A 59214-nucleotide genomic window follows, 5' to 3' on the forward strand; every position below is an offset into this window, starting at 1 on the left:
ACCCAAACTATTAAACGAATATTAACTTTTGTCTTAATTTTCTATCTCCTACGATAAATTTTATAGTTAAAAATTGAAAAAAATTAATAACTATTAGATAGAGCATTCTTTACTGTTAAAAGAAATCTATATAGATAGATAGATGGTAATATAAAAACTTACTTATTGTAGTATAATGTTTTTAGTTTTTTGAAACACAGATTCTCACTTTTTAAAGATAAAATTCAAAGAAAACAAGTTAAATATTGTAGAAAATCTTCCAGCCGTACAAGAAATTGTGATAGCTAAATGCAAACCTAACTAAAGTATTAGTTGTTTTATTACAATCTCCAAAAAGATGAGCAATTCCAAAATCGTTTTTTGTAACAATAAACACTACAGGTCAGCAATTATCCAAGTCAAAAGCAAGCTACTCTATTAAAAAAAAAAAAAAACTTGCAGTGAATTCGAAGATAAACTAATTTTACTAGCAAGTTGGATACCAAAGAGTAGGGCTTCGGCCTCAATTACTCAGTGTACCAACAACTCAATCTCAGTGAGTTAAAACCAACTTCTACCAGTCTTTTATTTGCTGATAGATCGATTAAGGTACCAAAAAGAATAATTAAAGATGTATTAGTTCAAGTTGATAAATTCAAATATCCTGTGGATTTTATTGTTTTGGAAACTGAACCAATTGCTAATGAATGCAAACAAATTCTTGTTACATTGGGTCGTCCATTTTTAACTACTGCTAATACATTGATTAATTGCTGGAATGGAGTAATGAATTTATCTTTCGGCAACATGACATTGGAACTCAATGTGTTCAACATATGTAAACAACCTCACCACCAGGAAGATGATGATAATGAGAATGAGGAGATTGATTTCATCAAGCCAATCATTGAGGAACACATTCAGAATAAGAATTTTACAAATTATGTGGAAATTTATTCTGGTTGTTCTTTTGAATCGAGTAAAGAATTAAATTATGATACTGCTAAAATATACCCTACACTTGATTCTATGCAGGTACATGCTGACGATGGCCAATCAAACTTTAAAGATACAGAACAACCTGAAGAACCAAACGAAGAGGAAGCACCAGAGCTCGAATTAAAGCCCTTACTGGAAGAATTGAAGTATGTCTATCTTGGAGAACAACAAACTTATCCTGTGGTAATTTTTTCCCAACTCACGCTTGATCAAGAAGGTAAGTTGTTGTCTGTATTAAAAAGGCATAAAACTGCATTTGGTTGGACTTTAAAAGACATAAAAAGCATTAATTGTTTAATCTGCACACACCGAATACACTTAGAGGAAAATACCAAAACAACCCGTCGACATCAACATTATCTGTGTAAACATGAAATACCAAAATCAACCCCAAAAACTATAACTAAAATATCATGATTACAATAAAGTTTTTTTTTAGATATTCGTTGTAGAATCTCTTTAGATCACAAACAAGAGATAAAATAAATAAATATTTTCTGTGCAAATAAAAAAAAAAATTTTGAACTGAAAAATAATCTCAAAAACTAAATAGTTCAAACTTTTTTTAACATCATGTGTTTCTAGGGTTGGACATTCAGTTCGGTTTTTACCGAACCGAACAACTAAATTAAATCGAAATTACCTGTTCGGTTCAATTGAAAATTAAATCGAAATTACCTGTTCGGTTCAATCGAAATTAACTTTTTTATGAACTGAATGATTTGTGTTTCAGTTGAGTTCGGTTCGATTTTGGACCTGAACCGAACCGAACCGAACCGTGAACCGTAAATTGTCCACCCTTACGTAGTAGTTTCCGTTAACCGACGTTGTATTGCTGGTATAAAATTGTTCAAATATTCAAATCACAGTCTCTCGCTTTAAACTCAGTCAGAGTTTCCAGGTCCAGAGACTTCCCGCTGACTGAGAGCCTTTTAGTACCAGGTCTACAAATAATGGAATAGAGCTGATTTTATGATTAATTTATTTCCTTTTTCAATTTCTTTTGATTGCGATTTAATCTGGAAAGTTAAACGTGAATTGTTTAGTGCGGATTAAATGTTCGACGAATTTCCCGCAAGAGTATTAAGTTAAAGAGAAAAAAGAAAACAATTGAGCGTGAGCGTGAGCGAGAATGGTGTTTGGGCAAGTGGTGATTGGTCCGTCCGGCTCGGGAAAGACCACTTACTGCAATGGCATGTCTCAGTTTCTCAGCCTTGTTGGCAGGTAACTTCGTTTCTTGATTTCAAGCAGCTTTATCTTTGATGACCAAAAAAATTGATTTTGGCTTTGCCCATTAAATGAATGTAAGAGCGGTAGGGAATAACTGAGTTATAGGATTAGCTTTAAGTGAACATTGATGGTAACATGCGTGTGAAGGTTGTATGTGTTCAGTGGCGAGCTGTATGCCAATTTGGTCTATATGGTTGCTTAGGTAGTAACTTATTAATTTTTACGCAGGAAGGTTGCAGTCATCAATTTAGATCCTGCTAATGATAGTTTGCCGCATCCTTTGTGATTGAACTTTCTTACAAATGCTGTGGTTTGTTGTAGTATAATTAGTTCAATTGGAAACTTCCTTGATGTTAATATAGAAATGAGTGTGCTGTGAATATTGAGGACCTCATTAGACTAAGTGATGTGATGATGGAGTATTCACTTGGTCCCAATGGAGGTTAGCCAGCCTATTGTTGTTTACTCTTTCTTGCTCTATCACGCAATGATATTCCTTTGCTTTACAACAAATTTCATGAAATTAACTTCAATCAAGTGGCAATGTTCATACGCTGTTGAGATTTTATGGACAATGATTTGGTAGACTTTATATGCCGTCTTCGTTCTTTTTGCAGTGATATGCTTGTATTCAATGAGCTTGTACTTATTCTATGGTTTCTAAAGTAGGTGTTTTTATGATAAACTAGGTCTTGTGTATTGTATGGACTATCTAGAGAAGAATATTGACTGGCTGCAGTCGAAATTAGAACCACTTTTGAAAGGTAAGAAGAGGCCATTTTCCTTCATTCTAATGCCAATAATACTGTCATGAGACTCATAAAAATTGTTAAAACGTTAATGTTTTTGGTATTTTGCAGATCATTATCTTCTGTTTGATTTTCCTGGCCAAGTTGAATTATTTTTTCTTCATTCCAATGCCAAGACTGTTATAATGAGACTCATAAAGAAGTTAAATCTCAGGGTATTGTTACATCTTACATCTATGAAGGGACTCAAAGGGTTAAGATGAATTCATCTTTGTTATTTTGATGCCAGAATTGTGCAATTCTCAGTTGGTTCCTTTCACATGCTGTTGACTGCAGTGCATCTAGTTGATGTGCATCTTTGCAGTGACCCCGGGAAGTATGTTAGTGCTTTGCTTCTCTCATTGTCTACGATGCTACATCTGGAACTTCCCCATGTCAATGTCTTGTCTAATCGATCTGATTGAGAATCATGGAAAGCTAGGTGTGGTTTTAAGTGTAGCTCTCCTGCTTGTTTGTTTAGTTTGAAATATCAGATATTGTCACAAGATCCTATTTGCTACATTTCCTCACCAATCAATTACTTTGGGTATGTTGCAGCTTTTAATCTCGAGTACTATACAGATGTGCAAGATTTGTCATATTTACAGCATGCTCTCGGTCAGGACCCTCGTTCTGCTAAGTACAGGTTTGAATTCTAGCTGAATCAATGATGCAAATTATTTCCATTGCTATTTCTGCTATTGTTTCTATCATTTTCAATTGTTACCTCCCCTTTCCATCTACTGCCACACTACAATACCCACACAAATGTTATGAAATTTGTCAATGGAAAAAAAACAGTTCCTCTTTTATTTTGATCAGACTCACTGAATAAGTGGTTAAAATGTGCCTGTCCTAGAAATATAGATGTGTGGTTTCGTAAAATTTTCTTGATCTTAAGAAAGAGTTATCTCGAAAAGAAGATAACATGGAGAATTCAACAACCATACAGTCATATTGATGTCTGTCAACTTGGGTCATATGGTGTCATTTGGATGGAGATGTTAGGTCCCAGATGGTAAACTTGTTATCGAATTCCAGTCTACTTCATTCATGCTTTGATGACATATGCGGTGCAGCTTCTTATCTAAGACCTGCATATGTTACGGTCAACATTCTGTTCTGTATTTGGCTGCCATTCTTTTCAATGAATTCAAACCACTTCTGAATACTTGCAAATTCATCCAGTGTTGTCATTGAGATGCCAATATGAAAAGAAGCCATAATTACCCTTGATAGTATGCTTATTGATTGCCTCTTGCCTCACTCAGCCTCATGAATCTGCTTGTATGCTGTTCTTGTAATTTCATTTGGAGATTAGTAATATCTGTTGTTCAAATGTATTTTATATACCAGCAGTTAATAATTCTGCTTGCAGAAAGCTTACAAAGGAGCTGTGTGATGTAATTTTTCAACCTTAGATATTCAGGTCATCAGTTTCTCTTGAATTCTTTCTTGAGTTTCTTTGAATTATTTGTGAATAAGATCTTAGTTGGCTGCTTCTCTTCAGGATAAGGAAAGTGTGGCAAAACTCGTGAGGCTGATAGATAAAAGCAATGGGTACATCTTTGCTGGCATGGATGCCAGTGCATTTGAATTCAGCAAGATTGCCGTTCGCGATGTTGATTGGGATTATTTCGGATATGCTTCTTTTCACCTATTTTCAATCATGTTATTCTCATATTCATAAAACTTTTTGGTTATTTAATTATGGTTCATCATATGCATCTGCATCTTCTAACTTGTTCGTTTGAGAAACTAATTTTGCCGTTAGGTAGGCTTCGAGCTTGATGAGTTGATTCATGCTTTTTTCATAAATGTACCAAAATCATGGAAACTTCTTTTTCCCAGATATTGTATCCACACTTTTCCCATGTAATTGGGTCAGACAAGTTTTGCTTAACAAAGATATCTACAGTAGCCGAAGTGCAGGAGAAGTACATTAAGGATGATGACGATGTTTAACTAAAATGGGACGTGAAGAAATGTGGTGTGCAAACTGTAAGCCTGCCTCTTAATTTTGTGCATGTTTACTTGCTTGTGATTCACGTTTGTTAATCTATTTTGCTCTCTTGCAGGAGTTATAAAGTTTTCAATCAATCAAACATTTAACTTAAGTCCTTAGCTCTTCACGGCTTGAATGGGTCAAGATAGGACAAGCGCCGAAGAGGTGGTTTTAATCAAACCCCTCCTAATTATGATGTATGGTCTGAATCTCGGACTTTTTGTACAATATCAAGCGATTTTTTTTAGTTGAATCGGCCAGTGTACACAAATGTCGATTATTGATTTTTCTTTAGTATTGTTTGTAATTACAAGAAACGAAGTAATGAAATTTATCAGTGCGTTCATAGTTACGCTTAAGCTCAAAGATTACCGTCAAGATCATCAACCTGTTGATGATCTGAAGCTTCCATAGAAAAAGGAACCGGACAAAACCCAAGAGAGAGAACGAAAATAAATTAATTAAAAAAAAAGAAGAAAAATTGCCAATGCTACTGGTCAGTTGACATCAATCTTTTGCACGTGGGATGGAAATGGAACAGTGGGCACTTTGGATGACTCATAACTCACAAGAGAGAATCGAATTTAGGCCGAATCATATAAAGTACGCTAAGCCTTAGTGCGCGCGCTGTTGTGCTGCTGTGTCTGCCGGTGAGAATAATTTTTCGTTTTTAAGGTAATTTTTCTTTATTATTTTTTTTTTTGGTGCATATGGTCGAACACTTGGTGGGCACCTCAGTTTTTGGAATGTTCTCTTCAATGAATACAGGGAAAAAGGAACAAAAATTAAAAACTTTATTTTGTTCGCGTGGAATCGATATCTGGATTGGGATTGTATGTCGTGTTTAATTTGAATTGGTTGATTCCTCTAATGAATTATTTTGATAAATTTAGTAGCAGTATTTGGCGGCAAAAGTATCATTAATTTTTGGAAATATGATTATGTTATTAATTATTTTAGCATTCTAAAAAGCAAATGGTTATGTTAGAAATACTCTAAGGTAAAATAGAATACAAATTACAATCACACATAAAAAGTGATAAATAATAAAAAATATATTATATTTTTTATCATATGATTACGAATACGTATTTTACCTTAAAGAAGTTCTAATAAGCGAATTCTTCTAAAAAAGAATAAAATTTCTTTTTTATCATACTCAACCGCTTCAAACTTCTAAGAAGTAGATATACAATGAGTGGAATACTGAATTGAGTGCGAGCTGCGGATAACATATAAAATTGGGATACAAGCTTCAAGGAAAGTGTATTGCTATTCAAATGTAGATTTCAAATTAAGAAGATATGCCAGCAAATTGTATAAAAATGTATAAATTGATCAGTGACATTAATTCCAAATGATGAAATGAGCTATCTTGATCAAAAGGTCAAGAACCTACCTTACTTCTCTTAGAGATAACTTGCATCAATCGTTGTGGTATTGATACTTGTCTTCAGCTAGTAAAAGTGAAAGTTTCACAATTGAAATAAAGCTAAGGGAAGATGCTATGCTCCATTTATTATTATTATTATTATTGACGTGGTCGAGAAGTAAAGCCGTGCATATGATGAAGTATAAATAAGAATGCAATACCCTGGAATTCATTTACACAAACACTTCAATATCCTTTTGATCACTTTTGCAAACATCAATTTGTCTCCTCTTGTATTCACCATGGTTGATGCCATCGTTTCCCCTCTCCTGGAGCAGCTGACTTCCTTCGCTGCTAAAGAGATAACCCAACAGGTGATCGAAGTTACACCCCCCATATTATAAATACTTCTAATGATTTTAATTGGTTTTTTTTTTTATCGAAAACATTAACTTTGCTTTATTTTACTTATTTAGGCATTTTAAATTTTGAAATTTGAATTGAATTTAATTAAAATGTGATGTAGTTAGTAACCACTTTTTTTTATTTCATTTATATTCTCAATAACTACCCATATTTTGGTAACTTATTGTAACCCCTGTATCTAAGAAATGATCAAAACCCACAATTTTAACTCCACATAAATATTCCATGTTGAGCGAAGTTCGATGTTGAGCTAAGTTTTTGCATAACATTCAAGTTTGTCAAATAGTCATTAATTAAATGTTTAGTAAAAACTTATCTCTGAAAAATTTCATAATTTTCTTACATTCTTTGAGTTTGGTAAGTGACTTCATATAATTTCTTTTCAATTTAAATTTTAATTTGGTTTCTGATATAGTCTCTTTCCTGAATTTATATCTTTTATGATTCTTGGATTTTGGGCTCCAACTTTTTAGGATTTGATAGTCACATTTTATGGCATGCTTAGATTGATTTGCATGATTTTTAGTACTCGTTAAGTGACTGAGAATTTGACAAAAGTTTGAAAGGAAATCCGTTTCACGATTCTTATGTGGAAGGTTCGTAAAATCATGAAATTTGGATAGGATTCATTAGCAATATGTACAAGACTCTCCATGAAGTTTCGTAATTTTTCGTTTGGTCTGGGGTGGTACAGGTGAAGCTTGTGGTTGGTGTTGAAAAAGAAGTGAAAAGCCTTACCAGCCACCTTCAAGCCATTCAAGCTGTTAGCGATGATGCAGAGGAAAAGCAAGTGAAGGACAGAGCTATTAGACTTTGGCTGGGTAGGCTCAAGTATGCATCCTACGACATTGAAGATGTGTTGGATGAATGGATCACGGCAAGACACAAATTGCAAATTAAGGGTGGCGCTGATAAGAAAACGAAGGTATGTTTCTGCTTTCCCGCCTCTTGTTTTGGATTCAAACAAGTCTTTCAACGTCATGACATTGCCAACAAGATCAAAGAAGTCAGTGAAGAGCTACATGATATTGCCACCCAAAAAGATATGTTTAAATTTGAGAGTAGCAGTAAAAGCAGTGAAAGACCAAGGCGTGTGCAGAGTACCTCCTTGATTGATGAGGAAGAGATTTGTGGTAGAGTTGGTGAGAGGAATGCACTCTTAAGCATGCTGTTGTGTGAGAGCAGTGAGCAACAAAAAGGCCTTCATATCATCTCAATTGTTGGTATGGGAGGCATCGGGAAAACAACTCTTGCACAACTAGCATGTAATCATGTTGAGGTAAAGAGAGAGTTTGACAAAACTTTATGGGTGTGTGTATCAGAAACTTTTGACGAGTTTAGGATTGCCAAAGCGATGCTTGAAGCTTTGACTGGTTCAACTTCTAATTTAAATGCATTGCAATCTCTTCTTATAAGTATTGATGAATCTATTGCGGGAAAGAGATTTCTTCTTGTCTTAGATGACGTGTGGGACGGAGATTACATTAAATGGGAACCATTCTACCGTTGCCTAAAGAAAGGTCTCCATGGAAGTAAAATTTTAATTACGACACGTAAGGAGTCAATTGTGAGCATGATGAGATCCACAGATATTATCTCTATCGAGGAATTGGCTGAAGAAGAATGTTGGGTATTGTTTAAGCGGTTAGCATTTTTCGGTCGTTCCACCGAGGAGTGTGAAAAATTGGAACAAATTGGTCAAAGAATTGCAAGAAAGTGTAAAGGTTTACCTCTTGCTGCAAAGACAATGGGAAGTCTCATGAGCTCTAAAAAAACTGAAGAAGAGTGGAAAAGAATTTTAAATAGTGATTTATGGAAGGTAGAAGAGATCGAGAAAGGTGTTCTAACCCCTTTGTGGTTGAGTTATAACGATTTGCCATCTAGAGTAAAAAGATGTTTTTCGTATTGTGCTGTCTTTCCAAAAGACTACAATATAAAAAAAGACGAACTAATTACTTTGTGGATGGCTCAAGGTTATCTTAGTGCAGAAGCAGCAGAACAAGATGAGGAGATGGAGACTATAGGTGAAGAGTATTTTGGCATCTTAGCTTCTCGCTCTTTCTTTCAAGAGTTTAAGAAAAGTTACGATAATCGTATTATAGCGTGCAAGATGCATGATATGGTACATGATTTAGCCCAATTTGTAAGTGAAAATGAATGTTTTTCGTTGGAAGTTAATGGTAGTGAGGAACTAAATGTCCCAAACTCTCTTGATGAGAAGGTTCGTCATTTAATGTTAATCATGGGTAAAGAGTCTACATTTCCTATCTCCACTTGTAGAGCTAAAAGAATTCGTAGCCTTTTAATTGAATGGCCTGAATTTGGTCATTCATCATTAAATGGCGAGATCCTAGAAGAATTATTTAGGGAATCGACAAGTTTAAGGGCATTAGATTTTCCTAGCTTTTATTTGCCTTTAGAGATTCCAAGAAATATAGAAAAGCTGGTACATTTAAGATACCTTAATTTGTCTGATCAGAAAATAAAGAAACTACCGGAGACATTGTGCGAGTTATATAATCTAGAAAAGTTAGATATTAGTGGTTGTTCTGATCTTAGAGAATTACCTAAAGGGATTGGGAAGTTAATAAACATGAAGCATTTACTAAATAGCGGTACTCGTTCTTTAAGGTACATGCCAGTAGGGATTGGGAGATTAACGGGTCTTAGGACCTTGGGTGAGTTCCACGTGAGTGCAGGAGGAGGTGTTGATGGTAGCAAAGCATGTAGGCTTGAATCTCTTAAAAACTTGGAACACCTTCAAGTATGTTGTATACGTAGACTGGGTGATGTATCAGATGTGGGCGAGGCTAAGCTATTAGAACTTGACAAAAAGAAATACCTCTCTCGTTTGAGACTTGAGTTTGACAAGAAGGGAGGAGGAGGAGGAAGGAGGAAGAACGAGGACGATCAACTTCTTCTTGAAGCCCTACAACCACCTCTCAATTTAAAGGAATTAGAGATACACTACTACGGAGGCAACACTGTTTTCCCCAGCTGGATGGCGTCATTAACCAACTTAAAGAGTTTAGATCTCTGTTTCTGCGAAAATTGCGAGCAGCTGCCTCCTTTGGGAAAATTGCCGTCCCTTGAACAGCTCTTCATATCGTACATGTCGAGTGTGAAAAGAGTGGGTGATGAATTTTTGGGGGTAGAAAGTGATCGTCATGACTCATCGTCATCTTCATCAGTTATTATTGCCTTCCCCAAATTGAAATCACTTTCAATTTTCGAAATGGAGGAATTAGAGGAGTGGGATTATGGGATTACAAGAACGGGAAACACCTTCATCAACATCATGCCACGTCTTTCTTCATTGACAATTAATTACTGTTCCAAATTAAAGGCACTGCCCGACCACATTCATCAAACGACAACATTGAAGGAATTGCGCATTGGGGAGTGTGACCTTCTGGAAGAACGTTACCGCAAGGGGGAAGGAGAAGACTGGCCTAAGACATCACACATTCCCAGCATACATATTCTTTAAGAAGGATTTGCGCATTCGAGATTTGGCGTTGACAAGTAATTTCTTCTCTTACTCTGATTTGCTTTGTTGTTGTTTTTAATCTAATTAAGAAGCGTAAATAGCTTTTTGAATCAAACTCTATATCAGAAATCTACAATACACACTTTCTAATATTCTGATTTTCTTTTTTTTTTTTTGGTACAAAAACGAGCCTATCTAAAGGCTAAGCCAAAACAGTGCGAGGGTATGAAACCCCAGTACAATCATGCAGAAGCCATAAATCAGCCCCTGGAGGAGGAGAATTAAAAATGTGCAGACCAACAGGTAAGGATAGAGCAGAGTTTGCCAGGAAGTCAGCTGCAAAATTAGTTTATCTGTAGGCATGTTTGATCTGCACTTGCCAGCCTCTGTTCAATAGATCCTTGATGCTTCCTGATAAGTGATGCATACGCATTTGGCCTAACACTGTCATTAGCCACCAATTGAGTAACGCAAATACTGTCAACATCAACTTGAAGCTTTCGAATTCCTATATTCCACGCCAAGCATAATCCCTGGTAAAGGCCCCATAGCTCAGCTCCAGTTATGGAACCAACACCAATATTCATGCCAAAACCAATTATCCATTCTCCATCGCAGTTTCGAATTAAGCCCCCAGCACTAGATAAACCAGAACTTTTATGGCTTCCATCTGTATTAAGTTTAAACCATGGCCAGCTTGGGGCCACCCATCCAAAATGTTTTTCAACCTTCATGTCAGCAGGAACAAATAAGCTCTGGTTAATCTTCTGAATTTCCTCAGTACGACACTTAATATCTATCACTATGTGGCTCGTGCTGTTGGTTACACCATTGTGAAGGTTTTGATTACGCCAAAACCAAAGCCTCCAGATTGTGACTCCAAAAAGACATGTCCAGTAAAAAAACCCTTCATACTTCCACAAGTTCTTCAAATTATATAACATCCAATCTCTGAGATTCAGATTAAAAAATTGTTGTCGGATCTCAAGGGGTAGCAAAACTAACCAAACATGCTTAGCACCGGGGCAATCTCTCAAAGCATGGAGAGTATTCTCAATGAGACAACCACATCTCGCACAGCTCATATCAGCTCCAATGTGCCTTCGGAAAAGTTCAGCCTTAGTTTTCAGTCTATTCTGTCCGACCACCCACAGAAAGGTTCTGATACGTTGGGGTCCTCGCCAGTGCCAAACAAAACTCCAAAAGAAGTCCTCATCATTTACCGTCTTTTTTGACAAAGATAGGTATGCCGATTTAGTTGTAAAATCTCCTGACTTGGAATAAGCCCAGTACATTTGATCATCCACATCAGACCCGTTGGGAGGCTTTATCGCAGCAATTTTGAGGAGCAGATGATGAGGCAAAAAATTGGCAAAAAGTCTCCAATTCCAAGCTCCCTCATTAGTGACAAACATCGCTACACACTCATTGACCTGCTCAAGAGGTACCGGCTGCAAAGCGAAAGCATGCAAAGGGTTTCCTCTGTTGCCCAATTATCCCACCAAAATCTGACTTTGTTGCCATTACCAATATCCCATTTTATTCCTTTTAAGACCTCCGGCCAGATTCCTCCCACAGCCTTCCACATGTATGATCCATACTTCGTAGGTAGGACATTTGGGAGCGAGGTATGATCAAGCCCATACTTTGACAAGAGAACTTGGACCCATAAACTATTCGTGGAAGAAATTAAGCCCCACCCTATTTTCATAAGTAACGCCCCATTCATTAAACTAAGGTTCTTCAGGCCAAGGCCTCCGCAAAGTTTTGGTTGGCATATGTGATCCCATTTAACCAAGCTCATTTTCTTTTTCCCTGCTGTCCCACTCCAAATAAAATGTCGACAAGCCTGGTCTATATTATCCCGAATACCAGAAGGAATCTTTGTGGTCTGCATAGCATAAATAGGAATAGTTTGGATTACTGATTGAGTGAGAGTAAGCCTTCCTGCTAAGGACAAGTGCATAGCATTCCACCCTGACAGACGTTTGTTTACTTTGTCCAAAATCTCTTGGTAAGTTTGCTTGTTGACTCGAGAATGGATGACCGGCATGCCTAAATATTTTCCTAGGTTTTTAGTGACTGAAAAACCCAAGGCAGCGCCAATTTCCTTGGCCTCAATTGGATTCACATTTCGGGAGAAAAAAACTTGAGTCTTGGACTTATTGACCTTCTCCCCAGAGCTCATACAAAAAACATTTAAAACATCATTTATAACCATTGCTTGCGTAGAGGACACTTCGCCAAGTAAAATAAGATCATCGGCAAAGAATAAGTGACTTAAAGGCGTACCTCCACGTGCAAGCCTAATCGGTTTCCAGAGTCCTCTCTGTACAGCATCATTGATCCCATGGCTTAGTCTTTCTATGCACAAAACAAAAATATACGGGGATATGGGATCTCCCTGTCGAATGCCTCTAGATGGTGTGAAACTCTCTGTAAGTTCCCCATTCCACTGAAGTTGCATAGTCGCTGTTGTAATACACTCCATAATAAGTCGAATAAACTCAGTGGGTAGACCAATCTCCCGCAAGGTTTCATAGATAAAGTCCCAATATTCTGATTTTCATATCATACTATTTTTAATTTGTGAGATGGGTAACGTTACTGTAAAAGATTATTAATGCAATATGAGTAATTCTTTTGCAGGACAAGTGACCTACATTTAGTTTGGCTTTGGAGTTGAATTTGTCAAGACAACAAAACCTTTCGAGGTCCAGACAACAAAAAAACGAAGCTTAATTTGTCACAGATTGCACGTATTGCCACTATTGACAAATTTCTGCACAAGGGATCAAGGGTGAGGATGTTGATAGAATATTGAATAAAGTTGTCGTGACTGAACTGGGGGTGATGTCAAAAAAGGTAAATTATTGGCGTGCCTGACTATTTTGACCATTACACGATTCATAAGTTTACATTTATTTTGATTTTGAGTTGAGTGATTACTTTTCAAGGTTTGCTTACTTAACCGAATGACCAATTTCTTGTAACTAAATGTATGATGTGATGCAGGAAGCAGGGCAGGATATGAAATGAGAAGCTTATTGATGGAAGGATTGCCAGTAGCGGAACCCAAAGAAAATGAAACCATTTCAAGGCAGCAGTTGGCAGCTGGGAGTGAATGGAGGCCCTTGACCAAATTCCCAAGCAGTTGCAATGCAATTACGATCATCCTCAGCCTCATGTAATTTCTTCCCCTGCTTTGTTGTTATTTGTTACCTAATTAAGAAGCATAAAGTATCTTGAATCATTTTTGCTACTGGAATTTAAGCAACAGTTTCTAAAATTTTGATATCAGTGTAATTATTGTGATTTCTGTTTTCTGTCTGTCACTCTGTCATCGAGTGTAATGCAAGTTTATTAAGACTCTTGAACCGAGTCATTTTTGACAATTGAAGGACAAGTGCTGAAGAGTGGGAATGGTGCTAGATTGGGGAATAAAGCAAAAGGAGGTAAATTATTGGCAGTTTCTTCAGCCTTATTTTCTTTGGATCAGCGCCTGATTCGCAAGTCTCCATAATTCGGCTTTTGATTAGTTGATTGATAAATTTTTAATTCCATTGGTGCTAAATGTACACGTGAAGCAGGCAGAGCAGGACTCTGGAAAAGAGAGTTTTTAGTGAAAGCTTAAACCCAGGTAATTCTAAAAGGTACATGTTTTGGCTGATTTATCTAAATCAGGAAATTTTATTTCCATCTGTTACAAGATAAAGCAGAAACAGAACACAAAGAAAAGTATTCTACTTCTTGTGACAATCTTGCCTTCATTCAGACTATGAAACCATTTCCTTTCAACAAATTCTTCCAAAAGTTTAAATAAGTTTCATGATTGGACATAGTTAGCTTCTTTTTCTTTTGGTGCATTTAGGTGCTATCAAGTGACAGCCGTAAGTATGATTGCATTATTGGGAAATTTTAGGCTTGGATGGCTTCCATGTTATTGCCAAGAAAGTCCTCATTTCAGAAGCTGCGGTACTTTTCATCAGCCTGAACCCGAACCCGTCGCTATGGATATCTCAGGTTTTTGTCATCAGCTATATCGTCTTTTTTACTGTTTTGAAACTCTTAAGATTAAACTTCAGTAAAGTTGTTTCAGTTATCCATGTAATCAGGCTAAGGATATTTAGCAGCTTATTTAGGCAACTGTCAGAATTCAGTTTGTTCGTTCCAAACTTGTATGGTGACAAGGATATTGGCAAGGATAATGACATAGTTTTTTGTGTGAATGAAATTTGAGAGCTTGAGTGTTTTGGGATTTGCAATTGCAATCATCCTCTGCTTTAGGTGATTTCTTCTCCTGCTCTGTCTTTATTTGCCCTCTAATTGAAAAGCACAAAGTATTTGAATCAAATTTTGTGCCAGGAATACATAAAAGTTACTAATATTTTATTTCCACCTGTTTGCATTGATAACTTGGCAGCATATGTACTAGTTAAAGAACAAACAGAAACAGAGTTCAGGAAAAAGTTTCACCGGCCACCATATTTGAAAATGAAACCATTTCCATGAAGCAGTTGGCAGCAAATTCCTATAGAGTGTAGACAGTGATGAGCAAAAAGGTAATTCGCAATTTCTTTTTTTTTTTTATTTAAATGAAATTATTTGTTAAGTTGGAGCTGACATTTTTAGAAGATCATTGTGCTAACCTATGACACTGCTTGCCTAGACCGCAGGAAGTCAAGACTCAAAAGGAGGACTGAATTTTAGAAGGCATGCAATGATTCTTATGGCCATATGTCAATGGTTGAACGCTTTCAGCTCCTTTTCATTTCGTACATTTCGGGGTGCTATCAAGTGACAACCGTATGTATGGATGCATATAGCTGCTGCTGGGAAATATGAGGATTTGATGGTGTAATAGACGTGATAAGCTGTTGCTTAGAGGTTCTGTTGCCAAGACTTGCTCACATCAGAAGCTGTGCAAGCTGAACCCTTCTCTAGATATCATCTTTTTCATTGTTTTAAAACTCTCAGGATTAAACTTGAGTATATTTGTTCGGTTGTCTATATAATCAGGTCAAGGATACTGAGCCGGCAAATGTCATAACTCCGGTTCATTGCCAAAAACTTGTTTAAGATTCTTGAGAGTGAGAGAAATTAGAGGGTGTAATAGGATTTGGGTTTATTAGGAAGTTATGTATTTCATTATCAGTTATCATTATGATTTTTATTTTTTTCATCTTTCTACAGAAAACCTTCTGATAGTGTCAAATTATCAAGCATCTGTCCGATACAAAACTTCCTTATTCACAAGCTTCTATGGTTATCTTCAAAAAGATAGATGGATGGCTTTGAATGGCTTGTGTTTGAGGATTTTAGTTTTGACTTATTTTTATTGAAGTACTTTTTGACAGTAGAATTCTTTCATGATTTAAACATTCTTTTTAAAACCAAATAATCAAATAAATAAATAAAGGGAAAAGGACAGAGAGACCCCCAACGTTTGAATAAGGGACACAAAATTTCTTAATGTTTCAAAAAAGACACTCAGGCCCCCATTTGTTAACAGTAAATTATAATTTTACCATTATACCCTTATAGCATATTAAAAAATAATTGTTCATTATCCAATTTATTTCTATATTATTAATAAAATTACGAATATAACTTCATTACCCAATTTTTCCATTTAATTTTTATCAAATTTTATCTTCAAACTAAATAAATTTAATCCATTGCTCAAAAATAAAAATAAATTAAATTGATTATTAATATAATAAAAATAACAATTCTCCATATGTTATTTCTTATAATTTCTTATATATAAATTAAATTGGTAATTTCTTAAAAATAACAATTCTCCATATATAAATTAAATTTATTTTAATTTAATATATGTTATTTTTATATTAAATATATGTTATTTTTATTATATTAGTAATCAATTTAATTTATTTTTATTCTTGAGTAATGGATTAAATTTATTTAGTTTGAAGAGAAAATTTGACAAAAATTAAATGAAAAAATTGGATAATGAAGTTATATTCGTAATTTTATTAATAATATAAGAATAAATTGGATAATGAACAATTATTTTTTAATATGCTATAAGGGTATAATGGTAAAATTATAATTTACTGTTAACAAATGGGGGTCTGAGTGTCTTTTTTGAAACATTAGAGAGTTTTGTGTTCCTTATCCAAACGTTAGGGGTCTCTGTGTCCTTTTCCCATAAATAAATAAACTAACAAATATTATTTTATTAGTGTTTTTTTCATCAAATATACACAAGGGTACTGTAATTTATAGCAACCAATTTTTCACTAAATACACCTACAACAAACTATTACTAATAAAGTGATAAAAAATGCCTAATTTTTCATGCTTTCTAATTTCTTTTAGCCCTAAAATATAGATATTTATGTCATAATAAGCCCATGTGGATCTCAATGCCGAAAGTTAGATAAATGGCTATATTACTTATTAAGTAAAAAATATTCAAAAGACAAAATGGTAAAACTAGAAGGGCGGAGTAATATGGCCATCTTGGGTTACATAGTAAGTCGACTGCATTCAAAATTTTAAAATATTATAACCTGAACGGTGGAGTAATCGTCGTTTAGATGAATGATATGTCTAAGATGTTGCATGCATCCAGAAAATTGCAGATGATTAATCCTTGCCATCTATGGGTTGTATGAGGTTATAGCAACTATCTATCTGGTCAATGTTTCAAAAGAACAAGACAAAGGGAAAAAGAGAAAGCAAGTGGCCAATCAAGTATTCAAGTCTCAATTTGTAGTCCAAAGAAAAGAATGATTCTACAACAGCATTAAGTTTTAATTGGACACAGAAGAAGTGTTTTAACCACTTTAAGGAAAGTAAATGTAATTTTCTATCCTAAAGAAAAAGTAAATGCATGCACTGTCAATTAATCTTTGGTCAACAAGCAACATCATAATTTCGTGTAGGTTCATTTTTGTTTCCTAGAAATAGCAGTGTATTTCTTAGAGTTTGTAAACAATGGAAAGATTTTAGAATATAAATTTCATATCTGTTTATTACTGTTGTTTGGTCTAATTTCTTATGTAGAATTTTCAGAATCTGTAAGACATTAATTTATAATTTTGAGATTTTGTAGCCATAAATGTTTTTTCTTTTTTTTTTTTTTTGGTTGGCATTTTATTTTGCTGCTTTATCTATGTGCATGTTGACTAACTTAAGCTAATCTAGAATTAATAGAGAGGGATATTTATCTATTTTGTTTGACCTTTACCACTCTAGACACTGTGCTAAGTATGAGTTTGTGATGCTTGCATTTTATTAATGTTGATGATTCGTTGCATGTTTTTATGTTTTTTATTTTTAAGTTTTCCGGAATCAAGTTTTCCGGAATCAACTATATCATTCTTTAGACTTTATTGAGTATACTCTTGTCAGATTTAGCGTATATATGCTATAGAGTATAGACTACTCATTTGCGTATATATTCAAATATGTTTTATTTTGTCATTTTATAGAACATTATTACACATCATATTATCACGACTCTTCTCAATCTGAATAAGAAGAAAGCATAATGCGAGTGCGACCCTCCAACAGCTTATCTATGGAATTATTGTAAGTTAAGGTCTAATGGCGCTTTGGCACATCATATGATAGACCACTATATTGTATTGCTTTACAAAAGATTAATATTTTTAAAATTATCACGTAAATAAGTAGTCTATAGAATTTGTAAGTTAAGGTCTAAGTAACGATGCGTATGGAGAGGAGGAGGAGTTTAATGTTGCCGATATAAGATGGAATCTAATATGAAATATGCGGCGTTGGCTCTGTGATGGCTACAAAACGCAAATTGTGTAAGAACTTAACAAAGCAGTTAATCAATTACCATCACCACCATCATCATCACATGGACATGATGATCCATCCTTGTTCCTCATCGTCATTCAAATCATCATCGTCATATGTTGCGTACGAATCATCACTATCATCACCATCACCTTCATCTTGTGTTTGAGGATTTTTAAAAAAAACCCATTGCTCATGATATGATAGTCCAGGTTTACAAGGACCACTATATTGTATTGTTTTAAAAAAAAATAATATTTTTTAATATTAACATTCTTAATTATATTCAATAAAAATATTAATATTAAATACATTCTTAATATTGGTATTCTTGTGTTGATGCTAAAATCTGGTCAAGCGAATGGTGACAACTAAATTGCCTTGTCAACGGTCAATTTTGCCTTTTACTTGAAGATTCTCCCTTGTTAATATTGCAAGTATTGGTCAATTTTTTAAACCTTAGATATTAGGAAGTTATGTATTTCATTATCAGTTATCATTATGACTTTTATCTTCAAAAAGATAAATGGATGGCTCTGAATGGCTTGCGTTTGAGGATTTTAGTTGGACTTATTTCGATTAAAATACATTTTGACAATAGAATTCTTTCATGGTTTAAACATTCTTTTTAAAACCAAATAATCAAAAATTATTTTATTAGAGAAAATAATCATATTATTTCGCGTGATGTGACCTTCCATAACTTATCAATTGAATTGCTGTAAAATTATTGTGTAAGTTTAGGCCCAATGGCACTTTACTTCATCCCATGATAGCTTGGATTTGAAAGGAAAACTATATTGCATTGCTTAAAAAAAAAATTTTTTTAATATGAATATTCTTTACTAGATTCAGTTAAAATATTAATATTAAATACGTTGTTAATATTAATATTGGTAGATGAAATTCTTTTGCGGATTTAAGAATAAAATGTTAAATAGTTTTATTTTTCTTTTATCGTGCAACTTGGACCAAAAAAGGAAATGAGTTTAACATGACCCTCATTCCGGCACTATGCATGTTTTTCTCTAATGTTTCTTGTATTGATGACAGTGCTCTTGGTGCTTCTCATCTGCTTCTTGCTTTGGTTTCAAACAAGTCTTTCTCCGTCAAGACATTTATTGTAATTTCATTTGGAGACATATATCTGTTGTTCAAATATATTTCATATTCAAGCAGTTAATAATTCTGCTTGCAGAAAGCCTACAAAGCAGCTGTGTGATGTAATAGAAGACCATAGATAGTCTCGTCAAATTTTCAACATTAGATATTCAGCTCATCAGCTTCTCATGAATTCTTTCCTGAGTTTCTTTGAATTATTTGTGATGTAATAACTTGTGCGTTTGAGAAACTGTTTTTGCGGTTAGGCAGGTTTCAATCTTGATTCATGCGTCTTTCATAAATGTACAAAATTATGGAAACTTCTTTTTCCCAGATATTGTATCTGCACTTTTTCCCATGTAATTGAGTCAGACAAGTTTTGCTTAACAAAGATGTCTACAGTCGCTGAAGTGCAGGAGGAGTACATTAAGGATGATGACAACATTGATTAAAATGGGACGTGAAGATATATGTTGTGCAAATTGGAAGCATGCCTCTTACATTTGTGCATGTTTACTTGCTTGTGATTCACGTTTGTTAATCTATTGTGCTCTCTTGCAGCATTTATAGAGTTCTCAATCAATCAAATATTTAACTCAAGCGTTGAAAATTTTCAACCCGACCCATCGGGTTAGATTGATTGAGTTGGACTTTTGAAAAAATATATTTTTATAGTCTAATTAAATAGTGAACTAAAATAAATAAATTAATTAGAAAACTAAAAAAAATATAAATATTAAAATTCTTAGAACAAATCCAACATTTCAAAATTTTTATACTTATATTTTTTAAAATTTTATATGAAATATCAAAATTTATATAATAATTTTTATATATATGGTTGACGGGTTGGGAATTTAACAACCCAACCCAATATGTACAATTTATCAACCCAACCCAACCCACAAAAAATCACACCGGTTGGGTCGGTTTCATCAGTTGGGCGGGTTGGTGCCCACTCCTAAATATAACCTCCATTCCAGCACAAATGCATGTTAATTGTTCCCCAAGGACTTCTCCTGTTTCCCATTCCCAACCTCCATGCTCCCAAGAGGAGTTTAGCACCCATCAATTTTTATTTTTGAAAACTCGTAATCATCTGATAAAATCAAACAACATCAATAATGTTACCAATCTTTAAATAGTAATTAATTTATTTAATTTGCCACCCAAAAGAATCCCGCTAGAAATAGAAGTTAAAATTTTTATTAGATCTGCTTACCTTTGTTCATTCAGCAAAACTTACAATTCACAACTAGAGAATCTATCCGTTGACAATTGTGGATTAAAATTATAACACCTGAATTCAAACATATCCTTATGAAGTTATGAATTTGTTCATACTTCAAATAATTTTTTTTTTCGAAGCTAATAAAGCAACAACTTTGATCAAACGACAATGTTGAAGGAATTGCGTATTTTCAATGTCTTTTTCCAGACAAACGTTGGAGAGAGGGAAAGGAGAAGACTGACCTAATTAAGGGTGCGTTTGGGATTGAAGTTGGACAGCTGTATGTCACGGGATGAGTATTTTGCGCAGCTAACCCGTGCAGCACTTAGACAACTTTGCCGAATGTTGCTAAGTAAGCCTAGAACTTCTCGAACTAGAGAAGAGAGAGCAATGGAGGCGAATAAGAAAACTTGTATTGCACAAAGTGAGATTACAATGCTTGAGTTGCTTACAATGCTTGTTGTTGTGTTTGTTGGATCCAAATGCTAAATGCCATGCCCTATTTATAGGGGAGGCTTGACAAGCTCTAGAGATTCTAGAGAATTCTACCATGTGCCTAGAATTCTAGATATTTACATATGCTGGAAATGCATGGAGTATTCTAGAATATTTACAAACTCATTTGTGCTAGAGTTGCCTAGAAGTTTTCGGAATTGGGCCAAGCTAGCACTCTTGGCCTTGTGTTGGCTCTCTAGCCCGAAATTGTGGGCAATTGGGCTAGCAACTTGGGCGGACCGTAACATCCTCTCCCACCTAAGCTCGCGGCGTCCTCATCGCGATCTCGTCCTTGCTCCTTTAGGGACTTGTTCCGCGATTTTCCGTTAGTCTTCTTGTGCTTCACTCTTGGGGAGGTTCTGCCACTTGCTTCGCATGTGGTTGTTTCCTTTTTTCGCTTGGTGTTGCGGCGTCCCCTCTTGTGTTTCCGCAACTCCTCTTGCTCGGATGGCTTTGTGCGTTGCTTAACCACTCGTCTCGGTGGGAGCTTCAGAGGCATGGCGTCCTTCCCTTTATCATGGACGGCTCGTGCTTGTTGTGGGACTTGGCTTGGAGGGCTCTCAGAATCCTCTCGGATGGAGACTAAGTGGTCTGGATTCTTCTTGAATCCCCGTCTGCATTGCATGACCGAGAGTGCCTTTTCTGCGGGTTGTGCACCCTCGACCGGTACCACACATGCCTTACTCCCATCGAAGATACTAAGGGAGTTCGTTGCGGGAAGTGGGAAGGCATGTACCTTGTCAAAGAATTCCATGCCAAGGATCATTGTGAAGTCATCCATCGGCACAATCGAGAAGTCGAGCTTCCCATTCCATGTCCCAAGCGTAATGTGTACGCCTCGTGTGGTTCCCGCAAATGGCTTGGTGGGTGAGTTTACAGCCTTGATGGTGCCTCCGAGTTGCATTACCTTGAGGCCTAGACACTTAGCCTCTTCTTCGGAGATGAAGTTGTGTGGTGCTCCGGTGTCAAGGAGCGCACGAACGGTTTGGCCATTGATGAGCACACTTACGAACATGAGCCCTTTCCTTGTAAGTGCTGGGGGTTGGCTCACGAGTGTGCTAAGGCGTTGGAGCGAACCCAAGTTGTGTTGGGGTTCTTCTGCAGTCGGTGTGTGTTGGCCCTTGAGTTGTGCCACGAGGGCATTAAGCGACTTTTTCTCCGGGCAGTCGCGCACCCAATGAAGGCCATTGCAAATGAAGCATGGGCTTCGAGGCTTGGGTGGCTTCTCGGACTTACTTTGTCCACCCTTGCCGCTTGGAGGCTTTTTCTTGCTCCACTCCTTGCGATTGTGGTCGTTGTCCTCATGGCTCTCTCCCGCACCTTGGTCGTAGCTAGACCTCTTGTCCTTGAGCTGGGCGGGGTATTCGGTGAGCGACTCCACAACGGCGATGGCGTCATCAAGTGTTTGAACACCACGCCCGTCAAGCTCGGTCTTGGCCCAATCCTTGAGGCCATCTTGGAAGTAGAAGAGCGAATCCTTATCAGACATGTCGCTTATCTCCAACATGAGGGTAGTGAACTCGTTGATGTAGTCCCGAATGCTACCCGATTGCTTGAGGCGACGTAGGCGCGCTCGCGCTTCCTTCTCCGCATTGCTTGGGGCGAATTGCTTTCGGAGTTCTTGCTTGAAGTTAGCCCAAGTGTCGATGGTGCAAATGCCCTTGCCCATCTCGCCATGCTTGCGACGCCACCATAGTTGTGCAGCGCCTCTAAGATAAGTGGGTGCAGTGCCCACTTTCGATGCCTCGTCTCGGACACCCATGGCATCGAAGTATTGATCGAGCCCAAAGAGGAAATTGTCCATGATTGTGGCATTACGTGTGTCATCGTATGTGTCGGGCTTTGGCACGTCAATGCGGCGTGCATCACTCGAGTTTGCGGAAGCTGGACTTGTGGAGAGTGTGCGCTTGTGCCATGCCCAATCCGAGCAGACTTCATCCACTTCCGCACGGACAGCATGTAGTTCATCCTGAACAAAACTACGAAGTTTTAGCAACTCATCATGGAAAGAACGAAACTCACCTCGGAGAGTGTTCGCTTGCTCTTGAATGAGAGCTTTTGCTGCCACCGTGAACTCGGCATATTCTCCCTCGAGACCATCCACTCGTTCCTCCAATCTCTCGAGGCTTTCTTGAGCGGCGGACAATGTGATTTCGAGAGTGGTCACAGGAGGCTCCAACGCATCCACGGATGGGGCCTTGGACTTGCCGCGAGTCTTACCTTGGGCGCGCTCACCCTCTCGGCCGCGGCTTGGTTCCGGCGGAACATCCACACCAACAACACCCTCTTGTGCTACGTTCAAAGGGTTGGCCATTGCTCGTGAGCTAACTTGCGTGCGTGCAAACCTTAGCTCTGATACCACTTGTCACGGGATGAGTATTTTGCACAGCTAACCCGTGCGGCACTTAGACAACTTTACCGAATGTTGCTAAGTAAGCCTAGAACTTCTCGAACTAGAGAAGAGAGAGCAATGGAGGCGAATAAGAAAACTTGTATTGCACAAAGAGAGATTACAATGCTTGAGTTGTTTACAATGCTTGTTGTTGTGTTTGTTGGATCCAAATGCTAAATGCCATGTCCTATTTATAGGGGAGGCTTGACAAGCTCTAGAGATTCTAGAGAATTCTACCATGTGCCTAGAATTCTAGATATTTACATGTGCTGGAAATGCATGGAGTATTCTAGAATATTTACAAACTCATTTGTGCTAGAGTTGCCTAGAAGTTTCCGGAATTGGGCCAAGCTAGCACTCTTGGCCTTGTGTTGGCTCTCTAGCCCGAAATTGTGGACAATTGGACTAGCAACTTGGGCGGACCGTAACATGTAGCTTAAAAGCTACAGTAGTAAAGTATTTGGTAAACACTAACTGCTGTAACTTTAAAACTATATTGATATAATTTTTTACTTGTATAATGGAGAATCTATAATATATTTAATAATTTTGTCAAAATTATTATTTAAAATTTATATTTACTACGTATCATTAACTTTTATTTCATAGTTACAGTTTTTTTTTACACAACAGTTATATCTTAAAAGTTACAGTACCACAATCTCAATCACATCCTAAGATATATCACAAAGATTATTGTGTTAAAATGTTATTGTAAAAGATGTGTTTGGGGGATGTGCTTCGACAAAGACCAGCAGTGATGAGCGGACATCTGGTAGCAGGGTCCCGCGAATAGGTATATCTTGTAAGAGTCTAGTAGCAGGTGAGCAGGAGCAGGAATATTCTGCTCGTCCACGAATATCTCATCCACGGGGCCGATCTCCTGTTAGAGGCATAAAACCATTCCTGCTAAGGGTTGAGTCGAGAAGACCCAATCAACGACAGTTGGCAAGACGTGCTCTCCAAGCCGACAATTAAGGCACTAAGGCCACGCAACCATCCACGATTACAAAAATGGAGCATCCACTTTCAAGAGGTGGGAGGATAACGAGCGCGAATGGAGGGAAGGTCTGAATTCAGGAGAGGTCTATAAAAAGGTAGCCAACGAAGGTAAAAGGGTTAGAATTTTTTACATTGAAATTGAGATAAAAAAGAGCAATGGCTAATCAGTACCAAAAGGAAGCCATAAGATTAGTGGCCAACATTCCCAGGAACGAAAAACCTTCATTTCTGACTTGAGCGTCAGAGGATTTACGCCGGGAAAACAACCGGCGTGCTCTGACCTTTTTTTGTGCACGCAGGAACCTTTGGAGAAGAAGTCCTATGAGGAGAAATCCTGGTCGTAATCGAGGGGTAACCAGAATCTCGCATCAATATTTTGGCGCCGTCTGTCGGGAGCTGATAAAAAAGCTTCTGTTGATAGAGAGAGGAAAAGCAAAGCAAGAGAAGAAACAATGGATGTAGAAGGAAGTAGTGCACAAGGAGGTGATATGAGGCTTAACGAATCCTTGACGTTGAGGGAGATTGCCATTGAAGCACGGGAAAAAGCCATGCATGACCGAATGGAACGGATGGAAAAGCAGATGGAGACCCTGACAACTATCTTGCACGAACTGAGGAGTGAACGAAGGGGAACCCATGAGGAAAGGGTGAGAGGTGGCGGAGTGGCACCAGGGCACGACGATATGATGAGAAGTCAGACCACCAGGAGATTTGGTGGTGAGAGAAGTAACTTATCTCTACGAGGAGGAATTCATAGAGAAGAAGAGCAATCCCCAGGGAGACATATTTTTTATGAGGATGACGGGGTGGTGAATGCAGAGGAAACAGAGCTCAGGCAACATTTACATGATGTAGAGCAAGAGCGGGATCAAGTTGCAGCACGTAACCCTGGTTGTGCAATGTAGCTGGAGGAGGAAGTGCTCAGACTAGCGCAGGTAATTGATGATATGCAAGGAAGGAGTAGAGCACATGGTTGGAGGATAATGCTGGACGGAGAATCCCCGCTCTCGGTAGAGATCATGAGGGCAGTCATTCCAAGAGATTTTCGCCTCCCAGACCTCAGATATTCGGGGCGAACTGATCCGTTGGTGCACATAGAGCGCTTCAACGACATAACCGGGGTGCAAGGACTATCTCAAGCCCAAAGATGCAGGGTGTTCCCACTATCTCTAGAGGGACAAGCACGCGAGTGGTATAGGAAACTTCCTCGGGGGAGCATTAAAACCTTCGAGTAGATGTGCCAAGAATTTACAGAACAGTTTCGTGAGGCAATGGCACCGGAAGATAATATGATGAAGCTGACGAGCATAAAGCAGAGAGAGGAAGAAACCCTTCGGGAATTCATCAAAAGGTTCCACCGTGCTGTCCTCGACTTGGGAGCCTTCAACCATCCTCAAGCATTAAGGGGGTTGAAAGAAGGAGTTAAGATAGGGCGGCTATGGTATAACTTGAGAAACCTAGCTATTCAGACATATTCAGCTGCTTACGAGCAGGCTAAGAGAGACATAGAAATCGAGGAGGAAAAGGCAGCACAGATTAAGACAGACCAGCTAGAAGGATTAAAGAGTAAAGAGAAGAGAGCCGTACCAGGAAATGAGCCGATTAAGAGGAGGGACCACCATAAGTCAAGTAGTGGTACAGGAGGTCGAATAGCCGCTTACCAGCCTCATCAGAGGCCACCACAGTATCAGCGCAGCAGGGCGCAACCTCCTTGCTCACTAGCTAGGAAGTCTTGGAGAAGGCATGACACGGCATATGGTCATCTTCACCCACACCCCCATGGTAGTAGAGGGAGCAGACCAGAAGTACTGCCACCACCTCCAACTCAGAACGGCACAAACAGGGAAAGAGCAGTGCACATGATTGACCAGAACCAGGACTATGGGCGGTACACTTCCTTGAAAATGCCCCTGGACGAGGTATACAAGGCCATAAAGGATCGGGGATTACTGTACCTCCCTGCCCCAATAACCAAGCTACCTGGCAGGAGGGATATGGGACGTTATTGCAAGTTCCACGGCACTCATGGTCATACCACAACCGAATATAGAGATCTCAAGACCCAGGTAGAAGATTTGGTGAGAAATCGATACCTGGACGAGTTTATAGATGAGACTTTTCCAATGGTGGCCTCGACATGTGAAGAAGAGTAGGGTAATAGGAACTTGAGTCACGAGCAGCCTATAGTAAGAGTGATTGCTGGGGGTCCAACGTTGGCCGGAGATTCCAACAGATCGAGGAAGAACTATGCTAGATATGTCATGACTAGTAAAGAGGTATTCTTCAAGACCCCAACACCCAAACGAGTAAGAGTCAGGCAAGTCCAAATCATGTGAACAAATGAGGATGAAGAAGGGATTCTATACCCATACAAGGATGCCTTAGTCATCCAGGCCACCGTTGCTAGCAAGAAGTTTGACCGGATACTGGTTGACACAGGGAGTTCAGTTGATGTGTTGTTTAAGTCAACTCTAGAGGAGATGAGAATAGCAGACCTGAGGTTGGAGCACACCAATACCTCCTTGAAGGGATTTGGAGGAGGAAAACTGGTCCCCCTGAGCGTGGTCGAGCTGCCTATCACGATTGAAAGCTCCCCAACATAAAGGACTATGATACTAGATTTTGTGGTAGTCGATGAAGAAGGTCATTACCAGATGATCCTAAGTCGGCCATTTCTGAGGATGAGCAAAGTGGTGCTGTCCAACCATTATCTAGCTTTCAAGTACTGGGTGAATGGGGTAGTTAGAGTGGTACGAGGAGACCAGAGAATCACTCGAAGCTGTTACTCTTCAGCAGTAAGGGAAGCAATGCAGTGGGAGCCAAGAATGGCAGACAAGAACCTGTAGAGGAGTTGGAGACAGTAAGCCTGGGACCAGAGGAACCGGGAAAAACGATCCGAATTAGGTCAAGGCTTAATGAAGAGCAGAAGCAGGAGTTGGTGCAATGCTTGCGGGCTTATGCAGATGTGTTTGCTTGGACACATGAAGACATGTCAGGGATCGACCCTGAGGTCGCATGCCATAAGCTGGCAATAAAGAAAGGTGCTCAGGCAGTAAGGCAGAAAAAGAGGTGCTTCAACCAGGAGAGGTATGATGCTATAAACGATGAGGTGGAAAAGCTCTTGAAAGTAGGGTTCATTCGGGAAGTCAATTATCCTGAGTGGATATCGAATGTAGTGTTAGTAAAAAAGGCTAATGGCAAGTACAGGATGTGTGTGGATTTTACGGACCTCAACAAGCCGTGCCCGAAAGACAGCTTTTCCTTACCAAAGATCGACCAGCTTGTAGATTCAACACCTGGGTATGGCCTGCTCAGCTTCATGGACGCATTCTCGGGATACAACCAAATCCCCATGTTCGAGCATGATGAGGAGAGCACGACATTTATTACTAACCAGGGTTTGTTCTGTTACAGGGTGATGCCATTCGGTCTTAAAAATACTGGGGCCACATACCAGAGGCTGGTGAATAGAATTTTTAAGCTGTTGATTGGGAGAACAATGGAGGTGTACGTGGATGACATGATAACCAAGTCAAAAATCCCGAAAGAACATGTCGAGCACCTCGAAGAGACATTCAGACTTTTAAGGAAGTACAAGATGAAGCTCAACCCAGAAAAGTGTGCTTTTGGGGTCGAGTCAGGAAAATTCCTTGGATTCATGGTAAGTCACAGGGGGATCGAAGTAAATCCCGAGAAGATCCAGGCGATCGTGCAGATGAGGTCTCCTCGTAACCTGAAGGAGATGCAGAGCCTTCTGGGGAGGTTGGCGACATTGAGCCGATTCATATCCAAGGCTGCAGATAATTGTCAGCCATTCTTTCAAGTGATAAGGAGAGGAAAGAAACATAATGGACTCCAGAATGTGAAGAAGCCTCCCAGAACTTGAAGCAATACTTGCAGCAGACACCTCTGCTGTCCACATCGAGGGATGGGGACAAGTTATTTTTGTATTTGGCGGTATCAGATCGTGCCACAAGTTCTGTTCTGGTGAGAGAGGAAGAGGGGGTTCAGTATCCGATATACTACACCAGCAAGGCCCTGCTCGACGCTGAGACCAGATACTCACCATTGGAGAAATGGGCACTCGCCCTTGTGGTTGCTGCTCGGAAGCTGAGGCCGTACTTTTAAGCGTTCCCCGTCTCAGTAATAACAAACCAGCTGTTGCGTCAAACCCTGCACAAGCCGGATGCTTCTGGTCGACTCGTGAAGTGGGCTATAGAGCTGAGCGAGTTCGACATTGATTACAAACCTCGAGCAGCGATAAAGGCTCAAGCAATGGCCGATTTCGTAGCAGAATTCGCAGAGCCCGAAGTATGTTTGGACCAGCCAGATATTGCTAAAGACAACAGCGAAGCTCGAGTATGGCAGATGTCTGTAGATGGGTCGTTAGGGGAGCAGGGGTCAGGAGTAGGGATTGTCTTGGAAGGCCCAGAGGGGGAGAAAATCTCTTATGCTGTAAAGTTAGAGTTCACAGCCACAAATAACCAGGCAGAATACGAAGCCTTGATAGCAGGTTTGGAATTGGCTAAGGCAGTGAAAGCAGATAAGGTGAAAATCAGAATTGATCCCCAGCTGGTCGCAAATCATGTCAGTGAAAGATTTCAACCGAGAGATGAGAAGATGGAACAGTACCTGAAGAAAGTCAGGCAGATGATGAGGAAGTTCGAAGCGGTTGAGGTGATACAAATCCCAAAGGAGCAGAACAGTCGAGCAGATATTCTGGTCAGGATGGCAGCTTTGGCAGACCCGAAAATGCCTAAGTTGGTCCCTTTGGAAGTGAAAACCAACCTTAGCATCGAGCAGAGTTTGGAAGTGATGCAGATAGAACAAAAAGGCTCATGGATGGACCCGATAGTTTTATATATCAGAGACGGGGTGTTACCACCAGATAAGCTACGAGCTCGGAAGATCAGAGCCCAGGCCTCAAGGTACACAATGATTGATGGTGTGCTATATCGGCGAGGATATACGCTCCCATTCCTTCGGTGCTTAGATGAGGACGATGCAGACTACGTACTGAGAGAAGTACATAAAGGAATTTGTGAAAACCATTCTGGTGGGAGGTCCCTTGCCCACAAGGTTTTAAGGCAGGGATATTTCTGGCCAACAATACACCAGGATGCGTAGGAGAAGACCAGGAGCTACTTAAGCTGCCAGAGTTTTGCAAGTTTCTCCAACCAACCACCAAAGAAGCTCACTTCTATGGCCTCCTCTTAGCCATTTGCTCAATGGGGAATTGATCTGATCGGGCCATTGCCAAGGGGACGAGGAGCAGCAACACATGCAATAATAGCAATAGACTACTTCACGAATTGGATAGAGGTAGAAGCCCTTAGCAGAATCACAGAGAAAAAGACAACAGACTTCGTATGGAGAAACCTGGTCTGTCGGTACGGGATCCCCTATGCCTTGGTAACGGATAATGGCAGGCAGTTCGACAATCACAGTTTCAGGGATTTCTGCCAAAATCTTGGGATAGAGTTGAAGTACTGCTCGCCTGCTCACCCTCAATCCAATGGACAAGTAGAAGCGGCCAACAAGACGATCAAGAGGCTTTTAAAAACCAGGCTTGGAGCAAAAAAGAGTGCATGGGTTGATGAGCTATCAGGTGTTTTACGGGCATACAGGGCAACCCACAAAATAGCAACTGGAGAAACACCGTTCGCCTTGGCCTACGGACATGAAGCGGTCGTACCAGCCGAGATAGGAACGACCACACACCGAACAGATTATTTCAATGAGCAGGAGAACAACGAGCAGATGGGCCTAAATCTGGATTTGCTAACTGAAAAGAGGGAGCAAGCATCGAAGCGATCAGCCATTTACCAGCAAAGGGTTGTTCAGTATTATAACCAGAAGGTGATTGTACGGCAGTTCAGGGTCGGAGATTGGGTGCTGAGGAGAGTGAATCAGAACACCAAAAATTCGACCCAAGGAGTGCTTGGACCGAATTGGGAGGGGCCATATAGAGTCAAGCAGATAGTGGGACTCGGAGCTTACAAGCTTATTCGCGCAGATGGCCACGAGGTGAAACACCCATGGAACGCAGCACACCTCAGGAAATATTTCTAGTAAAACTTGCTCACGTTTTAAAATTACTTCAATTTATTCTCATTACTATACACTCTTATGTAAGTTGAGTTCTGTAATTAATGAAACGTCGAGGAATTTCATTCACTGTAACTGTGCAAAAAAGTTTCCAAGGCATGCAAAGGCTCATCAAGTCTCAAAACCTGTTTATGGTGAGACCAGAAGCCAAGCGTGCCAGGATCTGCTCGACTAAGCGAAGGCGAGTAGAATCCCAAACATTGAAAAAGTTTCCAAGGCATGCAAAGGCTCATCAAGTCTCAAAGCCTGTTTATGGCGAGACCAGAAGCCAAGCGTGCCAGGATCTGCTCGACCAAGCGAAGGCGAGCAGAATCCCAAACATTGAAAACGTTTCCAAGGCATGCAAAGGCTCATCAAGTCTCAAAGCCTGTTTTATGGCGAGACCAGAAGCCAAGCGTGCCAGGATCTGCTCGACCAAACGAAGGCGAGCAGAATCCCAAACATTGAAAAAGTTTCCAAGGCATGCAAAGGCTCATCAAGTCTCAAAGCCGATTTATGGCGAGACCAGAAGCCATGCGTGCCAGGATCTGCTCGACCAAGCGAAGGCGAGCAGAATCCCAAACATTGAAAAAGTTTCCAAGGCATGCAAAGGCTCATCAAGTCCCAAAGCTTGTTTTATGACGAGACCAGAAGCCAAGCGTGCCTGGATCTGCTCGACCAAGCGAAGGTGAGCAGACCCTCAAGTGTTATAAAAATTCCTAAGGCACGCAAAGGCTCCACAAGTCTCAAAGCCTGTTTTATGGCGAGACCAGAAGCCAAGCGTGCCAGGATCTGCTCGACCAAGCGAAGGCGAGCAGACCCTCAAGTGTTATAAAAATTCCTAAGGCACACAAAGGCTCCACAAGTCTCAAAGCCTTCTCGATGGCAAGATAGGAAGCCAAGCTCGCCAGAATCTGCTCGACCATGTGAAGACGAACAGACAATGAGAATTTCAAAAAAGTTTCTAAGGCAAGTAAAGGCTCCAAAGTCTCAAAGCCTACGCGATGGCGAGATAAGAAGTCAAGCTTGCTAGAATATGCCCGACCATGTGAAGCCGAGCAAAAAGTAAATAAAATAAAATAAAATAAAATTTTACAACTACTATACCAGAAGGCAAGTAAGAACATTCTTATTAATATGCTAATAGTTTATAAAGATGTTCATCCTAACATATAATGTCCAAAAACAAGAAAAGGCAACTACAACACAAAACATGTTTAAGAAGACGGCGGGTCAGTAAGTCGAGCAGCCTCAGTTGGCTGGTCTACCTCAGGTGCAGGGGGAGTATCACCAGTTGCGTCCGGGAGGGTACTCGCCTCACCAACATTAGCAGGGACTGCACGAGGAGGAGAGTTTTCCTCCTCAACCACAATTGGCTCCACCTCTTCGACATCCTCTTTTGCTGCTTCCTCGTCCATGTATTGAGCAACACCAGCTGCAAGGTCATCCATCTTCATATCAGGATGCTGCTTCCCAAGGACGGCCATAATGCAACGATAGGATTGTCGAAGTCTCTGGTTGTATTAGTTGTCATCTTCCTTTTCCAAGCTCTCGACCTGAACTCGGTGGGAATCGCAGAGAGATTCGAGCTGAGCCTCGTACATAACCTTCTGCCTTTGCAGATCCTCCTTGACTTTGGTCAGCTCTTCCTCGAGAGTAATGGCCTTTGCTTGAGCAAGAAATTCTCGCTCTATCAACTTCAGATTCTCGAGATTCAAGTCTTTTGCTTTCTTCTCGGCAACGTCAGCTCTGGTCATCGCCGATTGAATGTCCTCATTCATCTTCTGGTCATAACGGCCAACCTTGGCCTTATAGTAAGTAGCCATGCAGCTGAGATGGAAAGCACTATACTGCATGGCCCCCACCAGCTCGCCCAGAATGCAGCCATCAAAATCTTCCAGGTCCTTCTTGCTCACGAGTTTAGAAAGCTCGTTGAGATAGGGGACCAAATGTTCTACTCGATTATCAGGTAAACGAGATCTCAGCCCGACTGGAGGTGAAGAGGAAGCAAGGTCAGTGGCTGCTCCACTAGTCTCTCCGACTTTGACAGGAGGAGGTGGTAGAGTCTTCAAGGGAGGGACCTGCTGCACAACGTTCACCCGCTTCGCAGTAAGAGCATCTTTATTCTAGTCCCGCTTGGCAGCTTGAGGTCGAGGGTTTTCGAGTCAGAGCCCCAATCACAGCATCCTCCATCTTATGGCCGGTGGACACCAAACCAGATTCGACCAGGTTATAAGTAGTTAGCAGCTCTCGACTCGAGCAGGAATTATCCAGTACAGCCTCGACCCGTTTGAGCTGGTCCAGTTTGAGTGGGAAGTGAACACCCCAAGAACCTGCAATACGAATAGACATTTGGTTAGAGACAAACCAGTAAAGTGAGAACAACTATGGAGACAAGACATCTAAAGCGAGCAGGCAACTTGGGACCATGAAACGGGGTGGGACGCGATAATCCTTCCCGTCAATCTGTGCAACTTGATCCCAGGGACCCCCAACAAAAAAAAAACTTTTTCTTCCAATTCCCACGACCACCAGTTGGAAGATCGGTTATGGGTTTCCTGATTTTAGTAGTTGATTGGAAGTAATACCAGCCGGCATCTTTGGGGCTGCTTTTCAGCTGGTACAGGTGCTTCACCTCATCAACTGTGGGCTCGCTTTGGCAACATTTGTCCCACAGTATGAACAGACCAGAGAGTACTATAGGCAAAGTAGGGTTACAGGGGACACCTCAGCCCATACTTAAAACTCTCCGGAAACAAGGTAACATATCCCCTAGGAGGCCGGCTATGAGTATCCTTCTTTCCTGGGATCTTAAGAGGTATTTCACCAGGAATATTATACCTAACCCGGAGGTCAGCGAGCTCGTCAAAGGTGGTCGTGCACGTGATGAAATCAATGGCGTAATTTTGTGATAGGGCTCTACCTCCTACTGTACTCCGCCTTTCTGGTCGCGATGTTCCTGGTGAGGACGCCTCACCAGAATCACCTCATAGATCCTCACTCAGGGTGTTTTTTGAGCCGAAAGATTCCTCCTCACCGCTATTTCCGTTCGAGGAGGTTGTTTGGGGGGACATCCTCATAGCGCTAGTACCAACACTAGATCTAATGGGTTCTAAGGGGATCCCAGGGTCAAAGGCAGGATCGGTGAGCAAACTAGGCAAGAAGTCTAACTTATCGTCATCAACCTCAATGACTTTCTCTTTACCCTTTGACATTCCCTAAGCTATAACCAAAGTAACACCACCAAACACCACCCAAGTAAAACAGAGAGAAATGAAATTATCTACGACTATCCGAGACCGAGGAAATAGAAGTAATACCTGAAAAAGTAGTTCAGTCGAAGAGAGACGGGGATGGAGGCTTTTGTGCCAGAACTTCTTCACCGGAGAGACAGAGACAGAGATGGAGCAAATGACGAATTTCTCTTTTGAAGGGTTTTGGGCTTTCCTAATGAGGAACAAACTCTTGGGCTGCCAACATTTAACGGCACAAATCCCAAGAGTCTCGTAACCGTCGGTTTAAAATTCAAATAGAGGGGGAGATTTTTGCCACATCACCTTGTCCGCAATTAAATGCGACACGGCTCTTGGTAGCTTTTTCCTATCCCGCGCGAGCAAGAACTGTCGAGTTTCTACTGTCGGCTCACTACGTTACCCAACACCAGAAACTGAGGGACCGGTGTTTGGGGGATGTGCTTCGATGAAGTCCAGCAGTGATGAGCGGACATCTGGTAGCAGGGTCCCGTGAATAGGTATATCTTGTAAGAGTCTAGTAGCAGGTGAGCAGGAGCGAGAATATTCTGCTCATCCACGAATATCTCATCCGCGGGGCTGATCTCCTGTTAAAGGCATAAAACCATTCCTGCTAAGGGTTGAGTCGAGGAGACCTAGTCAACGACGGTTGGCAAGACGTGCTCTCCAAGCCGAGAATCAAGGCACTAAGGCCACGCAACCACCCATGATTATAGAAATGGAGCATCCACTTTCGAGAGGTGGGAGGATAACGAGCGCGAATGGAGGGAGGGTCTGAATTCAGGAGAGGTCTATAAAAAAGTAGCCAACAAAGGTAAAAAGGTTAGAATTTTTGACATTGAAATTGAGATAAAAAAGATCACTGGCTAATCAATACCAAAAGGAAGCCATAAGATTAGTGGCCAACATTCCCAGGAACGAAAAACCTTCATTTCTGACTTGAGCGTCGGAGGGTTTACGCCGGGAAAACAACTGGCGTGCTCTGACCTTTTTCTGTGCACGCAGGAACCTTTGAATAAGAAGTCCTACGAGGAGAAATCATGATCGTGGTAGAGTTGGTTGAGCAGAGATCATGGTCGTGATCGAGGGGTAACCAAAATCTCACATCAACAAGATGTTTACTACAATAATCGTAATTCTTTTGCATTGTTATAATAAGGTTGGTGGGTTTCTCCAGAGGATGGATCTGGCTCGCTAGTATGCATTTGGGAAGCTGCTAATTATCGGCCATAAAAAAGTCAAGGGGTTGTGGCTCTTCCGTCGCCCAGAAATTCCTAAACTCATATCTCAAACTTGGGCATTATGTAAATATGTATTTTTGAGAATTAAACTATTGCATTACTAAGCATGAGAGCTTTGAGAACTCTCTACACATAAAACATCTTAGGGTAAATCTTCCAGCCATACAAGAAATTGTGATAGCTAAATGCAAACCTAACTAAAGTATTAATTGTTTTATTACAATCTCCAAAAAGATGAGCAATTCCAAAATCTTTTTTTGTAACAATAAACACTACAGGTCAGCAATTATCCAAGTCAAAAGCAACTCGATGTGAGTGCTAAGCTACTCTGTTTTTTTTTTTAAAAAAAAAAACACTTGCAGTGAATCCGAAGATAAACTAATTTAAACTAATTTCACTAACAAGTTGGATACCAAAGAGTAAGGCTTCGGCCTCCATTATATTAACATTATCTGAGTAAACATTAAATACCACAATCAACCCAAAAACCATAACTAAACTATCATGATTAATATAAATATTTTTTTTAGATATTCGTTGTAGTATTTCTTTAGATGACAAACACGAGATAAAATAAATAAATATTTGTTGCGTAAATAAAAATAAATAATTTTTTTTTAACTGAAAAAAATTCCCAAAAACTAAGTAGTTCAAACTTTTTTAAACATCTTGTGTTCCTAGGGTTGGGCATTCGGTTCGGTAAAAACAACTAAATTAAATCGAAATTATCCTGTTCGGTTCAATTGAATAGACAAAAACAGAAGAGTTTATATTTTTACGAACGTAATGATTTGTGTTTTAGTTTAGTTCCGGAACCGAACCGTAACCCGTAAACTGCCCACCCTTACGTAGTAGTTTCCGTTAACCGACGTTGTATTGCTGGTATAAAATTGTTCAAATGTTCAAATCACAGTCTCTCGCTTTAAACTCAGTCAGAGTTTCCAGGTCCAGAGACTTCCCGCTGACTGAGAGCCTTTTAGTACCAGGTCTACCAATAATGGAATAGAGCTGATTTTATGATTAATTTATTTCCTTTTTCAATTTCTTTTGATTGCGATTTAATCTGGAAAGTTAAACGTGAATTGTTTAGTGCGGATTAAATGTTCGACGAGTGTGAGCGTGAGCGAGAATGGTGTTTGGGCAAGTGGTGATTGGTCCGCCCGGCTCGGGAAAGACCACTTACTGCAATGGCATGTCTCAGTTTCTCAGCCTTGTTGGCAGGTAACTTCGTTTCTTGATTTCAAGCAGCTTTATCTTTGATGACCAAAAAAATTGATTTTGGCTTTGCCCATTAAATGAATGTAAGAGCGGTAGGGAATAACTGAGTTATAGGATTAGCTTTAAGTGAACATTGATGGTAACATGCGTGTGAAGGTTGTATGTGTTCAGTGGCAAGCTGTATGCCAATTTGGTCTATATGGTTGCTTAGGTAGTAACTTATTAATTTTTACGCAGGAAGGTTGCAGTCATCAATTTAGATCCTGCTAATGATAGTTTGCCGCATCCTTTGTCATTGAACTTTCTTACAAATGCTGTGGTTTGTTGTAGTATAATTAGTTCAATTGGAAACTTCCTTGATGTTAATATAGAAATGAGTGTGCTGTGAATATTGAGGACCTCATTAGACTAAGTGATGTGATGATGGAGTATTCACTTGGTCCCAATGGAGGTTAGTCAGCCTATTGTTGTTTACTCTTTCTTGCTTTACACGCAATGATATTCCTTTGCTTTACAACAAATTTCATGAAATTAACTTCAATCAAGTGGCAATGTTCATACGCTGTTGAGATTTTATAGACAATGATTTGGTAGACTTTATATGCCGTCTTCTTTCTTTTTGCAGTGATATGCTTGTATTCAATGAGCTTTTACTTATTCTATGGTTTCTAAAGTAGGTGTTTTTATGATAAACTAGGTCTTGTGTATTGTATGGACTATCTAGAGAAGAATATTGACTGGCTGCAGTCGAAATTGGAACCACTTTTGAAAGGTAAGAAGAGGCCATTTTCCTTCATTCTAATGCCAATAATGCTGTCATGAGACTCATAAAAATTGTTAAAACGTTAATCTTTTTGGTATTTTGCAGATCATTATCTTCTGTTTGATTTTCATGGCCAAGTTGAATTATTTTTTCTTCATTCCAATGCCAAGACTGTTATAATGAGACTCATAAAGAAGTTAAATCTCAGGGTATTGTTACATCTTACATCTATGAGGGGACTCAAAGAGTTTAGATGAATTCATCTTTGTTATTTTGATGCCAGAATTGTGCAATTCTCAGTTGGTTCCTTTCACATGCAGTTGACTGCAGTGCATCTAGTTGATGTGCATCTTTGCAGTGACCCCGGGAAGTATGTTAGTGCTTTGCTTCTCTCATTGTCTACGATGCTACATCTGGAACTTCCTCATGTCAATGTCTTGTCTAATCGATCTGATTGAGAATCATGGAAAGCTAGGTGTGGTTTTCAGTGTAGCTCTCCTACTTGTTTGTTTAGTTTGAAATATCAGATATTGTCACAAGCTCCTATTTGCTACATTTCCTCACCAATCATTTACTTTGGGTATGTTGCAGCTTTTAATCTCGAGTACTATACAGATGTGCAAGATTTGTCATATTTACAGCATGCTCTGGGTCAGGACCCTCGTTCTGCTAAGTACAGGTTTGAATTCTAGCTGAATCAATGATGCAAATTATGTCCATTGCTATTTCTCCTGTTGTTTCTATCATTTTCAATTGTTACCTCCCCTTTCCATCTACTGCCACACTACAATACCCACACAAATGTTATGAAATTTGTCAATGGAAAAAAAATAGTTCCTCTTTTATTTTGATCAGACTCAATGAATAAGTGGTTAAAATGTGCCTGTCCTAGAAATATGGATGTGTGGTTTCGTAAACTTTTCTTGATCTTAAGAAAGAGTTATCTCGAAAAGAAGATAACATGGAGAATTCAACAACTATACAGTCATATTGATGTCTGTCAACTTGGGTCATATGGTGTCGTTTGGATGGAGATGTTAGGTCCCAGATGATAAACTTGTTATCGAATTCCAGTCTACTTCATTCATGCTTTGATGACATATGTGGTGCAGCTTCTTATCTAAGACCTGCATATGTTCAGTCATCATTCTGTTCTGTATTTGGCTGCCATTCTTTTCAATGAATTCAAACCACTTCTGAATACTTGCAAATTCATCCAGTGTTGTCATTGAGATGCCAAAATGAAAAGAAGCCATAATTGCCCTTGATAGTATGCTTATTGATTGCCTCTTGCCTCACTCAGCCTCATGAATCTGCTTGTATGGTGTTCTTGTAATTTCATTTGGAGATTAGTAATATCTGTTGTTCAAATGTATTTTATATACCAGCAGTTAATAATTCTGCTTGCAGAAAGCTTACAAAGGAGCTGTGTGATGTAATAGAAGACTACAGTCTGGTCAATTTTTCAACCTTAGATATTCAGGTCATCAGTTTCTCTTGAATTCTTTCTTGAGTTTCTTTGAATTATTTGTGAATAAGATCTTAGTTGGCTGCTTCTCTTCAGGATAAGGAAAGTGTGGCAAAACTCGTGAAGCTGATAGATAAAAGCAATGGGTACATCTTTGCTGGCATGGATGCCAGTGCAGTTGAATTCAGCAAGATTGCCGTTCGCGATGTTGATTGGGATTATTTCAGATATCCTTCTTTTCACTTATTTTGAATCTTGTTATTCTCATATTCATAAAACTTTTTGGTTATTGTTATGGTTCATCATATGCATCTGCATCTTCAAGCTTGATTCATGCTTTTTTCATAAATGTACCAAAATCATGGAAACTTCTTTTTCACAAAGATATCTACAGTAGCCGAAGTGCAGAAGAAGTACATTAAGGATGATGATGATGTTAACTAAAATGGGATGCGAAGATATGTGGTGTGCAAACCGTAAGCCTGCCTCTTACTTTTGTTCACATTTGTTAATCTACTTTGCTAACTTGCAGGATTTTTAAAAGTTTTCAATCAATCAAACATTTAACTCAAGTCCTTGGCTCTTCACGGCTTGAATGGGTCAGATAGGACAAGCGCCGAAGAGATGGTTTTAATCAAACCCCTCCTAATTATGATGTATGGTCCGAATCTCGGGACTTTTTGTACAATATCAAGCGATTTTTTTTAGTTGAATCGGCTAGTGTACACAAATGTCGATTATTGATTTTTCTCTAGTATTGTTTGTCATTACAAGAAACGAAGTAATGAAATTTATCACTGCGTTCATAGTTACGCTTAAGCTCAAAGATTATCGTCAAGATCATTTTGGGCCCTCAAAGAAACATGATGTTGACACATGTAAAATTATGAAGCTTGTGATTAAAATACTTTTCACATATATATTTTAAGTACTATTAATAATTAAATATACGAATAAATATGGTTAATGAGGAGAGGATAAAATAAAGGGTGGGGCTATTTGAACCCACCAATTTACTCAATAAACCTATTTACTAAATAAACCCATCTTTAAATTTTAAAATTTTAAATTTTACTCAGTAAACCTACTAAAATACCTAATATGCCCTTTCTGAACCCAGATTTTATAATAATAGTGATTTTACTCATTAAACCCATAATATTCATTTATAAACCTATTAGATTGGAAATTGATTATTAATTGGAAATTTAATAATCAATTTTGAGTGAATGACCCTCGTTCAAGGACAAATGAATCAAAACATTCTAAATGGAGAAAATAGTTGTCATCATGAAATTATTTTTTTGAGTTATATTATAGTGGTGAGAAAAATCTTGTATGATGGTATGAAAATTTAATATGAGAAATTTGAGAAAAAATAATTTTTTCAGAATTTGGGAAAAAACAATAATTGATTATTAATTGAATTAATCATCAATATTAATTAAAAAATTTTGAGTGATGGGTCATTCCCAAACGAATCATAACAATTAATCCTCCATAAAATCAATATCCATCAAATCAATAACAATTAATTTTGTTACTCTGAATCAACTCACATGTGCCTATTTAACAATATATATGGCTTGAGAGAAGAATCCCACCTCTTGATTGATTAGGGTTCTATAAAACAATGTTGAATATAAAGATGGGTTTAAAGAGTAAAAATTCTGTTTTTTTTTTAATTATATTCTAGTGTCCATAACTGTAATTTAATTTAGGGGTATTTTAATGATAAAAAATTATTTTTAAAAGTGGGTTTATTGAGTAAATTAGTGGGTTCAAATAGCCCCACCCTAAAATAAAATGGTCTCATTTTTTGAATTACTCAACTGCTTCAAACTTCTAAGAAGTAAATATACGATGAGTGGAAGACTGAATTGAGTGCGAGCTGCAGATAACTTATAAAATTGGGATACAAGCTTCAAGGAAAGTGTATTACCATTCAAATGTAGATTTCAAGTTAAGAAGATATGCCAGCAAATTGTATAAAAATGTATAAATTGATCAGTAACATTAATTCCAAATGATGAAATAAGCTATCTTGATCAAAAGGTCAAGAACCTACCTTACTTTTCTTCAATATAACTTACATCAACCGTTGTGGTATTGATACTTATCTTGAGCAATTAAAAGTGAAAGTAAGTTCCCCAATTGAAAGAAAGTGAAGGGAAGATGCGATGCTCTAATTATTATTATTACTGACGTGGTCGAGAAGTAAAGCCTTGCATGTGATGAAGCATAAATAAGAAAGCTATGGCCCGGAATTCATTTTCACAATCACTTCAATATCCTTTTGATCACTTTTACAAACATCAATTTGTCTCCGCTTGTATTCACCATGGTTGATGCCATCGTTTCCCCTCTCGTGGAGCAGCTGATTTCCTTCGTTGCTAAAGAGATAAAACAACAGGTGATCGAAGTAACACCCCCCATATTATAAATACTTCTAATGATTTTAATTGGTTTTGTTTTTATCGAAAACATTGTCTTTGCTTTATTTTACTTATTTAGTCGTTTTAAATTTTGAAATTTGAATTGAATTTAATTAAAATTTGATGTAGTTAGTAACCACTTATTTTTATTTTATTTCATTTATATTCTCAACAACTACCCATAATTTGGTAACTTACTGTAACCCCCGTATCTAAAAAATGATCAAAACCCATAATTTTAACTGCACATAAATATTCTGTGTTGAGCTAAGTTTTTGCATAACATTCAAGTTTGTCAAATAGTCATTAATTTAATGTTTAATAAAAACTTATCTCTGAAAAATTTCACAATTTTCTTTCATTCTTTGAGTTTGCTAAGTGACTTCATATTATTTCTTTCCAAGTTAAATTTAATTTGGCTTCCGATATAGTCTCTTTGCTGAATTTGCATCTTTTATGATTCTTGGATTTTGGTCTTCAACATTCTAAGATTCAATAGTCACATATTACGCCATGCTTAGATTGATTTTCATGATTTTTAGTAGTCGTTAAGTGACTTAGATTTGACAGAAACTTGAAAGGAATTCTGTTTTAGGATTCTGTTTTAATTGACCTTATAGTAGAAATAAGATGCTTATAACTTAATGTGGATAGTTCGTAAAATCATTAAATTTGGATAGGATTAAATAGAAATATGCACGAGACTCTCCATGAAGTCTCATAATTTTTCACTGGGTCTGGGGTATTACAGGTGAAGCTTGTGATTGGTGTCGAAAAAGAAGTGAAAGGCATTACCAGCCACCTTCGCGCCATTCGAGCTGTGCTCGATGATGCGGAGGAAAAGCAAGTGAAGGACGAAGCTGTTAGACTTTGGCTGGGTAGGCTCAAGTACGCATCCTACGACATTGAAGATGTGTTGGATGAGTGGATCACAGCTAGACACAAATTGCAAATTGAGGGTGGTGCTGATGACAATGCTCTTGTGGCTCCTCATAAAAAAAAGAAGGTATGTTTCTGCTTTCCCGCCTCTTGTTTTGGATTCAGAAAAGAAGAATTTGGTCTCAAACAAGTCTTTCCACGTCATGACATTGCGGTCAAGGTCAAAGAAATCAATGAAGCGCTACATGATATTGCCGCTCAAAAAGACATGTTTGATCTTGTTAAGAGTGGCAATAAAAGTAGTGAAAGACCAAGGCGTGTACAAAGTACCTCCTTGATTGATGAGGAAGAGATTTGTGGTAGAGTTGGTGAGAGGAATGAACTCTTAAGCAAGCTGTTGTGTGAGAGTAGTGAGCAACAAAAAGGCCTTCATATCATCTCAATCGTTGGTATGGGAGGCATAGGGAAAACAACTCTTGCACAACTAGCATGTAATCATGTTGAGGTAAAGAGAAAGTTTGACAAACTTTTATGGGTATGTGTATCGGACCCTTTTGAGCAGTTTAGGGTTGCCAAAGCGATCGCTGAAGCTTTAGGCATTCCCTCTTCTAATTTAGGTGAATTTCAATCTCTTCTTAAACTTATATCTGAATCTATTACTGGAAAACGATTTCTTCTTGTCTTAGATGACGTGTGGGATGGAGATTGCATTAAATGGGAACCATTCTACCTTTGTCTAAAGAATGGTCTCCATGGAAGTAAAATTTTGGTTACCACACGTAAAAAATCAGTTGCATCTATGATGGGATCTACTGATACTGATATTATCACTGTCATGGAATTGACCGAAGAAGAATGTTGGTCGTTGTTTAAGCGGTTAGCATTTTTCGGTCCGTCTATTAATGATTGTGAAAAATTGGAACAAATTGGGCGAAGAATTGCAGGCAAGTTTAAAGGTTTGCCTCTTGCTGCAAAGACAATAGGGAGTCTCATGCGCTCTAAACAAATTGAAGAAGAGTGGGAAAGGATTTCAAATAGTGATTTATGGAGAGTAGAAGAGATGGAGAAAGGTGTTCTGTCCTCATTGTTGTTGAGTTACAACGATTTGCCGTCCAAAGTAAAAATATGTTTTTCCTATTGTGCTGTCTTTCCAAAAAACTACAATATAAAAAAAGATGAACTACTTACATTGTGGATGGCTCAAGGTTATCTTAGTGCAAAACAAAATAAGGAGATGGAGACTATAGGTGAAGAGTATTTTAGCATCTTAGCTTCTCGCTCTTTCTTTCAAGAGTTTGAGAAAAGTTATGATAATCGTATTATAGAGTGCAAAATGCATGATATAGTACATGATTTTGCCCGATTTGTAAGTCAAAATGAATGTTTTTCGATGGAAATTAATGGTAGTGAGGAACCAAACACCATAAACTCTCTTGATGAGAAGGTTCGTCATTTAATGTTGATCATTGGTAGGGAGGCTTCATTTCGTGTCCCTATTTGTAGAGTGAAAAGAATTCGTAGCCTCTTAATTGATAATAGTAGAACTTCTTGTTCGTATTTTAATGGTGAGATCCTAGAAGAATTATTTAGGGAATCGACAAGTTTAAGGGCATTAGATTTTTGGGGATCATATGACGTAAGCCCATTTTGGACTCTAAAGATTCCAAGAAACATAGAAAAGCTAGTACATTTAAGATACCTTAATCTGTCTTGTCAGAATATAAGGAAACTACCGGAGACATTATGTGAGTTATATAATCTAGAAAAGTTATATATTACTCGTTGTCTGTATCTTGAAGAATTACCTGAAGGGATTGGGAAGTTAATAAACATGAAGCATTTACTAAATTATCGTACAGATTCTTTAAGGTACATGCCAGTAGGGATTGGGAGATTAACGGGTCTTAGGACCTTGGATGAGTTCCATGTGATTAGAGGAGGAGGTGTTGATGGTAGGAAAGCATGTTGGTTTGAATCTCTTAAAAACTTGAAACACCTTCAAGTATGTGGTATACGCAGACTGGGTGATGTATCAGATGTGGGCGAGGCTAAGCGATTAGAACTTGACAAAAAGAAATACCTCTCTTGTTTGAGACTTTCGTTTGACGAGAAGGAACAAGGAGGAGAAAGGAGGAAGAACGAGGACGATCAACTTCTTCTTGAAGCCCTGCAACCACCTCCAGATTTAAAGGAATTAGAGATACGGTTCTACCGAGGCAACACTGTTTTCCCTAACTGGCTGATGTCATTAACCAATCTAAGGAGTTTAGTTCTCTATGGTTGCGAAAATTGCGAGCAGCTGCCTCCTTTGGGAAAATTGCAGTCCCTTGAAAAACTCAGCCTAACGATCATGCGGAGTGTGAAAAGAGTCGGTGATGAATGTTTGGGGATAGAAAGTGATCATCATGACTCATCTTCATCTTCATCAGTTATTGATGCCTTCCCCAAATTGAAATCACTCACAATTTCTTCGATGCTGGAATTGGAGGAGTGGGATTATGGGATTACAAGAACGGGAAACACCGTCATCAACATCATGCCACGTCTTTCTTCCTTGACAATTGCTCGTTGCCCCAAATTAAAGGCACTGCCCGACCACATTCATCAAACGACAACATTGAAGGAATTGAGGATTTGGGCCTGTGAGCTTCTGGGAAAACATTACCGCGGGGGGACGGAGAAGACTGGCCTAAAATATCACACATTCCCAACCTCATGATTTACCCTTGACAAGTAATTTCTTCTCTTACTCTGATTTGCTTTGTTGTTGTTTTTAATCTAATTAAGAAGCGTAAATAGCATTTTGAATCAAACTCTATATCAGAAATCTGCAATATTACTTTCTAATATTCCGATTTTCATATCCTACTATTTTTAATTTGTGAGATGGGTAAAAGATTATTAATGCAATATGAGTAATTCTTTTGCAGGACAAGTGACCTACATTTAGTTTGGCCTTGGAGTTGAATAATAAACTTTCGAGGTCAGCACAACAAAAAAACGAAGGGTGAGGATGTTGATAGAATATTGAATAAAGCTGTCGTGACTGAACTTAGGTTGGTGTCAAAAGAGGTAAATTATTGGCATGCCTGGCTAATTACCTGATTCATAAGTCTACATCAATTTTGATTTTGAGTTGAGTGATTAATTTTCAAGGTTTGCTTGCTTAACTGGTGACCAATTTCTTGTAACTGGCAAGGATAATGCGATAGTTTTTTGTGTGAGTGAATTTTGAGAGCTTGAGTGTTCTGGGATTTGCAATTGCAATCATCCTCTGCTTCAAGTGATTTCTTCTCCTGCTGTGTCTTTATTTGCTCTCTAATTGAAAAGCATAAAGTATTTGAATCAAATCCTATACCAGAATTACGTAAAAGTTACTAATATTTTATTTCCATCTGTTTGCATTGATATCTTGGCGGCATATGTACTAGTTAAAGAACAAACAGAAACGGAGTTCAGGAAAAAGTTTCTTCCGCCACCATATTTGAAAATGAAACCATTTCCAGGAAGCAGTTGGCAGCAAATTCATATAAAGTGCAGACAATGATGAGCCAAAAGGTGATTTGCAATTTCATTTTTTTAAAATGAAATTATTTGTTAAGTTGGAGCTGATATTGTTAGAAGGCCATTGAGCTAACCTATGTCACTACTTGCCTAGATTGCAGGGGGTCAAAACTCAAAAGAGGCATTGAATTTTAAAAGGCATCCAATAATTCTTATGGCCATATATCAATTCATGTAAGTTTGAATGTAATTATTGGTGAAGGGGTTTCACTTCCTGTCTCTAAATAAAAATACTGATTCTTTAAGGTACATGCCACTAGGGATCGTGAGAATAACGAGTCTTCGGACATTGGAAGAGCTCCATGTGAGCGGAGGTGTTGATGGTAGCAAAGGATGTAGGCTTGAATCTCTTAAAAACTTGGAAGTCCTCCAAGCATAAGTATACGTGGACTGGGAAATGTGTTAGATGTGGATGAGGTTAAGAGGTTAGAGCTTGACAAAATGAAATACCTCTTTAGTTGAGACTTAAATTTGATGGGGAAGAAGAAAAAGAAGAGGGAAGGAGGAAGAATGAGGATAATCAACTTGTTCTTGAAGCCTTGCAACCACCTCTGAATTTGAAGAAATTAGAGATACGCTCATACAGAGGCGACACTCTTTCCCCTTGGCTAATGCAAAATTTGAAGGAATTTACCAATATAAGGAGTTTGACACTCTTTTAACTGTAAAAATTGTGAGCGATTGCCTCTTTTGGAAAATTTGCGATCGCTTGAAAAGCTCAGCATATCATGCATGAAGAGTGTGAAAAGGGTAAGTAACGAATTTCTGGGGATAGAAAGTGATCATCATGACTCATCGTCATCTTCATCAGTTATTGTTGCCTTCCCCAGATTGAAATCACTTTCAATTGAGCGATTGATGGAATTGGAGGAGTGGGATTATGGAACTACAAGAATGTGAACACCTTCGTCAACATCATGCCATGTCTTTATTCCTTAGAAATTAGCGTGGGATTATGGGATCACCTTCATCAAACGACGACGTTGAAGGTATTGCACATTGTGGCATGTGATACTCTATGAAAACATTAGAGAGAGGGAAGAGGAGAAGACTGGCCTAAGATCTCTCACATTCCAGACACCATGATTGTGTGAAAGGAGGCCCTAGACAAAATTCTCTGGGTGGCTACATGGAGTACAATCATAAAATGCTAATGTGGCAACCCTGGTTCTTAATTAAGGTTGTAAAATATTATTGTAAAAGATGATTAATACATGATTAATACAATTTGAGTGATTCGTTTGCTTTGAAATGATAGTAATTTTTTATCTTGACAATTTGCAAGGTGAGAATGGTGTTGATTGGTGATGCAGGATATGATTCAAACACCATTGAATAAAGCTGTGGACATCGTGGGGCTAGGTTGACGTCAAAATTGGTAAGTTCGGCTTGTCAACCTATTGATTCGTTTGTTTTCTCTCAACTTTAATTGACTTACCTACATTTAGTTTGGCTTTGGCGTTAAGAGTAATAACTTTTGAGGTTATTACTCAGCATTAATTCTCATTGACTTGCTTCTACACTATAGAGTACGTGTTCTGGCTGATTTATCTAATTCATCAAATGTATGTTTCAATTGATGTATTTGTTGCATATCAAGCAAAAACAGAACCCAAAGAAAATGAAACCATTCTCGGGCAGCAGTTGGCAGTGAATTCATGCAAATGTTGATGCCATTCATAGATATCAAAGACGATGATGAGACAAAGGTGATAAATCATAAGTGCATAATTACCAAACCTCCATCCTTCTCTCATTGTAATTTGATTTGAAATGAATTATTGCTAGGTAATTGAGCCGATATTGTTAAAAAGTGTGTTGAGCTACCCAAGCTAAGAAGTTAGCTGCTAAAAATGCAGGGGATCAAAAGAAGCATTGCATTTGAAATGGCATGAGATTCTTCTGGCGACATGTCAATTCATATAAGTTTGAATAAGTTTAATGGTTCAAGAATGTTGTTTCAATTTGTGCATTCAGGTGCTACAATGCTGCTACTGGGAAATTTGAATCCCATATTAGACTTTCCTCACATCAGAAGCTGTGGATCTTTAGACATCAGATTTTAATTTCTGTAATGCTAAATTTCCCAAAACATTAAAAAAATCAATGCTGTATACGGTGGTGAATGATTTGGCATATCTTTAGGTATTACCCAAGAGATTTCTGAGAACCTGAACTAAGAATCCCTTTATTTTTCTTTATGTCAAGACAGTGACTTGAAGATTTTAGATTATTGAATTTGGCCATTTTATAATTGTTGGCATATTGAACTTGAGTAATTTTGATAAACCAGGGCTCAGGAATGTATGATAGAAATATTGGAGACTTGAACTTGAATATTAGATTTGAAACTAAAGAGGTAAGCCATTAAAATACATCAAAGGATTTGGAAAATGGAGGAATTGGAATATTGGTATGATGGGATTACAAGAAAGGGAAACTTTTGCATCAACATCAAGCATTGGGCATTTTCATTTTTCCTATTCTAACACCAGTTAGGAATATGAACAAGGAGTTACGCTATGAATTAAGTAATCTGCCAGTAATGCAAGCATTGAATGTGAAGAGCTTCACATAACTTTGAATTAGCTTATGATTTAACACTATTCCTTTTTGTGTGTGATCATGCATTACGCCGTAGATGAAAAATTTGAGGAGTTGATGATGGTTGTACATATAATTGATAGGTAGATAAACGTTAAATATCGCTTTATAAACCAACGCAATTAGATTACGCTTTCGATCGAAAATGTAATTAAGTCTTATTTTAATCCAAATAATTCAATGAAATTTTGATAATGCTTTATAACGAAATTAGATAACACTCTAATTCAAACGACTCTATAAGAAAATAATTTTTTTTTTTTACTATATTGAGAATGCAAAAAAATATTTACGATTTTATGAACTTATATATATATATTTAATCTTTTAACTTATTTTTTATTTAATAAAATGAGGACTCCCTCCTTGGAAGCTAACTTCATACATACATACATATGTCTATATATATATATATATATATATATGACTTGGTTATTAATATTTCATTTCCACAAATTATATTTAAATCTGTCATTTGTTTAATTCATAATCTAAAAATGAGACCTGAAAAATAAAGTTACAAATTGAAGAATTTAGATTGTATTCCTTATATTTCAGTGCATATAAACAATAGGAAAGCTATCCTTCGATGTGTCTTTTGAATAAAATAATGTTCGAAAAACAAAATGTTTCTTTTTTGAGAATTGAACAGTTTTTAAATTATTTCCGAAACAATATATTTATTGTTCACCTTAAGAAATAATTGATCAGATTTAAATTAAAAACCAAACATATATTCAATTGCTACACCTCTTTCTCTTGAAAATGCGATGTTATTAAAATTAAAGCTTCAATAAATTTATCGAAATTAACAATAATCAATAACATGTGACAATACTATATCAATAGTTTCCAATATTCACAGTTAAAATATATAAAATTACCATCATATAATTCTATATGATTAAGTGCTAGTAGATTCAACTAATAGGCTTGGAGCTGATCACAAAGTAAAGGCATATAATCATTTCCCTTCCTTACTTAACTAATATATCAAAATTTTATTATATAAATCTCATCATGTAATTGAAAATAATTTTATTATAATTGCGAATTAAAACTAATTTTTTCGTTCTATATTAAAATTCTTTTTGGAAAAAAGATATAAAATAAAAAGAAAATGAAAAAAAAAGACCAGAAAACTACGTCGTATTGGCGTTACAAAATCGTTTAAACGTTGACAGAACATCAAATATTCCTTTCTTTTGGTTTCAATTTTCACTTTTTCAAAAACGACGGCCGTTTGCTGTCTCTCGACTCTGATTGATAGAAACAAAGAAAAAGAAAAACACAGCGATGAACGAGATCTCGAGATACCGATCTTTTCAATTTTTACTATTAATTTCATCAATTTGTCTACAATTCATCTCAGGTTCGTTCTCCTATTCAAATTTTTAATTTTTTTAAAAAATATTTTTACGATTAATTTGCATTAATTGTCGCTTGGATTGATAATATTTGTGTGTTTAAGTCAGAAAATTATGTTTTTTAGTTTTAGGTTTTTTTATTTATATTATTGGTTTGTGAAATCTGTATGGATTTGTTTTGGTTGGTTAATTTTCTAGGTTTTAGAATTTAATTGAACTGGAAAAATCCAAATAAACAGCAAAGATTTCAACTTTTTAGCGTGTAAGTTAAAAAAAAAAATTGAATTTTTTTTTTGTTCTGTTTTGTTCTTTGATGTAAGCTTGAGAATTTTTAAAAACAAAGCTATAAGAATGTTTCTGGTTGTCTTAGAACATATGAATTGCAATGAGTCGTAGGAGAAGGAAAGTGATGGGTGAGAATGAGAGTGTGAGATCATCTATTAGTCAAGTTCTTATGGCAATAGGGGAAGAGATTCCAGTCTGAGTTTAATAAAGTTAGTTTTGGATTACTCCAGCAACAAATTTTTGAGAAAGTGGCATTGAGTATTTACATACATACATATTTCTCATAAATATGCCATGTATGTGGTGTTTGAATTGTTGATGCAAGTCATTGTAAGGGATGTTTTGTGATGAATTGCACTAACTAAGAATTCCAGCCTTGATATTCCAAGTGTTGATTTACAAGCATAATTGGGAAAGCTGTGAAGTGTGTTTAAATTAGCTTATCAGATCTTTAACCATTATGATAAATGCATGATTTGCGATATAACCAGATTACTTGGATTTTGTATAAGCAGCCATTAACAGAACCTTTGAGGTTGAAGCAACCATACTGTTTCTATCTCTTCTAGGAACTTGGCTTTGAGAGTGACTGGGACTTCGTTGTGGGTCAAATAAATAAATTGGGTCGTTGTTTCATTTTCTGTTGAAAGAGTTCACATAGGCATGATCCCCACTCTTGAATTACTTACTCCAGCACGAGAATTGAGTATTTCTCTGCTTATATGGTGTTATTAATTATTTAAGATTGTTAGCTTATATTCCACATCTTTCTTTTTTTGTTCAGCCATTTCTGATGACCCATCAAGTACAAAAAAAGGAAAACAGTCTGCAGCTCATCATACTTCCAGGGGCAATACTGGGGCCAAGGTAGGTATCGTTTTACTTGGGCTTGTGGCAGTGGGATTGTTTTCTTTTTTCCTCTTCAAGTTATGGCAAAAGAAGAAAAGAGAAGAGCAGTATGCTCGTCTTTTGAAGTTGTTCGAAGAGGATGATGAACTTGAGGTTGAACTTGGCCTTCGGGACTGACACTTTTGATTTTTAGAATTCCTCGTATTTGAGGTATTTATGACTATTCACCCCATTTATTTCTCGGTCTCAATTGCTAAGATTTTGCTTCTCTCATCATTTTCTACAAATGTACTGTGTTTTTCATAAAAAAAACCGAGCTCTTGATTCTCATTTAGTAACTCTCATTTGCCTTCATTGCTTTTGCAGGCTTCGGTGGCCATGCTTTGTTCAGAAAACCCATTCCTCTGGCTCTGGCGGTCTGGTGCTGTTCAAATCATAAATTGTAGTAAATATAATGGTTGCTTAGATGAAATTTTTTTGATAAATTACTGTCTTAAGGGAAAAGAACAAACTTTTTGTATGAGATGCTTCGGGGCCGGGGGGGGGGGGGGGGGGGGTTTTTTCAATTCATAGTTTGTAAAACACTTTAAAACATGTGTAAAAGTTTTGAATGTTTTGATGCATTGAAGCAATGTGAAACCAAGACTTATATTGACGTGCCTTGAACAAACTTAAAGACCACATTTTCATAAGTTGTTTGCATGAACGTAAATTGAATCTGATTCAAATCCTTTCGAGGTTGGTAGACCAATCTTAGTTTACTAATGGAGTTGGTTGGTAGCTTGCTTGTTCAAAATGCTGGAGTAAGATGCAAATTTCTTCTGTGGTGAGTGTTATTGGTAGGGGATTGTTCTAAGCAACTACTTATTTTGGAGGATCTTCTTTTCTTTTACGTGAGGTAATATATTTGTCTAACAATATTTGGTTAATGGAAACTGGTTGCATCATTGCAGATGTAAATCATCCTCCCATCTTTGACTTTTTTTTCCTTCCAATTCTGTAAAAATCTTGGGGTATGATGCAATCAATTCAATTTTGCACAAGACAAGACAAGACAAGACAAGATTATAAAAGAGAAGAGAAAAGAACAAGAAAACCAATTACATCCACACCATAAGATACATCGTGTTTTGCTTTTATTTCTATCCTCTTCTTTCATAATATACACCAGAAATTTTGGTCAACAAATAAGTATTTATCTTTTTCCCCGGCCAAAGCAGGCTCACTGAGTTAACAAAAATGCTAAAGAAGAGGCAATTTTCTGAGAATCAATTCTGATATCACGGACTCATGGTTGAATCTAGAAAAACTCTTTTTGGTAATATATACAACATATTGCGGTCAATAACTTATCATGTTACAAATGTCAATGACAAATAAATTTCCTAGTTTTCTCAAATAGCTGCCTAGGCAGTGCCTAGGTGAGGCCTCATGTCGAGGTGACTGCTCATGTTGTTGCCTGCCAAAGAACTATGAAGAGGGCAAACTAAAGGAACCTTTGCCAGGGTGGTTAGGAAGGGCTTCAATAGAGCATAACATCTTAGTTCAATTCATGGACCCCTAGCTGTACATGTAAGAAGAAATGCTCTTATGAATAACATATTGATACCAGATCTACAGTTGTTTCTCCAGAACTTGATAGGAAAGCCTACTAGCAGGTAAGTTAGATGCATACACATACTATGATCAGAAATTGATACAAACAAGTTCCCTAGCCGGCAATGGATAGACATCAATATTCAGATACCCAAGAAATTATAAGGGTGTTGAATGTTAGAAACTTTACTTCCTTCCAACATAAGCTCCTAGTTTAGACAGATCAGGAATCCAAAACGATAGCTCAGATGACCCAGTAACAAACATAAGACTTCCAGGTGTCCATTTTATGACAGGAGGCTCTGTATCAAAACTCATCCAACTTGCAACCTTGACAAGAAAAATAAACAAAACCAAACAATATTTATGTAATAACAATACCAACGTCAGAAGAATATAGTACTTGGATATAGAACTCATTATGCAAATTGGTGCTTAAGGTATATGCTCAAATGTAGAATCAAAAGCATTGTTGGTTTGCCTAGAAGACAATGAATACTATGGCTGGGTCAATGTAGGGGAAATGGGAAATAACATCCCTTTGGATTCTAAGCATTCAAAAGGCATAAGAATCAAGGAATTTTGCTTATCATACCTCTTTCCCGCTCCTTACACTCCAAGCGTATACACTACCATCACCAGAACCTTCCAAAACCAAGAAAGTAAAATTAGCATCAAGAGTGGAACAAGCCAATCGTATCACATAAAACTAATGAGAGGGGCTTGGCCACACTAGGCTGCTTCCGCATGTGTGGGTGCACTCACTATTTCAGCATTTTATTGATTTATTTGATTTGGATTTCACAGATAAAAATATGTATGCATTTGGATTTGCATGGATAGGAATGGGTTTCACAGCAAGTCAAGGAAAAAGAGAACATGAATTTATTGCAAAGAATTCTGTGGAAACAAGCTTGATGCCCAACATTTCAAGTCGTGTAATTCAAAAACCAACAAGGTGGTAAGAAATTTATCTGAGAGTTATATACAGCACAAGTGCAAGAACCTTAATATAAATATCAAAACAGCCAAAAGCAAATATTAATAAAATATCCAAGTCACTGCACCCTAAGAACTGAAAGGAGAAACTCTACCTGATATAACAAACATTCCCTCAGGGCTGAAAGATGCCTCCAGTGTGGAATTGCGAGAAACCGGCTTCACATTATAAGTGGATAGCTAAAAACAACAGTAAACAGAAGCAAATTAACAGAGATTCCAGTGTATAGAGGGATAAATACATACGATATGTTACATTTGGGAGATGAAGAAAGAAAAAGTAAACTCACAAGTGTGCCTCGGAATGAGTCAAGCACATGAATATGTCCTTCCATAGTGGTCAGAAGCATAAGTCTCCCATCATTGCTGAACTTTACGACATTAGCATCTGATATATCTCCACCAACAGAGAAGATGTCGAAAGGACCCTAACAGTATTCAAACTTAACCAAATTAATGCATGCTAAAAGTACTACGACATATAAACTTCCAAGATATTCTTAGATATTATTCTTAACCTTCTCATACTTGCGAGCATCAAACATTCTTATGTATCCTCCAAAAGCAACTGCAAAGACAAGCCCTTGATCATCGTATGCTGCAGCAGGCCTTCCTTGAACACGCAAAAGACCCTGATTTGCCAACAGAGATCACAAATACGATTAAAAATTGGGGAAAAAACAGTTCGGATGTGACCATGAATGGCATGATATCCACCTGGCATTTCTCAGCCCGCTGATCCCAGAGCAGAACAGTTCGATCAAGAGAACCGGAGATAAAGCAATCTTTAGATGAGCACAGGCTAAGTGAAACAACCCTGGAAGCAGTAAAACATATATACAGTTAATAATAATTACAAAATATTTACAAGAATCAGTGATTTGAGAATATATCACCACATATCAGAAATCAAACCTGTCATGGTGACCTTTGAAGTAACGCAAGTACTTGTTATCATGCAAGGAAAGAAGCCGTAGAGATTCTGAAAAAATGAATGTTTCAAATAAGTGCCTAGTAAAGTAATCCACCAACATACACAACACAAATGTTCTGATAAACATACCATCCCAACCATTCTTTGAGGAGTATATGACTGTTGTAGGATGAGAAGTAAAACAAACAAGATCCACGCCATATTTTTTGCTATTAATTGTCTTCAAACATCTGAAATTCAATTAAGGGTCTCAGTAACAATTGTAATACCAACTATCATGAACTCAGCTAAGACAACTGAAGTACATTTGGGAGTGCTCTTATAGAAAGAGCATATGAAAGCAGGAGGGGAAAACGGCCTTTTTACAAAGTACTTGAAAAACATATGAATTACATTTCCCTTAAGCACTTCCCAGAAACCACTCCAAGGTTCTTTTTTCTTTTTTTCCATCTTAAAAAGCATTTTTGTCCATCTTAGAGAAACAGCAACTTTCATGAGCTCATGAAACACGCAGAGCATACATTCAGAAGTGCTTGAACTGAAAGTACCCTTGAGTAAAATCACTTTGAAACATATATGAAGCACTTCTTCAAACAGCACTAGAAGTGATTTCCTAATCCAAAAAGTTCCACCTATGAAAGCAGATATCAAGCACATTCTCACAAAACCACTTCAAGGGTTCCTTTGATTTAAAAAGACACTTTATTTTTCTGCAATTTCAAACAACTACTGCAAAATTTAAACCAGCAATTTACACTTACTCAAAAGCCCTTTCTTAGTTAAAAGAACTTCCAAAGAGACAACATAAAATCCGAAGAAACAGAGGATCAACTTACGTGGCAGCAGTGACATCATACAGGCGTATAGATTCATCATCACTAGCAGTCACCAAATAACTCGACGATTTATGAAAATCCATGGAACTAATTCTTCCATTCTGTTGAAACACAAATCAGTACCAAAACGACACTCAATTAACAAACAGATACACTTAAAATGCAAATCAAGTATATTTCTCAACCAAAAAAAAAAAAAAAGGTAGAAGGTTCTCTCACGTAATCTCTAAAAGACATGCCCACTTCCATGCTCTGAAGAATTTCTTCAGAGAGCTCCAACGAGACCTTGTCTTCTCTCTCCGATTGTGACCCTAAAAACACCCAGTAAAAATACACAACACAAATAAAATAAATAAATAAACCACAGCAATTATGCAAGAAAACTACAACGTTTCAAGTATAATCTCCACATACCAACCATTTTTTTCTCCTCCAGATTAATTCCACTGCATCGAAAATAAATTTTCCTCTGAAACGGGAAGGAAGATGCGGAAGTTGTGAATCAATCAGCAAGATTTCTCCAATAAGGACCTAAGTTTTGCAATCGTCTCAAATAGGTGCCCGACCCCATTTAATGAGTAAGATACCCTTAGGCGTCTTAAAGATTATTTATTTAAACACCAAGGGTATTTTGGTCATTTAACATCACTGAGGGTGCCGCTACGCTACACCTTATTACGAGCCGTAGACTCCCGCCGGTGGAATGGTTTGGGTTTGTCGGTTAACGCATTAAAATTCATCTCAAACACAAAATAAATTTTGACATCCATTGTATGGTACAGGCATTAATAAAAGATATAGGTTTAGTTTTAAAAAATAAGTACAGGAAATGTAGTGTTATGGATATCCAAAATCATCTTAAAAATTAAAATCTTTACGGTTTCTTTAATGATTTTCTCTCTTAATGTGGATTCCCTAAAATACCATATATTGTAACAAAGAAAAATATTATGTTCTATTTTAAACCTTTAATATAACATACCATATATGTTTTTTCATATACAAATAATTATTATTATGTGGAGGTAAATTTTTTAAGACAGAATTTAAAAAAAATATAGCTTATTACAATATCAAGTTTATTCTTATTTATAACTGACTCAAATTGGGACTGTAAATTTTTATGACTACATGGAGGTTATTCCCATATAAAGTATCACCATGAAAAGATATTTTTGTAATTTGAAGAGGAATCCTTCTAGACCGGTAGTGTTGGTCGTAGCTGCCCTATCGAGGAAGCGTTATAAGCTTGAAACCTATTGCAAGTGTCGATACAAAATGGCTTCAATGTTTTCTGGTAAAGCTTAAGAGAAGCTTCCATAAGCAATGTGCCATAATGATACACAACACTGATAATGGCAGCGCCAATCCATGCAGTGTACAAAATGATGTGACCAATATTAGAGCGTGGGACAAATGTGGAAACCAAAGAGACTGCAGATACAGATCCTGAGGCAACAGCAACAAGCCACCAGAACTGGGAAGAATTTTCTCGATGAACTCGAGACTTCACATCAGCTGAATATGCATAACAGTATATGGCTGTGGCTATAAGAAAAGAGCATATATTTGTTGAGTGTGTTTCAAGCAAGGACTTAGTTTGGCCTTGAACATTTGCACCCACGATGCCGACGAGAGCCCCAATAAGATGACCAAAAATATAGGGATATGACATTGAGGAGAAGAGATTTCGCCCACTGCAAAAACAATTTTTTTTAAAAAATCATCTCATAATCTAATATTTCTCGTGAGCAAACTTCACTCAAGTGATTAGTTGTTAATAAGTTAAAAAATAAAAGTGGTTAAGTTTTATTCATACACCATCACTAAATAATAAGTGGCAAAAGATTTTTAAAGGTTTAGAAGAGCTCATATTAGAAGAGAATCTTGATCATAATTTTAAACACAAATTTAGACACAAGTTTTAGCCATTGGATTACAGTTATTTCAATGACTTAAATTGAAGCTGACATAAATTTCATTTTAAAAATAAAGTAGTGGTCGCATTACATATTATTAATTTTATCTCTTTTCTTTCCACTTTAAATCTCTTTCTTGCTAGAAATTGGGAGAGAGACTAAAAACTTCATAGATTAACGTACCTAGTTTAGAGCTTAAAGAAGCTAAACCACAAGAATCAACGGAGAGAATGGTTCCTTTACATTATCCACAAGGCTTAGACCTTATACTTCATCTAAATAAATTGGTGAGATCCCATCATGGACATGAAAAGAGATAAAAGGACTATAAAAAAACTACATCATTAATCTTCTGTAAAGTAGAAATAGGGTAAATTTTAATTCATCTCTTAAGATAATATGACAGTCTTTAATTTATCCCTTAAAAAGTGTGAAAACTTCAATTTACCACATTTTCTTTGAGAAAATGATGACATGAAGACCACAATTGATGGATTTACTTTTTGCCTTCTTTAACAGCAAATGGATGTAAAATAATATTTTCACACTTTTAGAGATAAATTGAAAATTGATAATATAAGTATGAGGTCAATTGAATTTACGTAAAAATTATAATTAAATCTCACCCATCTATCAATTCAAAGATTTTTACACGCTTTCAAAATCGTCGTTCTAAATCAAGCCAACTCTCATTGAGAGAAACTACATAGAGGTATGATTTTTATCAAAGCCAAAATGAACCACTGTTTGTTGGCATCGATTTTTGACAAAGTAAATAGTAACCCCTCAAACATTAACAAAAGCAAAAAGTTAAAAAGGAAAAAATTGTTTGTTTTACGTTTTGAGTCCCTTTCTCTTGGTTTTGCTTCTTGAGGAAATTGTAGTTTTATTTGAGTTCGTAGAAGTTGAAACTTTGAAGGACAAAGGATCTTGGGAGAAGATACGAGGAGAGACAAAAAGAAGAAAATAAAATATAAAAGTGAAAGAGAAAAAAAATAATTAATAGTCACTAATTAATTTTGCATCGAAAGGAAATTCATGTCAGTCTCAATCTAAGCGATTGAGGCTATTAAAATGATTGTGAGCTAATAGCTAAAAGTTTGTGTTTAAGTTTGCATTTAAAATTATATCTCTTAAACCTGCATTTCATCTTACATATATTTTGTTTTAGTAAGAGAAAGAAAGAAAATTTTCAGAGGGACAATTTAACCAATTTATTCCCCCAAAATTGGGAGAATAAAAGTAATTTGAAGTGGGCTGCATGCTCAAAGATAATGTGCAATTAGAGTGCAAAAAATAAAATAAAATGACCATACACAGAAGAAGGGTTTGAATTTGGATGATGAAGAATGCACTGGCAGCTTTGCATTCGCATATATATCTCAGGAAAATCTTGAGTTTTCATATTAAATAAAATAGAACTCAACTGTTAACTCACTCAGCTTGAACTTGGAAGGAAAAAAAAGAAAAGAAAAGAAAAGAAAGGGAAAGAAAAATCTCTCTCTGACTTCCAAAAATAAAAATTACACACTCGATGGAAACATCTTACTCGGCTTAAAAAATTATCTCATGGCCTCGGTATTTATTGGCTAAACGAGCCACTGTTTAATAAAAATGTGAACAAAAAAACAATTCAAAAAGTTTTTGTTCGATGGAATGAGGATGGAAAGGGACAAAATTCAAAAGGGTTATTTTTACTTTTACTGACTTCCAATAAACTAGGCCATATTGCACGTAATTATAGAAACCTCTCCTGCTGTTTGTACAACGTTTCGTAATGGTCCTTAAAAAATAAAAATAACCCAAATTGCGAAAAGTTGGACGGGATGGAAAGGTTTGTCAATAGAAATGTTTTGCTCAGTTGCGTTATGTGCTGAGTGAGGGAGACAGCGAATCGTAGAGAGGATTTTCAAGTTCAAAGTAATAAATGAGAAAGGGGCGAAGGGCCATCGGTAGCTAGTAATGAAAGAATAAAGTTTTCAAAAGTTTACTTTTATTGATGAAAAAGTAATGACAATTAGGGTTTGATCCTTTTTTATTCTAGAATCCTAACACACCGTTTTACTAATTATGTTATTTCAAACCCTACAAATTTTTTTTCCAATAATGAACAATCTTGCTGGGATATAAACGAGTCTATACAAGGAAAACCAAAATACAAAAAATATAGATATATATATATGAGCATGATTTATATACGTTTCCTGATTGAGTTGCTAGCGACGATAAACTCAGTTTCGAAAGTGTATAGGCGTATCTCAAAGTATTAGTGGTTGAGAATATGCAGATAAACTGAAATTACAATGAAATTATTATAAAGCAAATAAAAATTTACAAGGGAATGAGTTTCTTTTAACCAATTAAATAACAAATCCGATGTTTCAAATGGAATAATACACGAAAAAACCATGTTCACAGATAAACAAGTTAGCAGCATTATAGACAAACTTCGGAAGCAGATACCTGAGATGGCCAACAGTTGAGTGCAAATTTATTAGTGAGGTTAATTTTATTTTTAGTTGTTCTTAAATATAACTTCAATAAAACAAGAGTTTTATGATATTAATGAAGTGATGCCAATTGTCCAACTCTTTATTTTTATCATTTTAAAG

The 59214-nt window shown here is 37.5% G+C and overlaps 3 protein-coding genes, 1 long non-coding RNA gene, 1 other non-coding gene and 2 pseudogenes across 11 annotated transcripts; 5 read left to right on the top strand and 2 right to left on the bottom strand.

The window, feature by feature from the left end:
* The first annotated feature begins 1831 nt into the window (after positions 1 to 1831).
* On the top strand, positions 1832 to 5889 carry LOC102610262 (GPN-loop GTPase QQT1-like; annotated as a pseudogene).
* A 406-nt stretch (positions 5890 to 6295) lies between these two features.
* LOC127902130 (uncharacterized) lies at positions 6296 to 7675 on the bottom strand. The gene is made up of 2 exons (XR_008054662.1): positions 7538 to 7675; positions 6296 to 6724 (listed from the first exon to the last, which is right to left on the bottom strand). It is a non-coding gene; the product is annotated as an uncharacterized LOC127902130 (long non-coding RNA).
* Positions 6586 to 15466, top strand: LOC102611855 (putative disease resistance protein RGA3). Of its 4 annotated transcripts, none has more exons than XM_052440762.1 (11): positions 6586 to 6747; positions 7494 to 10324; positions 10491 to 10592; positions 12939 to 13154; positions 13305 to 13476; positions 13691 to 13744; positions 13880 to 13929; positions 14161 to 14312; positions 14405 to 14576; positions 14713 to 14851; positions 14959 to 15466. In XM_052440762.1, the coding sequence occupies exons 1-2, from the start codon at positions 6586 to 6588 to the stop codon at positions 10287 to 10289; spliced, it is 2958 nt and encodes a 985-aa protein (XP_052296722.1). In that variant the 3' UTR covers positions 10290 to 10324; positions 10491 to 10592; positions 12939 to 13154; positions 13305 to 13476; positions 13691 to 13744; positions 13880 to 13929; positions 14161 to 14312; positions 14405 to 14576; positions 14713 to 14851; positions 14959 to 15466. The 4 variants fall into 4 exon arrangements, with proteins under 4 accessions (XP_052296722.1, XP_052296723.1, XP_052296724.1 ...); XM_052440763.1 differs by having other exon boundaries at positions 14966 to 15466; XM_052440764.1 differs by lacking the exon at positions 14405 to 14576.
* Positions 15467 to 35593: 20127 nt separating this feature from the next.
* LOC102610054 (GPN-loop GTPase QQT1-like) lies at positions 35594 to 38665 on the top strand (annotated as a pseudogene).
* Positions 38666 to 40616: 1951 nt separating this feature from the next.
* Positions 40617 to 47439, top strand: LOC102616190 (putative disease resistance protein RGA3). Its single transcript, XM_052440766.1, has 8 exons — positions 40617 to 40748; positions 41522 to 44382; positions 44580 to 44721; positions 45081 to 45207; positions 45308 to 45387; positions 45474 to 46393; positions 46499 to 46922; positions 47002 to 47439. Exons 1-2 carry the CDS (start codon positions 40677 to 40679, stop codon positions 44366 to 44368), a joined length of 2919 nt encoding a protein of 972 aa, XP_052296726.1. The 5' UTR covers positions 40617 to 40676; the 3' UTR covers positions 44369 to 44382; positions 44580 to 44721; positions 45081 to 45207; positions 45308 to 45387; positions 45474 to 46393; positions 46499 to 46922; positions 47002 to 47439.
* A 1576-nt stretch (positions 47440 to 49015) lies between these two features.
* On the top strand, positions 49016 to 50973 carry LOC102621841 (uncharacterized). The gene is made up of 3 exons (XR_008054939.1): positions 49016 to 49189; positions 50254 to 50528; positions 50685 to 50973. It is a non-coding gene; the product is annotated as an uncharacterized LOC102621841 (transcript).
* A 425-nt stretch (positions 50974 to 51398) lies between these two features.
* Positions 51399 to 55316, bottom strand: LOC102622131 (protein ANTHESIS POMOTING FACTOR 1). Of its 4 annotated transcripts, XM_006492484.4 has the most exons (12): positions 55098 to 55309; positions 54903 to 54994; positions 54684 to 54784; positions 53977 to 54077; positions 53829 to 53895; positions 53631 to 53730; positions 53432 to 53545; positions 53204 to 53341; positions 53009 to 53093; positions 52510 to 52559; positions 52105 to 52244; positions 51399 to 51882 (listed from the first exon to the last, which is right to left on the bottom strand). In XM_006492484.4, exons 1-12 carry the CDS (start codon positions 55102 to 55104, stop codon positions 51879 to 51881), a joined length of 999 nt encoding a protein of 332 aa, XP_006492547.1. In that variant the 5' UTR covers positions 55105 to 55309; the 3' UTR covers positions 51399 to 51878. The 4 variants fall into 4 exon arrangements, with proteins under 4 accessions (XP_006492547.1, XP_052297938.1, XP_006492548.1 ...); XM_052441978.1 differs by lacking the exon at positions 52105 to 52244 and having other exon boundaries at positions 55098 to 55316; XM_006492485.4 differs by having other exon boundaries at positions 51399 to 52244; positions 55102 to 55292.
* Between the last annotated feature and the right edge of the window lie 3898 nt (positions 55317 to 59214).

This window comes from Citrus sinensis, chromosome 5 (assembly GCF_022201045.2).
Source record: "Citrus sinensis cultivar Valencia sweet orange chromosome 5, DVS_A1.0, whole genome shotgun sequence".
NCBI classification, from domain to species: Eukaryota; Viridiplantae; Streptophyta; class Magnoliopsida; order Sapindales; family Rutaceae; genus Citrus; species Citrus sinensis.

What these genes read in the sequence shown, in the direction of transcription:
- LOC102611855 (XM_052440762.1), top strand. Translation starts at nt 6,586, where the DNA reads ATGCAATACCCTGGAATTCATTTACACAAACACTTCAATATCCTTTTG. An exon ending in CTAAAGAGATAACCCAACAG is followed by an intron (nt 6,748 to 7,493) that starts GTGATCGAAGTT and finishes GGGGTGGTACAG; the next exon opens with GTGAAGCTTGTGGTTGGTGT.
- LOC102616190 (XM_052440766.1), top strand. Translation starts at nt 40,677, where the DNA reads ATGGTTGATGCCATCGTTTCCCCTCTCGTGGAGCAGCTGATTTCCTTC. An exon ending in CTAAAGAGATAAAACAACAG is followed by an intron (nt 40,749 to 41,521) that starts GTGATCGAAGTA and finishes GGGGTATTACAG; the next exon opens with GTGAAGCTTGTGATTGGTGT.
- LOC102622131 (XM_006492484.4), bottom strand. An exon ending in GCATGTCTTTTAGAGATTAC is followed by an intron (nt 54,785 to 54,902) that starts GTGAGAGAACCT and finishes GTGTTTCAACAG; the next exon opens with AATGGAAGAATTAGTTCCAT. An exon ending in GTGTAAGGAGCGGGAAAGAG is followed by an intron (nt 52,245 to 52,509) that starts GTATGATAAGCA and finishes TTTCTTGTCAAG; the next exon opens with GTTGCAAGTTGGATGAGTTT.